General features: G+C 39.6%; 4 protein-coding genes and 1 non-coding gene across 8 annotated transcripts; 1 reads left to right on the top strand and 4 right to left on the bottom strand.

The window, feature by feature from the left end:
• Positions 1 to 578: 578 nt before the first annotated feature.
• Positions 579 to 24,026, bottom strand: ghrhra (growth hormone releasing hormone receptor a). Its single transcript, XM_034555395.1, has 13 exons — positions 23,940 to 24,026; positions 23,125 to 23,233; positions 12,046 to 12,153; positions 10,533 to 10,633; positions 9,724 to 9,821; positions 9,291 to 9,423; positions 8,396 to 8,549; positions 6,683 to 6,743; positions 6,514 to 6,583; positions 5,517 to 5,611; positions 1,950 to 2,079; positions 931 to 972; positions 579 to 725 (listed from the first exon to the last, which is right to left on the bottom strand). The coding sequence occupies exons 1-13, from the start codon at positions 24,024 to 24,026 to the stop codon at positions 579 to 581; spliced, it is 1,335 nt and encodes a 444-aa protein (XP_034411286.1).
• Positions 24,027 to 27,205: 3,179 nt separating this feature from the next.
• On the bottom strand, positions 27,206 to 27,278 carry trnak-uuu. Its single transcript has one exon. It is a non-coding gene; the product is annotated as a tRNA-Lys (tRNA).
• A 1,287-nt stretch (positions 27,279 to 28,565) lies between these two features.
• eef1da (eukaryotic translation elongation factor 1 delta a (guanine nucleotide exchange protein)) lies at positions 28,566 to 37,677 on the top strand. Of its 4 annotated transcripts, none has more exons than XM_034554714.1 (9): positions 28,587 to 28,683; positions 30,145 to 30,196; positions 32,550 to 32,664; positions 35,055 to 35,111; positions 35,976 to 36,057; positions 36,150 to 36,238; positions 36,470 to 36,652; positions 36,969 to 37,163; positions 37,572 to 37,677. In XM_034554714.1, exons 2-9 carry the CDS (start codon positions 30,183 to 30,185, stop codon positions 37,608 to 37,610), a joined length of 774 nt encoding a protein of 257 aa, XP_034410605.1. In that variant the 5' UTR covers positions 28,587 to 28,683; positions 30,145 to 30,182; the 3' UTR covers positions 37,611 to 37,677. The 4 variants fall into 4 exon arrangements, with proteins under 4 accessions (XP_034410608.1, XP_034410605.1, XP_034410606.1 ...); XM_034554715.1 differs by having other exon boundaries at positions 28,590 to 28,683; positions 30,160 to 30,196; XM_034554717.1 differs by lacking the exon at positions 30,145 to 30,196 and having other exon boundaries at positions 28,566 to 28,683.
• A 341-nt stretch (positions 37,678 to 38,018) lies between these two features.
• Positions 38,019 to 43,905, bottom strand: LOC117745995 (E3 ubiquitin/ISG15 ligase TRIM25-like). The gene is made up of 7 exons (XM_034554712.1): positions 43,237 to 43,905; positions 41,200 to 41,286; positions 40,853 to 41,086; positions 39,816 to 39,975; positions 39,677 to 39,727; positions 39,166 to 39,225; positions 38,019 to 39,070 (listed from the first exon to the last, which is right to left on the bottom strand). The coding sequence occupies exons 1-7, from the start codon at positions 43,825 to 43,827 to the stop codon at positions 38,544 to 38,546; spliced, it is 1,710 nt and encodes a 569-aa protein (XP_034410603.1). The 5' UTR covers positions 43,828 to 43,905; the 3' UTR covers positions 38,019 to 38,543.
• A 281-nt stretch (positions 43,906 to 44,186) lies between these two features.
• Positions 44,187 to 48,859, bottom strand: ftr67 (finTRIM family, member 67). Its single transcript, XM_034554713.1, has 7 exons — positions 48,154 to 48,859; positions 47,198 to 47,293; positions 46,818 to 47,051; positions 45,998 to 46,157; positions 45,811 to 45,912; positions 45,247 to 45,369; positions 44,187 to 44,706 (listed from the first exon to the last, which is right to left on the bottom strand). Exons 1-7 carry the CDS (start codon positions 48,766 to 48,768, stop codon positions 44,639 to 44,641), a joined length of 1,398 nt encoding a protein of 465 aa, XP_034410604.1. The 5' UTR covers positions 48,769 to 48,859; the 3' UTR covers positions 44,187 to 44,638.
• Positions 48,860 to 53,425: the final 4,566 nt, after the last annotated feature.

The following is a 53,425-nucleotide window of genomic DNA, read 5'->3' as shown; positions in this document are numbered from 1 at the left end:
TTTCAGTAAACTGCACTCTTAATTAGGTTTTGAGACACAGTTTAAAACATGTGGTTAAGGTTGAAAATGGAAACCAAGTTTTGTGGTGATGTTTTTTGCAATGTTGTCAGGTTTAGTAGAAAACAGTTTCACTTCAAACTTGTCAAATACCGACGGTTGGTAAGTGCCCCTCAGCATCTCATACAGATGCACCAATGTAGACTCAATTCGTCCTCCTACAAGTTCTCGGGCCAGCTCTGCCACCACTGTAGACTGGACACCGCGTGGACCACGGTGTCGCCACGACTTCTTTACCAATCAAGCACCAGTGTTCCTTTACTATTTTGTATCTTTTGGTTGAAACCATTATAGAAGAAACTATTTAATCAGAAACGTGTGATGTCATGGCCGTAGCTGCAGCTGAACCTGATACGATGCATTTAACAATGCAACATTCCCTCAATCACTCACCAGAGTTCATTGCGCTCCTCCCACAGAGGCGTTGTTGAGTTATTGTCATTAGCAGGTTCGGGATCGCCCCTTGTAGTTTGCTTGACATTCTCTCGACAACTTGTCTCTTATGGCTGGTCTCTTAAAAATCAAACTGAGGAGATGTTTCCGCTAGAAGGAGGCCGCCTGGGCCCCCCACGGGCTTCAACTGTTATCTGAGTGATGCTTCGCTTTGCCGGCGTGAGATGATTCTGATTGTGACACCTCCATAGCCATCTCCGCAGCTCTGTTTGGACCTGCAGACAAACGCATGCATGTGAACAACATGCTCCGAGTGACAGAACCAGAAAAAACTCAGTGGCAGAAAATGGAGCAATACAAACTAGTAGAAAAGGTAGTGAAAACTTCTCAGCTGTATGTAGTTTGTTTTCTCTCCGTCCGTCTGTCTATGATACATGCTTGAACATTCGTATCACATTACTGTCACCCATAGTCACTTACCTCTCCATTCATGAAACAGTAAAGCAGTGCCACCACAAAACCCTGCAACACAAGAGACATGACACTTCAATCTTATATACACACTCTACTTAAATTACAGTAGGTGCTCATGATATATGTATACTCTTATATGTATAGCCTTAGATATTAATAGTTCAAGGTATCTCTTCCTCAGATATTGCAACAGTTTTTGGTCTGATTTTAAGCTTGAACTCAACAGGATCCAAGGATGTTCCCCAATGTTCCCCAATGTTCCCCAATTTTCACTAGTCAGTGACAAACAAATGGCCTTTTTTCTTAGACAAATGTGTCATGAATACATAAATATTGCCAGCCTAAAGAGTTGTTCCAAATCATTTTAAAATTAGACTTTAGTTAAAAGGTGTCGGCCAACATCCCTGGTTAAAGTTTAGTCATTCCCCATCACTCCCTCCCCCTATTGGCCCTTTTCAGAGCAGCCATTTGACATGTCCCAGCTGGGTAAACATAGGTGTAATAATAAAGTGAATAATTGTCCCATGTTGTCAAATCCATTCCACTGAGTCAGCATGCACAATACCAGGACCCTCGCCCACCTGCAACAGGGCCATGACTAACATTTGAATTGCACCTGTGTTTACCCGTGCAATGACAAGCCAAAATGGCTGCCATGAAAAGGACCTATTGCCTTTCATTAGTCTGCCGCCGCATGTTGAATGAAGACATAAAATATGCTCCCAAATTAAGGGTACGGTGTTCAGACTGTTTTTACAGAAGTATTTACTTTTTTTAAGGAAGACATTCCATAAAGTAGGAAATGGTAGGAAATGGTTTATGTGCTTATTTCATTCATTACTGGGAAATCAGTCACCGTTAGTGTTATTAGTAACAACTGTAAATATCCTACAATAAGTCAAAATGTCTGCTCTGAAAAATGAGGAGCATCTTACTGTGAGCAATTCACCTTATGGAAACTTGTTTTGGGATTCGTCTTGAAATCGTTTTTACGCCTATTCTGATCCCGCTCTATTGCTTTATACCTGAAAGGATCCCAGACCCAGCTCGATGTAGAGTCGGGCTGCCACTCCGGTGTTCTCGGGCAGGAAGGCGAATACTGTGTAGTGCATCCCAAACAGAGGGATGAGGAACAGTGTGGATTTAGCCAGTCTCCTGAAGTAAACAAATAATAAAGGAATGAACGAAAGAAGAAAGGCTTGACGGCAGGGAATGTTAAGGCACAACCTCGAGCTATGACGAAAGGACGATAGGACTTTCGTGGACACATAATCTACTGGCTGTTTCACAGAAGAGATTTCTGTATTCTTTCTTCTTATCTTTGCTCTTTTCAGTATCTTTGCTCTATTATATTTTTTAGTTATCTTTTCTTTTTGAGTCGGTGGGGCTCATTTTGGAAAAAGCTGATGTCACATACTCTCATCGAAGTTTTTTAGCCATAAATTATTGATAAAATAATACTAACATTGTTTTGTTGACTTTAATAGTTTCTTATTTAATGTTAAAGACAAATCATAAAAAATCCAAAGTTTCCAGGTGCTTTAAATTAAGATGCATCATCTCAACAACAAAAATCTGAAAATGTAGTAATAATAGCTTTTTACAGTTTGAAATACTTCCCTTTATCAGTGTTAGTTTTAAATGCCAGAATGTATTATTCCGCCAAGTTTCATCAAAGGTAGAGCAGATGTGGCCGATATAAAAATCAAACTGACCTTTTAAAATGACTCGTCATCAGTGGAATAGATTAAAACGTCAAAATACAAAACCCTGATGCCTTGTGCATCAAAGTTTAGTTCTAATCAGATTGGTGATGAAAATGATGTGTAAATGTTATTTAATTGTGGTGACATTATATCATTGCACATGTCATCATTTGAAATAAAAACTCCACCTCTGCATGATATCTCAACCACTCCCACGGATGAGTACACCTGTCCTATTCCCTTAATCTGTATTAAAGTTTATTCTTTTATGTCACAGAAATAGTAAATTAGCTGCAAAAATGATTTTCTAGTGATCTAGAATCTCTTTAAAACATAATCTATCGCAGATCAATCACTGGTTAATCTAACCCCAATAAAGGGTTCTGCACATTGTGCACATCATATTCAAAGCTTGAACGAGGACATGACAATAGTCTTCTGGATATTCTGCTATATAAATAAGTTATTATTATTATTATTATTATTATTATTATTATTATTAGTAGTAGTAGTAGTAGTAGTAGTAGTAGTAGTAGTAGTAGTAGTAGTAGTAGTAGTAGTAGATAAATCACTCTTATCAAACATAACGTTTTGGCATTTTTCTTCTTTTTTTAAGGTTGGAGTATTTTCAGGCCTATCATAGGATTGTGTTTTGTCGCATTGGAGACTTGTGCCTGTGTGTTCATGGGCCTGAATCAGATTGAAGTTTGTAAGACAGAGATGAAGCTTTAGATGGTGTGAAACATTGATTGAACTGGTGGAACAATCCTGTAGCACAACGATAGAGGAAACATCTATATTGGGCATGTGATGCTATTTTTAGATGCTGCGTTCATTGTTAATTCAGCTGAGCTGGAATCTAAACCAACCAAATGTCAAAAGGAAAGAAGGATTCACTCAGGTAAAGAAGGATTTCTGAGCTTCAGAGATGAACCATTTTCGCTATTGAACTGTGAGGAAGACTTCAGTACTTTATCAAGGGATTTCATCAATTCTCTTTTCTTTCCCTCTTCATAGTAAACTCTTCAAAGAAACTCAAACTGCCAACCGTTTTCGACATATCAGCAGTTTTACCTTAACACTGAACAATTCTTCCATAGTTCAAGAAGCACTGACTCAATTTAAATTTGTCTCCAAAAGTATTGTATGAAGAAAATCAGGGTCTGCACACTTTCAAAGTGCAAGCAAATAGAGGCAATGTCCCTCCTCTCCCGTTGTTCCCCAGGGGACCCTATTGTCAGCGAGAGACAAATAATCTTATGATCCTATTTCACATGGCACATATTGGTTTTTTTCAATTTGAAAAAGATAATCTTGCAAGTCAACAAAGTTGCAGTTTGCAGTAGGTTTGTTTATTTTGCGTGAAGCTGCTTAGTGAACATCTCTCATCTTACACAATGTACATCACCAACACTTGCTAGCCAGTTAACTTGGCTATTACCTGATGTTTTACCTGCTGCGTTTTATCCAGCGACTCTTTTTAGTACACGGGAAGCGAAAGAGTGAGGAAGCCCCCCGTTGTTGTTGTGAGTGTATGTTGCACCCCGTTATGAAACCTGCAAGCATCATAGCTTCAGTGAGAGATACATCACCAACGCTACTACTAGGTGTGTAGTCTTTTTAATTACGTATTTTCACAATCTAATACTTAAACTGATTTACAACAAACTGTAACTGCAAAAGTCCACCAAATGGTATGGATACCGGCACACATGTTGTCATAGGAGGAAAAGGATAGCGCTGTAAGCCATGGCAGTGTGAAAGCCAGCCAGCTCTTAAGAAACCAGCACCCAGAAACTGAAACCTCCAAATGGAATTCCGCCATTGTTATTTTATTTAATGTTTTTAAATGTATTGTGTTATTTACAGCTGTGCTTTCGCAACTGTAGCCCTGTGTCCATTGAGTTGTCAAGTGAATTTTAAACAAACCTTTGAAATGTCGCAAAAAAAAACAATGAATTAAGCACATTTCCACCAACTGACCACGTTTTAATTGCTACTTCCTAATTTATTTGACAAAGGTATTTCCATATACCCTATTTAGCACATATGGTGGCACTAGAGGAAAATTCAGGGGCTTACCAAAGTCCTTAGGAATCATCGTACATATCTGTACAAAATGTTATGGCAATCTATCTGGTAATAGATATTTTAGTCAGGACCAAAGTGGTGGACAACTAGTAGATCTGATGTTGGTGGTATCTATTGTTGTATGTGTCGTACAACGCTACAATATCAGCATATGCATCCGGAGTCAGGTGGTGTCCTCAGGGGTTCAAATTAATTCCTATAGTGTTGGCACAACACAATTATTTCAGAATATTTAGTGTGTTACCTTGGTTTCAATCTTCACGCCTTTTTGTTTGAGGTCCTGGCTTGCAGGCAGACATCAAAGAAAAGACATGCACTTATAACTCCCATGTAATCTTGATAAAACCCGAAATAAAAGATTGCACTGCAGTAATGAATGTGCTGCTTTACCCTTGTTTTTTTCAATCTTTTTAACAGAACATGTTTTAACTGTATAGACTATAAAAATGTTCCCTTTTTTGGCATTTTTTGACAAAAAATTAATTCAACAGCTATTTTTGTTCTTCAGAAGAGCATTACTGACATTTTAATCTGCTTCTGCCATAATCAATATGCAAAAAAATATATAAAATCAATATTTAAAAAAAACGGATAATCTACTGTCATGTGTGCTCAATACTAAGTGGCACAGTGCCACTTAGTATTGACACACATGACAGCTGCTTCTGTCTTCCCTCACAATCAGTGATCCATTCCTCAGCTGCAAGGACCTTAACTCCCAGCAGGGAGCCGAGGTCATTATAAGGGATACATGTTAATGTTATGGTTCAGTTGTGTCAGTAAGTCGTGACTCACATAAAGTGTCCAGTGTCATTGTTCCCGGCCATGGTTGAAGATTTAAGCTTTTGAACCAGGATCCGGATCACGTTGATGAAGATGACAATGTTGATCTGCATGCACACGTATTCCCAATTAGACAAATCACAGAATCCAAACATGCACACAGTGAGATAAAAAAAAAAACCATATTGTAATGCAGAAACATCTTTTTTTAGATTGCATATACAGTAAGATAAAGTATGCCTAAATGCTGGGATATTAGCAATTGACCCTTGGTATAACAGTGATTGTTTAATTATAACTTTGCAACAGTGATTATATATACACATGGTGTAGCGTGTGACTGCAGTAAGAACAATGAGTGTTTGGAGGCTACCTAGTGTTTTCATTAAGCCTTTTTTTAAACTTAAAAAAGCAAGCACTTAATTAAGTCTGCTTTGGCATAAACTACCTCTAGCTTGCCTGAATAATTGGTTTATTATCTATAATAGGCAATATTTGTTTTCCTTGGATACTGAAGGCATGACTCACCCTGCTTGTCTTCTGATTGGCTTAGCCTGATATTCTTACTCTAACTAACCTTAAACCAATCTTCCTCCTCATGCATAAAGATAACCAACAAATCAATCAGAGCATGATTATATTTTGTTTGCGTTTCATGTTGCATTAGAAACTGTAGAACATCCCCTGCATGCAGTATTTCCACACTGAGTGAAACCTGGTCTTGGATGCTACCTGATCCTGCTCTTTATTGGATTCTAAAAGCGAAACATACCTACACTTCTACTTCTACTTTTACTAGTATGTAAGCTAAGCAACCAGTTATGTTTTGACATTAGGAACAATTTATGTTCTGAGTTTGATCAAAATAGCCTTTTGGGCATGATATCAAGTTTGTAGCAACCTTTTTCAAGGTTCTCAGTTTAAAACAGCAGGAGGTGGTATGAAAATGGAGGGTCCTTTGTCTTTATAAAATCATATGAATTTAAATTAGATACTACTCTCCACTCACCAGCAGCGAGACTGTTATCGGTCCTTTAATAATCCACCAAATAGCAACATTGTCTGTGTCGTCCCAGCAACTGCAATTAAAGCCAATTTCCATTCATTCAAGTACACTGAAACACTGGAATAATTACTATTGTCGTGTGCTTTGCTGCATATCGTGTGATAAATCGTACCCTTTATCATCATAGAAGAATCTGGTCGACACCCAAAGTATAAGAACTGTTGATGGGAGCCCTGCAATGTGAGAGCAGAGATTAATTATTTATACGCTGGTTATGTGTCAAGTAAAATTAATCAAATGCTCGATCCCCAACTCGCATATGTAATGCATTTTTAATAAAAATGTTGTAAGGCAGATAACACATTGTGTATTACATGTATCCGTCTCCCAATTGCATCTCCATGCCAAAAGAGAAAACAGACCCTGGATAAAAGCAGGAGACGGGAGAGAGAACGAGATGCTGATAAGACACACAAGAGCCACTGCGTGAGCGCCAAATCAAAAACATACCCTGGTTTGCTTTTCAGGTTGTAAAAACACGGATACTCAGGACTGAGATATTTAGGTGGAGATTTTGCTCAGCAACAAGTGCATAGAAATTTGGATTTGCCAATTGTTGGTTCTGTTGGCTAAAGATTTCAGGCACTCTTGCACCTCACTAAGAAATGCTGCTTCTGTCCTCACAATATCAAACAGGTATGCTGTCGTTTGTCACCTTCGCTGTTGCACTAAATACAACTTGTCAGCCTGTATTTGTACTGTTACATGTTATGTACAGGACCGAAGTGATACAGTCTGTGGAAGCACCTGGGAGGACAGGCTTAAACAGGGAAAATATATAGCGATCAGAAAGGGATGGTGAGACCATATAAATCAGTTGACTGAGAAACAGAATAGCACAAAGGGAAAGCACTCAGCTATTGTGTAAATACATACCCCTCAAATGTGACTGTATAGTGCAATCTCAAGACAGACCAACAGGAAAACCTTCCAGTAGCACTCAATGCAATACAACAACACCACAAAGACCGGCTCAGGAATGACCAGTGAATCAGTGCCTCTCTGACAGACTCAAGTGCATGATAAGTCTCACAAAGACTGGAGTGCGTTTTGGGTAATTTATTATGTTGAGTCTCCTGGAATGACTAAACCAGCCAACAAGATGCACAAGTCACAAGGAAGTGAAACTTGTCCGTCCAAAATGTCATTGCTTCGTTATTTAACACTGTCAGACATTTGCATATGAAAAAAAAATGTGGGGTTGCATCAAAATTGCATCAGTTTATCCTATTTGTGCACAGTTTGAAGGATTTCCCTCATTCTGAGAGATCGCATTGGACGGACATAAGACATCACAGTGACGTTGGCCTCAGACCTCCAAGAATCACATCAGTTCATCCTTTAGTCCAAGTGGATTAAGGAATTCAGATTTTGAGATTTTGTGCACGAGAATGGACAGACAACCCAGAACCATAAAGCCTCTGGCCATGCAAAGATGTCTGCAAGACAGCAGAATCTTTGTCAGCTACCCAATGAGAACCGGACAAAATGAGAACCCAATGAGAACCCGGATAAAATACCATCGTAAAGTCAAATTCCTACAAATGGCAGTGAAAAATGTGCTTCTGTACAAACACACTTTAAAAAAGTGTCCCCCAACGCAACCCTGTGTAAGATTATCGATAGTGATACAACAGGAATCCCCATTAAATGCTTGGCCTCTTGCAACATGGGTGTTTAACATATCCCCCCCCCCCCCTTGAATTGAGCAATTGTAAATTAATTGTGGGCTCGTGGGACGACTTGATCAGGTTATGTGAAGATTATGTGTATAGATTCAATCATCAGTTGTCCTCTGACGACCTCCTCAGTCATCTCCACTCACCCCATCCAATCAGAATGTACCACCAGAAGTACTTCCTCTGAGAGACGAAGGTCAGGGCCAGCAGGGTCTGCAGATACATGCCCTCCACCAGCAACCAGAAGTAATTGGCCAGGATGCTGAACTGGAAGAAAGCCACGGCTGACTTGCACGCCGTCTATAGAGGACACCGTAAAACAAAGTTACTATTAGCGGATGTGTCATTATCTAACATGGGGCAGTTCAGTAAAATAGTAGTTTGAATGATCTCTGTAGACCAACAAAGGCCTTAATAACAAAATCTATACTTTTAATATATTCTGTTTTTAAATTATGAATTCATGAGGCACTATGACATTTGCATGTCAGTACAAGTTATTGGGACTGTTGATAAAAACAAAGTAGGCTGATAACATGAAACAATATATAAAATATATATTTTTTAAATTCCAGATTGTTTTTATATTTTCACCACAATGCAAAATTATTTTGGCAAACAGTTTGTTTGTTTCTTTTATGTCATTGCCAACACAATCCACTTAACAACCACTCAGGAAATTGTACACAGGGTCATGTAAAGGTTAAAAGTCAAGGGCCTTTCACCACAACTAGGTTTCAGGTTTCATGGTTGGCTACATAAACCACTACACAATTCACTACATGGTGTAATAATAATAATTATAGTACAACAATTACAGTTGGATACACTTTTCTCATTTCACTTTATTAACATGTCCTCCATGGCATCAACACAAATTAAACCTACGTGCTTTTTAAACTAAAGGACTAATGAAGGGATTTCGCTGCAAAACGACAGCTGCCATTCATCACGTGTCTTCCCTTCTGGCAGTCCTCTTTTTATTGTTAATTCAAATAGACAGCAGATGTGGCATAATTATTGGCTAATAAGCATGCTCACCGTGGACACGGAGCAGTGGTCCAGGGTCTCGTCAGCAAACAGCACGGTGTCTTTAATGAAAACGGAGCTGGCTCTCAGGACGAAGGAGGAGAACAGGTTGATGTGGATGTAGTTTCTAGTGCAGCGGAACTTCCTGAAAGAGGCACAAATACAAATATACACAAACAGTACTAATAATAGATTCCCAATCCTATCACAATTTACTGGGGCCTCTATTGATCTGACAGGCGACCATGTGAATATCTGGATATGTGTGTCTGTTGGAGCATATTCCAGCTATATACATTCATACTATATAAATGGATATTTAATTCTTGCTCACCGCCCATCTTAACAGGCCCTTCTTAGGAATCTGAACTACATAAATGGTTGGTGAGTGAGCATCCTAGCTGTTGTCCCTCTTATTGGACAGTGTGTGATGCTCTGATCTTACCTGAAGGCAGTGAACACCACTATGGCTGTGATGAGGGAGATAAGCGAGGTGGCATAGCCCACTGTGTACACCTGTCTGAACGTGGAGAGGTAACTCGTCTGCAGAGAGACAAACACTGAATTGTGATGCTGTCAAATGTATGAATGGGAAATAAGGTGATGAGTGAAAACAGTGGATCTGACAGAAGTGCCGTGGATATATAATATATTATCGTAAGGGAAACTAAAGGGGCAATTCACAAGTGCATAAACTAGATACAAATTAGCACCACATTTAACAGCTTCAGCTTTACAATAACAGTAATTATCATCCAATAATTTAGTCAATATTATTCTGAAATGGGATTTTTGATACTTTTGGTACTTTAAGTATATTTTGATGTTAATACTTTTACTTATGTAAAGTGTTGATTTTTACTTCAAACACAGTGTTTCTACAATGTTGTAGTGCTGCTTTTACTTCAATAAAAGAGCACTGCTTCCCTTAATGCAGGACACATTATAATCAATAAAAAAACTGATTCAAGTTCAATAGAGTTATAAAAAGACATCAAAGTTCATCTTCTGAAACCTTGCTGTAGTTTATCTTCGAGAGTTACTGTATATCAAACACATGTGATTGTTTCCTCACCGAAGCTGTTTGTTTACATGTATTCTTGGAACAAAAGTATCAGAAGTGCGTGTTGTCTCTGCACTAAACCAGAAAGAGGGCTGAACTGAAAAGGAAAACGTGAGGGAGGAAGAGCAAAGAGGAAGCAGCAACAAAATTAATAATTAACTGATTGGCATGATTGCAGCATTGTGTGTGACCTCAGATTCAGGCTCGCTGTCGTCGCTGAACGCACAGGCCTCGTCGTAGGGTGGATACATTTCCGACCAGCCGTGGACCGAACAGTTCCTGGAAACATACCCTGATGGGAGCAGACAGAAGGGATTCAAACCAGTTTATAGTGTTTCATCCACAGATATGTTCACAATACATATAACCTATTCAGAAGCTCAACCAATGTGTTCTTCTTCTTCTTCTTCTTAATCTTCTCTGTGGCTTATTTTTAGTTTGAAGTCTTGGAAGTTAATTCTGCTGAAAATAGTTTCAAATCCAAGGGACCAGTAGCCAAAAGTAATAGCCTAATATTACAAAAGTCAACAAGGTTGTGTGTGCATGCCACACAGCCTCACAATCTTTATGAACTAATTAGCAAATTAATCCATTTTAGTTATCAACAGTGTTTAAAATGTACTGTACGATTTATTGTAAGCTACAATCATTACAAATTAAATTCCTGTACACAATATGACTGTGAGACTTGACAGTTCCTGTCTTACACCATTTCACTCCATTAGTGCATTCAGTCAGAAACGTCCATTTGGAAACAGCAGGTGTCGGGAAAAGATTGTCAGCTTGATCGCTGTGCACTGCTGTGTTTGTAGGCCTGGACATCTGAATGTGTGTGTGTGCCAGATAGCACATGGAGGCTTTAGCTGGACCGTGTGAAGGTTTTTTTCATCTTCTCTATTCCCTTTTGGGCTGAGCAAATGGGAACTAAAGCTGTCAACTAAAGCTGTCAACTAAAGCTGTCAACTAAAGCGCTGTAAGCAAAGACTATGGTCTGTTTGAGTGCTCTGCAATTAAGATCATCATGAGCCCTTATTTCCATCAAAGTAAGAAGGGAAAGGACATGACTCCTTAATGACCCTGACCTTCAATGACCTCCTTTAATGATGTATCATAATAGCAATTGTGTCAAGACAACTGAGTACAAACAGTCTGACATCTTTGTCTTTTGACTGGAAGACAACGTTTCCCATATTTAAACAAATAGCCTATAAAACACTAATTTACAAATGCAAATGATTAATAATTGATTGTACTGATTACTATGACAGGGAAAAAAGGAAAATCATTCTAAATTTAAAACCTCTTGAACTAGACAACACTTTTATTCTCATGACATGTATATTATTCAGATTATGTCTCTCTTGGTGTCATTGGCACCATCTTTCTGGAAACACAGATCCTTCAGCAGCTCAAGAGGAAGTCTAACTAAATGTGAACCCTGCAGACAAGACTCTGCATCATTTCTTCTGCCAGAAACATCCCAGAGCATATATATTCTTGCCAACAAACACACATGAATAATTCATTGTGCTCCTTCATCAGAGCAACTCCAGCATGCAATTGCTCTGCAGATTATACAGAACGGATGATTATACTTATCACTGGAGCAAGAGGACTTCAACATTAACTTTTATATTTTAACTACTGAAATTAAGTGTTTTCTCTTCTGTGTTTGTTGAGATTGAGATTAAAATAGAAACCAACCTTGATTGCTGGAGAAATGCTGGAAGATCTCAGAGCAGGATTTGTTGACTACCTGCCCGACTTCAGCTGTCAGCCAGCAGCCGATCTCATCCCACTCTGTGTTGCACCCTAGAAACACAGACAGAGGGAGGAGCAGGGACAGTCAGCAACAATAAATAACTATATTAATAGTGATACACTTTGTTTACACAGAAAAAGTTATAAACTTAATGAATGTCGCTGGTTCTACAATACATGTGTTTCCGTCCACCTGTTTTTATGCGCATTTCCAACACTTGGCTGAGGTGGTGTATTGATTAAATTTTTTAAAGTGCAAATGAAATAGACTTATAGCAAATAAATCATCATAAACATAAGCAAGTGAAGTAAACATCACTGAAAGTTCCTGTCCACTGAGGAGACGAAAACATCAGAGCTGTGTGGAGTGAGACTTCACATTTCCTCAAATGAATACAAGAAACAAACATGACACATGGGGCGATTGTGGCTCAGTGGTGAGCAGGGTGGTTTTTCCATCAGAGGATCGGCGGTTCGATCCCCGGCTCTGCTAGCCCATGTCGATGTGTCCTTGGGCAAGACACTTAACCCCACAATTGCTCCCGTAGCTGTGCCTACGGTGTAAGAATGATGTCATGTAGTATTAAAGTGCTTTGAGTGGTCGAAAGACTAGAAAAGCACTATACAGGTCCATTTACCATGAATCACATATTTCCTTTTCATTTGAGGTTTTGACTTATCATTTTGTTGCACCCTCTGCAATGGTTTAATGACACCCAAAAGGAACATTTCTTTCTTTCATTTTTTTATTTTGATGAACATACTCCTAATGCTCACATAACTGCAATGGATGAGACCACGCTTTTTCTGTAAATTCAGTTAAAAGAATATCATCTGAAACATCAAATGTATCGGTTAAAATGTGTTTGTGTCATTTTATCCAACTTCATCTGAAATATTACCAATGTAGGAGGTTACAAGGGGCATTCATACCTCATAAACATGTATAAGTTTGTTGTATCTTTCAAGCGGCAGTGATGCTGAAGAATGATGATGAAGGAACCTTCCGCGGACACTGTTCTTCTGGTATAATAGAGTTTATTACAGGCAGGAATCACATGTCGGAACGAGCGTCTAGATCGCTCGGAGAAACTTCTCAGCCAATTTGAAGATCTGACTGGATCATGCAAGGCAGCTAAGTTATATAGGCTGAAAACTGGAGACCGTCACACAGCGGCCCCCAATCTAAACACGTACCTTCCAGACACAGGAAGGAGTATCATATATCAAGATTGGAGATCACATAATGTCACACAGAAACAGACCCTTCCTCCAACAGGTCAAAGGGCATTCTTGAGGGGGGACACTGACCGGAAACACATGTGGACCGGTCTGTTAGAAGCCGATCTTCTAAGGAAGCGCAGGATACACGACACTTCATACTGTATTAAATACATATTTCATAAGACAATCAGAAGAATAAAAAAGACAAACGACTGCATGGATTAGCTTGTGTGTGATGATTTATAAGCCTTACAATTATTGGGACTCTACTCATTCACAACATAATTGTGATGATATTTGTGCCGGTTAAGATTTGGTACAGCTGAGAACATTCTCCAACATCACCATAGAAAATATTCTCTGAAGTCCTTGTGATTTTCAGCAGTCAAAAGACAAATTATTCAGAGGTAAGCAGACATCCTTATGTCTCCAGGCTTTGTTTAGGGTCACATCACTTGCGCGAGCTACATGCATACTCAATTTCACTGGATACAAAGAATGATTATGCATCCATTGTTATTCCGATAATCTTTTGTATTTGCGTGATTTCCTCCCAGCAGCTCTGCTTTTTCAAAGCTGCCAGCGGTGGTGAAAAAGTATCAATTAACAATAATAATTATTAGATGCATGTATGACATTTGCATAATGTATTGTTTGGCTTCTTTCATATCTAATTCCTACATAGTTCATACTTCCTGTCAGTCCTTTGTCATCACATTAATATCAATTGAGTGCTTCTGTCTGCGGACTAAAATCGTCACATTTCTTCAGAAGACAACTTGGCAACACAAAAGCTAGATCCACTTCTCTCGGTTCTTCAGGGCCAAGACTGTGAAGCCTCCGACAAGTTAATTCTGTTGCGAGTCTTGAAACCTGTTTCTGTTTTCTGAAATGTTGGGTTGTCTATGGACGCAATGTTAATCCATCATTTGTTCCGCCACTTTGGTTCCTGACACAAATATTTTCACAACAATTTTGTGGATTGCCACGAAATGTCAAGGTTCCCAGGGGATGAATCCGAAAAGGTTAAAATTGTTGCGGTTGTGGTTTTAAGTGTAATCTCTTGAGAACTATTTGATGATTGCATGAAATTTGTTTCAGAGTCAGACATTCACATCTTTCTCAGCTGTACTTTGTGTTTAGTGCTATTTAGTCTGACTCACGGGATGTAGACTGGCATATAAGTCGGCAGCGTTTATTTCTTCTATGCCAGAATGATGTGCAGAGAATGACCTTTATTTAGCACTGACAGTGCTGAGGAAAAAGGTCTGGCTATGTAAGACTAAGTGCTAATTAACAGGCTAACAAACTAAACTAAGAAGGTTAACATGGTAAATAATATGGACCTACCTGCTAAACATCAACATGTTGCATTGCGAGCATGTTAGCATGCTGATGTTAGCATATAGCATGTACGGCCTCACAGAGTTGCTGTGGCATGGCTGAACTCATACTCTAGTTTGACATTTTTTTTTTTTAATTATGTCTTTTGCACACCAGGAAAACACAAGGATGATCTAAAGAATATTATCCATTCATAGTAAGAAGAACCAGTTTATGCATTCACATAAACTGCTTAAAAAGACGATTGCTTTTCTTACAGGATTGTGTGCATGTGAAAGTAACCAAATATCACTTAAAATGTGCATCAGTCCAATGCTCCAGCTTCTTCCAGTGTTCGTACCTGACATGTTCTTTCTCACAGCATCACAGACTCCCTGCTGTTACATTTATTGAGAGGAGGCTTGGAATATTTCAGCCCATCCCTGGTCTTTCATCGGTGCAAATCCACCCACACCAACCACTGCGACTATAGTAGAGGTGACCTGATTACCTAGTCCCATATTAATTCTCATGCAACCAGAAGAGAATATTTCTACTACTGGCTTAATAAATCCATACCAGCCGACGGAGTAACTCTGATACATATAATTTATTGGGATGTACAAACCACTGCAAATATCGGCAGTCATCTCCATCCACAGAGAGTAAATGTCAAAGGCTGTGATAATAGGCAACAATACAAGGAGATTCTTTTTTTCTTTTCTCTTCATTTATCCCCAAGGCTGAAATGTAGTCAAAATAAAGAACAATTTACTGCTTTTATGCAATAAAATACTTAATTAATTTTAAACTCCTCCAGCGCTATAAGTTTCAAGCAACATAGAAATGTGTCCGATTTCTAAATGAAACCTAAATAAAGTCTTACTACATGTTAAATTATGATTCATATTCTTCTCCGAGCAAGATGTCGGGGAACCACATCTTAGTGTCGTCATTTATTTATCCATACATTTTGATTGTTAAATTAGGTTTAAGGGAATCAAAGCACAGTTAATAATAACATCAGATACACTCATATTTAAACCCCTTTTATTATAAACTTGATTGTCACTCATGTACTGGAAGGTAATTCAACTGTCAATATTTATATTTTAACAAGACTAAAGATTAAGAAGATGCAACACAATTTAGTTTATACGACCTTGAACCTTCTGTTCTTTTATATCATTGAAAATAAATAAAAATAAAAATTATTTGAGCAATCCATTGTGGCTTTTGACATTAATCTGAGCCACAGCAGTAAATTACAGGCAGACATCCGTCTCTGTGAAATATAAATTTTCTCTCTGTACCTTATTTCATCTACAAAGCTAGCGAATCTAATCCATTATCCACTTCTCCTCCTGTGTGTCCTTATCTCACAAAAACAACCTGCATCCAATTGGGTAGTCTCACAAAAATGATGTCATCGCAAACGTCACTCGATGATAGGACGCAGTTATTCACAGAGGACCTGTGTTGTCAGGCGGCTGAGTCAGATTGATATTCCTGAAGCCGAGGATCCAGGAGAGGGACTTTCAGATCTCAGATCTGTCGTTTCATTTATTGTTAGCTTAATGAATTGTTGTTTCATGGGTGGCGCTATGAATTGTGGGGCTTTTACACAGCAGGTGGCTCTAGCACACCAACAAACTGCCACAACCTTGTATTTTACTTTATATTGCTTTCTTTACAGGATTTTTTGTTATTTATTAATTTACTTGATTTTTATTATTCTATGTGTTCTTTGCTTTTTGCTCACCTGTAATAAATGAAACTTTTTCTGCATTAGTTTTTACGAACCATGTAAGGTCATTTAGACCGAAAGTTAAAAGCTCTCTGCATAGTTTAAGTGTGCGGATATCTATTCTTCTAGTTTGAGCTCTTTTGACACTTCCAGCTCCTTATTTAAGATAAAGCCTGGTGAAGCAGTGGTAATCCTATATACACACACACCTGCATTAGTTTTAATAGACACAGTCGCAGTTCCATCCAAAACTCAGCCAACATATTCAGGTTGTGTTTATATGATGAGAAAAGTCATCCACAACTTCTAACAATCAGCATCATCAGTCAAACAGTGTGCACAACATTCACACAATCACTTCCATAGTTTTTTCCTTTTGCATGATTTCCTACCTTTTCAGTTAATTATTCAGTTCTGGCACACGTTCTTATCTATTTGTATGTCATTTATGAATACAAAAATGTTATTATGTTAGTATTCTATCACTAGTAGCAATTTACAATTTGTATTGGACCCGTCCCTCATGTATATGGGTTGAGTAAAGTTAAAAAATTAATAAATTGCATTTCTCTTTGTTCCACTTTGTCTCAGAAAACACCACACTATGTAATATCATATATTAGAACATTTATTATTTCTCTGACGGAGCCAGAGCAGTGTGAAATTAAAGTATTAAATATTTACAGATATATATTTGGGGACCACCTGAGGTTCTGGTAAGCTTGTACCGTCATCGACAATATTTACAAAAGACATTCAGAAGGGTTATGGAAGGCAATGTGAGTGTAGAGTGTAGAATAGTTTTGATTTGGTTCAAATTTGTTTGGGTCCAGTGGTTTATTTCTAATTTCCTGTTTCTATGCTTAACACTACATTAACCTCTCCGATAGTGCATCATAGCACTTAATTGTTTTTGTTTTTGGTCTTCTTTTGTGCATAGTCAGTAGAATCTATAGCACTCTCTTGCTAGAGTTTAAAAAAGTGTAAAGTTATCATCTGGTCCCATATAAAATGCAAATTATCTGCTGTAAAAAGTTGCTTCCGTTCACATTAAGAGGGATAACTTGAAACACTTGCTGTGGCCACACTAAGCCTGCTAAATATAAAGACACTTTTTTTCGAATTCACACTAAGCCATAATTATTCACCAAAAAAAGCTTTTCAAACAGCCCCCCTGTCAAGTGCATCTTGTTGAAATTCATTGTGGGTAACATTATTGAGATTGACAGTGAAGTGCAGGCTTCAAAATAAAGGATGTGGTTACAAGCATATGCTGTTGACAATCTGTTGGAGTTTAAATGAGGTACAGCGTCTTTTTTTATTTTTTATTTAAACCTTTATTTAACCAGGTGAATCCCATTGAGATTAAAAATCTCTTTTTCGAGGGTGACCTGGCCAAGACAGGCAGCAACATAAGGAACACATAGTTACAACAACAAAAAACACAGAACAAGACAAGTTAAAAGAAACTAGAAGTTAAGAGACAGTGACATAACAGAGTTAATTTAAGAAACATTGACATTTTTGAGAACCTGACTCCATTTCTTTCATTTTTTATTTAAAACCAGTAAGTGGAATCAGTTCTTTGATTTTCAAAGTATTCTGCAACATATTCCAGGATGAGGGTGCAGAGTACACAAAAGCCCTTTTTTCCAGTTCCGTTCTGGTTTTTGGGACAGTGAGCATCAGGAAGTCCTGAGAACGCAAGGAGTATTGTCCCACACTTTTCTTCATGATGAGGACACACAGGTAATGTGGGAGTAGACCAAGGATTGCCTTATAAATGAAGGTATACCAATGACAGCGCCAACACGGGTGGCTAAAGCAGGCCATCCGAGAGTATAACTCACAGTGGTTAGGGTTAGTTAGGGTTAGGGTTAGAGCTTTGCAGTTGGTAATGAACCGCAGTGAAGCACGGTAAGCCGTGTCCACCATACGAAAGACAGTTAGGAGAGGCATGCATGTAAAGAAGATCACCATAGTCCAACACAGGTAAAAAAGTAGCAGCAACTAATCGCTTTTTTACATTAGTAGCACAGCTTATTTCGATAATAAAAACCCAGTTTTAACCTCAACTTTTTCACCAGGTACTGCACATGTGGCTTAAAAGTGAAGGAGTTATCAATCAAAATACTCAGATATTTATAAGAGTCAACCACCTCTATTTCACTTCCTTCAAGAGTGACCACCGAAAGAATATTCTGTGGCCTACTCTGACATTTTGAAAACATATCTGTATTTAAAACAAGTTTCAGTTGAAATAGAGTATTTTGAACAAAAAGATCAATTGCCTGCACAAGAGTTGACGCACAGCAATATATAGTGTCATCAGCATAAGTGACAGTTAGCGCCCACCACATTTTGGTCCAGATTATTTATATAAACAGTAAATAAAAGTGGACCTAATACAGAGCCTTGTGGCACACCTTTACAGACTGTTGCAATATCAGAGGATAGACCCTATGCACTGAGACCTATTCTTCAGGTAGCTCGTGAACCAAGCGACCGCTTGTTCGGAGAGCCCTGAGCAGCCTTAAAACATCATGGTCAACTGTGTCAAATGCCTTTGACAGATCAATAAACAGTGATGCACAATGTTGCTTCTTGTCAAGAGCAACAATAATGTAATTGATCACTTTCAGTGCACCTTTAAACAGTGGGAGAACAAAAGCAGATTTCCATTTCAATGGTATATTGTGAGTTCTTGCTTACAGAGAGGGTTTTTATAGTTTTCCAAAAATTCCTTGGATCATTTAAATTTTCCGCACAGACAAATAATATTCTGATTTTGATTTCTTAATAAAAGAGGAACATTTGTGTCTTAGTTGCCTAAACACAAGCCAGTCAGTGGCAGACTCTGTTGTTCTTGCCTTAGCCCAAGCCAAGTTTCACTTATGAAGACTGTCTGCTGTACTTATCATGAGTGGCACTATTTGCCATCAATTAATGCCTAAATCACACACCGAGCATGGTCCACACAGACAGGATCCGTAGTACAGCGCCCAGGATGCCACTTGTCGGACAGCTTATTCTGACACAATGACAGTATGTGGGCTCAAAAAGAAAATAAATAATGAATGTGGGTGTTTTAGAGTGCAGCCTATGCCGGTTAGTTTAGTTTTTCTCACAATGTCTTACTTCACATGAGCAACATTGAACAGTTATGTGATGAGGAAAGTGTTGTACTTATTACAATTTGGTGTTAGATGAGAGCAAAAATGCTGATTTACCAACAACTCTGACAGAAATGAAGAAGATTGTGATGATTCAGCTTTTTAGCAATGTGGGCCTGCGGGTCTGTTGATCAGACAGTCAGCTATTGCATGAAATGCCATAAAATGTGCTCAAAACATGCAAGCGCCATCACTGAGTCAAAATATACCTTGTCCAGTACTTTGGTTTGAGCCTTCAAAACTAATGACAGTGTCATCAGCCTCAGCTACACATTGTGTTTAATGCAATTTAGCTAATATTAGCACGCTAACAGGCTAATTTAAGATGGTGAACAGGGTAACCAGTATACATGCTGAGCGTTGGTTGCCCTTACAGGTTAGACTGCTTGCAAGTGCGAATACAATTCTTACTGTTAAGCGGTGGAATATTGTTGCCATCAGCTCCTTGTTGCTTAAATTCAGATCTCTGGATTTGAAATATACAGACACAGAGGGATGTGAAAACTGTGATGCGTTGTTTATGAAAATATTTCATTTTTAGCCTGAGATTGGAACAAAAGAGGCACAATTATACGATATATGTTGAATAAACATTTGTAACAAAATCCAGTGCCGCAAAACCCCTGAATTATATAAACTGACAGTTTGTGCTTATGGGGAATTTTGAACAATCATTTGAGTAAAACCATAATGTCCCCTGTCACAATTAACACTCATGTCAAGCACTTCATAGTTTTCAAACATTTCCTTAATTTCCTTTCATGTCGATCAAAAGGTTTTGTATCCCACTAAGCAGTGATTTATTCTAGGGCCTTTATCAAGAACCAGCTCTTGAAGAAGCGATACATGTAACCACAGGATTAATAATGACGTTTGAAATGACCTTGGACACAGTGAATGCTGCCAGAGCACCGCTGTGGGAGGAACTGTATTACAACTGAAATTATATTTCTCAATGCATTTATCAGGCAGTGTGCATTTATGAATTCTCAATGGAATTTAGTTTTAATGGTAATGTTGAGTGGATATTTTGTCAAATTTTAAGATTTCATATAATTTTTATATGAAATCTTCATATCAATCTAGTTCAATGCCAATCAATCAATGTTAAAAGAGAATTTGGATGAATGAAAAAACACATCTTTATGTAGCTACGTAAGGTTTATCTGCATGGTAGCACGGTTTATTAAAGATAATTAGGGGTGTTTTAATGTGACGTGTTACCGTCTCTACCAGTTCCAATGAAGGATAAATTGGTGCGTTGTTAATCAAGAACAAGAACAGCTAAATACTAATGTAATTACGCTAACATACACGCAATCAGGACCGCCGTTACCGGGGACAACACGGCCACTGGGTCAAAAAGGCCTTCTCACTTTCAAATAATCTACTGGAATAATTTCTCAAAAATACACATGCATTTGCAGCAAAGCGACTAACCTCTCCCGTTCCAACAAAAGACTTTCAAAATGTCGTCAAAAGTCTGGTGCTCAGGAAAGAAGTAAGAAAATAAAATTTTTTAAAAAGCACTCAGCAAGATGGCAGCATGCTGGCTCTCCCTAACGTGGTTAGCGATTATGCTCTTGAGATGTTTTTGAACGGCGTGTGGTAGTGGTCCAGAGTGTTGATTCCACTTGTGGTGCAGTAGAAGGGACATTTTGTGTTCTGAGTATTTTACATTCTTATCAGTAAGTTACAGTGTCATAGTCAGCCACCTGTGCGCAGTCAGGCCTTTGGAGTTCATCTCAGGGTCTGCTCACAATGACCATGCTAAAATGTTTCACAGGTGTATTAGTTTCCACATTTACCATCGTGTGTTGGCATCTTAACATTTGCTAATTAACACTGAGTCCAGTGGGAATGGCGTTAGTTTGGCGGGTAGATTGTCATTAAACTTGTTGTAGAAATAAAAATGTGAAAAGTCAGGATAAACAAAGTTACAATTTCATGAATGTGGAACCAAAATTCATGTTATACAGAACTTAAAACCCCCAAATGTGAACCTCTTGGTGGTGCTATATGAAGTCAGGACCTCACTAAAGTCACAAGGATTCATCCACTTAATCTATCCAGCAGTCAAGTCATGTCAATCTGGACCGAAGTGGTGGAGACCAGAATCAAACCAAATGAGTCCATGGAAGACAACCGTATTTTTTTGGCCAATGACATCACGTTTCACAACAGCATGCAGGACATGACGTCTACTTGGGTCTATTGCCACCAGCAGACAGTCACCGATGTCATTATGCCACAAAGGTGAAATCTCACCTCATAGCTCTCCAGCTCTGCATGATTACATGTCACCTGCGTGGTCGGCATCACACTGACACACACTTCAACAGTGAAATTAATCTGCAGACATGTATCTGCATAATGAGCAGCTGAGGACAACTTTGCCCCAAAGGGTTCACAGTCATCAGTGGTAATTCGGATCAAAGTAGTACAGAAATGTTAAAGTGCATCACTCTAGCGGAGGGGAGTTGTTAGAGTGTTGTTGTTCTGGGGCAGTTTCTGATGAAGTGGAGAATAGCGCGGCATCAGTGACACAGTTGAACAAGGCGTCACGCTGTGCGGCCCTCTGGGAGACTTCAGGTTCATTAGTATACAATGAAGTCAACGAGTCAGATTGGGAGGACAAACAGGTGAAGCCTCACCGGGAAGACCAACAGGTGTCAGTGTGGGTATCAGATCAGGTGTTATAATGCACATAACCGATTACAATCAGTCTCTGCATCCTCATTCTTTTCAAAATAAGATACGAAACTAAGGATCCCACTAAAGGAAACCAACGTGAAATTATAGGGGTCAAGACATGATTTACTGAACAAAAAGCAGCAATGGCACAGTATATACTCAATTAGCAGTAAGTATTATATTAGCAGCAAAATCCATAGTATCAAAAATAAAGTATTACAGGTGTGTAGTTGAGATCAATATATAGACAGTTTAAAAGATATAGGTGTGGTTTGAGCACACGAAAAAGGCGGTATTAAGTAGGGGAGGGGCTATTGCCAAGGTTTCTAGTTCCATTATTGAATCACTATTATTATTATTATTTATGCAAACCATGTAAGCAGTAAATGTGTGATGTCTCTTTTTATGTGCATCAGGTCTTCTCTGATATTTCTATTGCAGTTAAAGGTTAAAAGTTAACCTTTCACTGCCCACTGATCCATCTCCAATACAACTTGGCTCTTGCCATGAAAATATATGAATATCAACTAATATGTAGGCAATAGACAAACAATAGATTTAGTCTCTTTGCTTCATTTGCTATTTGTTATTTATAAACTGATTGCGGTCATAAGCCCTGAAGCAATTTGTTGTTAAATCAGTTTTAATTATTTGGCTAATCAATTGATCTTTTTAGAAATGTGTCAAGCTAACCTACATGTCCTTCCTGTGTGTTTAGAATGTGCTGTTTTAAGCCCATCTTAATGTTTTTATAGTTTAGTTCAGCCTACACTCCTGCCTATTAAAAAACATCCCGCATGCAGTGGACCAAGGTTTTTTTTTGTTTACCATGTTATCTCACAAAGTGACACGTGAACTCACCGCTGCGCTCGGTCTGGTTTTGGGCTTCGCTCCTCCTCGTCTGGCGGCACACCTCCCGAGCCCTCAGGTGCTGAGAGATGATGGCGCAGTCCGGATGAATCGCTTCAGCCTGAAAAAACGACACAACTTGAGTTCTCTACTTTGGCTTAAAGCAAACAAGTTGTGAGTGGGTGAGGCGATACAGGAAACGCATTGAAAAACAACAGACATGGATTCATACTGAAGGATGGTTTTTTTATTTTTTTTTATTTATACATTTGTTGTTAATTCCACATGTTGTCATTCAACCTTCTTAGAAGAATGTGTCAAAGTAAAACAAATAATATACATGTAACTTTTTTAATTTTCCTGAAAATGAAAGTTGTAATTTTGCCCCCAAAACATGTCATAACTGATCGGAATCAAAGTCCTTCTCAACGTGCAGTTTGCAAACGCATATTAACAGCTCACACGATCAGACAGCATCTGCACGCCATCTCTTTGATGTCTTCCTTCACCATGTTTCCCCTGTTGATTTTCTTTGTCGCTGATTGATACAGCTGTGATGGATGAAGGTCGCGAGCCTCTTGATAACCACTAATTAGCGCCAGCGGCCTAATGAGGACATTTAGCGTCAGTGTGCTCCGAAGAGCCGGAAAAGGACAGAGCATAATTAAGGTAATAGCGTTGCAGTAAATGTCGCTCTAATTAAGCAGCTTTATAGGTTAAAATGCAGCAGAAAGGGAAAACTTCTACTGCACTTTTTCATTACTTCTTGAATACGAATATTTTGTCCCAGACAGGAAGAATGTATAAATGAAAAAATAAACACTCACTATAGGCCTATGCCACAGATGGAGATACAAGATGAGGAGTGTGAATGTCTCCTGTCGTCCCGGCAGAGCCGTAGAATACACTTCCATTTTCTTATCTGTCTTCTTCATATCACTCATCGGATGATGATGATGATGATGATGATGTGCGCTAATCCAGGTTACTTGTTCCTCTGGTGCCCTTTACAGACTGACTTCTTCGTTATATCCTCGGTATGACAATGTAGGCTTCTGTCAACCTTAAAATAGATGAATCCCCATATTCTCTCTAACAGCAAACTTGCGGGAGTGAAGAGTCTCTCTCTCTCTCTCTCTCTCTCGTCTCTCTCTCTCTCTCTCTCTCTCTCCCCCCCCCCCTCTCAGAGCAAATTCAGGTGATATGAATATCTCCATTTACTGAGATGGCAGTCATAAAAGAACATATGACTAATTGCAAGTCACAAAATGTACAGTCTGACTGCCAGATGCTTTCTATATTTATATATCTGTAAATCCTATACTAACCCCTTTAGTAATCCCTGAGGCAAATGTCTTCCTATTTAACAGATATATGGTTCAATATTAAAAAATCATTATAGAAAACACATGATCAGTTTAAATAATACAGTGGGTGGACGAAATTTATTTTACTAATCTAAAAGTAGCATTTCAGCTGTGTAAATATACATGCAAGAGTTCACTTAGCCTAAAGGTACAAAAGTATTAAAAGCTGAAATTCATGAATTTATTAGAGGAAAAGTACTTTTTGCTCCCTTTTAAAAGAGTTATATATATAGAGTTAATATTTTTGTCGAAATGTATTACTGCTGGAGCACAATTTAAGTGGTGCACTATATATACCGTTGTTTAGTTTAATCTATATAATATAAATAAATAAATAATGTTTTGTTTTTAAAATCTAATCTGTAACTCCATGCTGTCAATAAAAATAGTTGAGTAAAAGGTAAAATATTCCCTGTAATGGAGTTCAGTAGAATCATAAAGTATTATCAAATTATCTAGAAGAAATGTACTCCAGTATATAGCAGAGCCAGAGCAGGTAACAGCCCCGGAGCCCCAAAACACAGAGGAGGCAGTGGCTAAAAGGACCTAAAAGGAGAAGTGTGTCATGACAGGAAGGACAGTGGTTAAAACCTCCAGAATGCTGTTACCACCTTGATATGCAGTTTGCAGGTGTAAATGTAAAACAGGCCAATGCTAAAAAAGACAAAATCCTTCCCAGCAGAAAAGGTTCCCAAGAACAAAAACACAGGATTCAACCTTCAACGACTCCTCTGGAGCTCCCTGGGTGATTCATTTACAGAAACATTTTAGCCTCATCTAAAGCAAACCTTGCAACAAAGGAAGACTACGCCTGAATATATCTCCCACAGTGTCAAACATTGTGTCCCACTGGCTTCAAAAAATAATTAAAAACAAACCCCTTGTTATAAAAGCTATAACTTGTTATGTGGCATGATTAACTAAAGGTTTGTATAAAATGAAAACAGCTGAGGGTTTGATCCCCACAAGAGCTGATGGATCACATTCAAGCTTGTGTTTTCACGAGCTCTTCAACCGATTGTACCGCATATCAAAACTGAAGTTGTGAATAGCACAGGTCAGATGTGATCAGTGATTGATTGGGCCACAACTGAGCGTATTCTCATTATCACTTAATCTACTGATTATTTCTCCCTTAATTGACCGGTCAAATCGAAACATTCAGTTTCACTATATTTGAAGACTATAAAAACCCAGAAATATTCAGATTTGTGCTTGTTTTGTTGTGTTCAGTTTGTGTCTTTTTGTGTAGTTGTTTTCTGTCTTTTTAACATTGTTTCACTTCTCTTTGTAGTAAATCCTCCCTTTGGTTTTGTTTGAGTTTGTTTTGTGTCTATTTGTCATCAATTTGTATCTCTTTGTAGTCATTTCGACGTCTCTTTGTGATTGTTTGGCATCTTTGGTCGTTTCATGTCATTTTTCTCTATTGAATATGTTTACTGAATATGTTTGGGATTTGGACTGTTGGTTGGACAAAGCAAGCAATATGAAGACTTCACCTTGGACTCCGGGAAACTATGATTGACAGATCACGCAATTAATTAATAAAACAATCAACAGATTAATCAGTGTTGAAAATGATCGTTAGTTGCATCCTTAAACAAGACCTCAAGACAGAAATAGTTGAAGTTCTGACTGCAAACAAGTCATGTCATGCATGTTATGTTATGTTGTATATTTCACTAAATTATGCAAGCACCTGCCCTGCCATTCATGCTCTTTTCCCTGATAGATGTTTAATCAACACAGGTTGTCTCGTCAGTGCTACAGGGCCGATTCATAGTAAAATGCCTTGCTTTTAAAGAGGAATCTCATCTCAATATGTTTCTTAAAACCTGAAGTGGGAAGAGCTAACCATTCATTGTGGCTCTGCTCATGTGTGGAAAATGAACCACTCGCTTTGCTGTCACATACAATGTGCTGTATGTCAGTTCATGTCTACAAGTAAAGTATGTTTACATTTGGTTCCCACCAGTTAGCAATGCTAGAAGATGAACTTTATCTGGCTTGACAGCTCAGCTCAGTAGCGTCTGGCTCCACAAAGTGTTGGCCTCATCTGACAGTGAAGCAAATGCAAAGTTTGCAGGCCAAAGATTTTGCTCTTACAACTCTCAGCATCCAAGTCATAAAAAAACATATGTCATATATTTGTAACAGATATGTGCACTTTTATTTGTGTTTTTTGGTTTTGCACTCAAGGGATCCCCCAAATGAATTGTTGAAGAATAATAAATCATACAAAAACCCTGAAGCAATAAACCGCACACTAGAGAACAGAACCCAGTAGACTGTATCACCCAGATACGGGACATGCATAATGCAAAAAGAAAGAAATGCATTCACAAGAGCTGTAAGTAATAAGAAAGTAGGGCAGGAAAAGGCTCGATGATGCATGGATGAATTAAAGTATAGAGTTGTTGAATGCCTTCCAAGAAGTCAAAGAAGGATGTCTTACTAATTCTCATGCATATTTGGATAAATCCTGAATGGTCTGAACTGCAGTGATGTCTTCACTTTGGTACAATGCAGAGCAAAAACCCTGGTTTTCATTTCAAGGACAGTACAGCATTAACAATTTTTACATTACATTTAGCTGACGCTTTTATCCAAAGCGACTTACAATCATACACCGTAGACACCGCTACAGGGAGCAATTCAGGGTTAAGTGTCTTGCTTAAGGACTTCGACTAGCAGAGCCGGAGATTGAACTTTAAGATTATATTTGACGCCTGAACAGGGACATGAACCCTGCACCCTCAGATTAAAAGTGTGATGCTCTACCGACTGAGCCATCCAGGCTTCAATTTAACTTGTGCTGCTTTTCCTATTTGCCATTTGAAGAGAAAAGATTAGATGAAAGTTGTAAATGACTGGTTAACCAGAGTGTGAATGTGAATACGATATAGAACTGTGTACGTGATGTCCTCATGGGTTCAAACCCTTCTCATCATTTTGCACATGATGATAAGACTCCTTGAAGCAGGAGGTCCAGCCCAAGAAGCCCAGCTTTCTTACTTAATAACTGAAGATGTCAAGAAGTAACTCATCAATCTTTATTTCACAGGAAAGATTTAAGAGCTGATGCCACTCATTTTTAAAATATATAGCTTTTATATTTCCTTTGAGGTTTTCACTGTATCGTTGTAAAAGATTGTTACCATTTTAGTTTTGTTTCAGTTTTGTTTGTTGCATCATGAAGCTAAAAACTCTGGGACCAGAGTAAAAGAATACATGCATTGCCTATCGCACAATACCTGTTACCAAATATGTCGAATTCATCCATTAAGTCAAGTCAACCTATATATGTTTACCTCTCTTTTGCAATAGAAAATAGTAAAAAGGGTGGATTTGTAACTGTTAGCCTGTAAACCTGTACACAACAGTAAAAACAACAACATCAACTAATGATTCTACTACATAATGCTAATAATAATAATAACAGCAATAATAATAATGCATAAATAAAATAAATCTATCTAATTCTGCTAAGTTAAAAATATATCAAACCTTATCAACCAAAATAATTTGTGTCTTCTGGTCTTTACAACATACTTTTAAAAATGGGAGAAGTAATAACAGTAGCCGTATAGTTTTTCTGCAGGATTTATAGTCTAACTTGGCACTCGACTAGTCTGCCCCCTGCAGGACCAGAGGGGTAAACATATGTGGCTCCACAAGAAACTTAAACCTGAGGAAAATTTCCAAAATGTATCCTCGTTTTATTTTCAGACATTCAGCCACAAAGGCCCATTATCAAACCATAAAGACAAAGGCAACATCGCATTATTGTTCAAACTAATCCGGCTGAGCCCATGCACTTTTTAAATGGGTCTGGGCCGACAGAAAGCATGACTGCCGTTCGCTTAGCATCATGGGAGATGAAGTCTTTGGCTAAAACGGACCATACCAATCTGAAGGTGTTACCCACATTGTGTTGAAAACACGGATCTGTGCTTTTCTTCAGGATTCATAGACAACTCATTATTTTTACGTGTGTTTGTGTATTTTTATTACTGTTTTTTAAATAAACATGTCATAATAATGGAAATCATCGATGAAGAAGGGGAGAAGCTAACGAACCTGCTCCCCCTCTGACACGGAACAATATAGGCGGTCCGCTAATGTCAGCCCTCTTTCCCTGTCGGATTACAGCCGAGGCAGCACGCAAAGGAACTGTTACCAAGCCATAAAACATCGAACAAAAGTGAGTCACTGATTGCAGAAGAGTCGTTTTTTTACGACAGACTCGAATAATAAAACACTGTACTCTTTGTTAAAACTATCAAGTATTTTGAATTCGGAGTTTTATCAGCGCCACGTGGTCAAATAAACTAGCCACAAGTTGCCGGGGGCTGTCACAAAAAACTTCTGCCTCCTAACTTTAGTTATAGGGCTAGAAGGCAACAGATAAATACGTGTATCAATTTAAATGTGCCTGATTTGTGACTGATGTCCTGCACGAATTGCCCACTTATTTTGGTTATTGTTTCATAAATGATAAATTATGTTTACCCGTCCCCCCCATTTCCATTAACTTGACAGAATCAAAGTGCGTTTTTATTTTAGTAATCCCTTAACGTTTTATGAATAATCGCCCTCGTGGTTGTTTCTCCATGAGGTTTTGTATTTTATGAACATGTCTCTTATTTCTGTCCATTCCAGTTAACGTTACCAAAGGTTGGTGTTGCAACTGCCTTCCAGCTGGTGCTCTAACATATGGTGTATTGCTGTCATATGGTTTAGTGGAAGTAATTTGTACTCACTTGCAAGTTTATTAAGTACATCCAGCCTAACATTTTTAACGTGTTTTTTTATTTTTAAAGTTGTTTATTTAACATTTATGGTCATTTTTTGAGGCTCAGGGTGTGATGCTGTTAATTGGTAAAGCATTTTACTGAGACCTTTTTCATCTAACGTTGCTTACCTTTATACATTGAGACCAGGGCAGCATCTGATGGCTTCTATTATTGATACATTTTTAAATCATCTCAATATTTTTGTCTTTAAAATGACCCCTAAGTATCTTATTCAAATTGCCAACAGTAATAAATCAGAGAAACACAAATATTTGCATATAAGAAGTTAGTCCAAGCATATGTTTTCTTTAAAAGTGACCCAAGCTATTGTTACAGCTCATAATAGGAAAGACAACATTTTAGAAACAAATTTGCCTCAGAGGGCTTTACAATCTACACATACATCCCTGCCGCAGGACCTCACATCGGATCAGGAAAAACTCCCCAAAAATAACCTTTCACAGGGAAAAAAGGGAAGAAACCTTCAGAAACTCTCCTCAGATTTACACAACATAATTAGATAACAGCTTAAACCAGTAACTTCACAAATGACCTTATGAAAACGCCTCTTTATAGCAGGTCCCGGCCTGCTTCTGCATTAGTTGACTCGAGGTGTACCTTACAAACTATTATCTGCACTAACAGTACCTTAGATAATATTAACATTGCATGTTTACAAGTTTTTTTATTTTCATGTGGTTAGGCTAGTTTTTAAATGGCATATATGAAAATGTACATAGTGTATTTTTGGTTGTTGTGATGTTTGGCTGCATGTTTTAAAGGAAGTGCTGCTGGTGGAAACATTTGGATTGTCTTTCATGAAACTTTTATGAATTTCAACATGTGATTGCTTTGCTTTATTTAAATAGTCCATTCCACAATAGGGAAGCATACATTATCCGCCAGCATGCCAAAACAAAGGTGAGCCAGACCCGGTTGCACAGGTTGGGTTTTCAAAAGAAATATATTTAATGCATAAACACAGTGTTTCCTCATTAATCGGACATGGCTGATGTGTTTCAAGGGACAACCTCGGTCTAGTTTTGCCTCACACCTGTCATTATCTAATTAAGACTTCAATGCTTCTTAATCATAAAATCATTATTAAAAAAGTAGATGCAGTAAATATTTGTACCACATTTATTATTAGATTTTAAATGAATATTGAGGAAACACTGCAAACGCATCCTAACCCTAATGTTGGCCATTTTCACCTGTCGTTTGTCACATTACATTTTGCAATGTTTGTTTTGGCTTTGATCTTTGAAAGTCCAATGTGAGATTGATCAATGAACTGTTTAGACATGTGTGGGCATTATTCCCCGATCCTAAAAACAAATGCAATTGAGACTTGCATTCTCAGGTCGATTCTTCTAAAAACTCTTCCTATCAAAGAAAATGTCTTTTTTTGGAACACGTTGGCGATTGATCAATCCAGTGTCTCTTTGCCCACAAGACCACATTGGCATCAAATGTCAGCTGTTTGATGAGCTTTCTGTGATGCATCTAACCACTAAGTTCCTTTTGTGATGCCAATTTCACACTGAACTAATGGCTTTAGCTTCTACCTGTTGCTTCTTTTCTCTCATCATGAACACAAAAGTGAGTAGAGAAGGGACCCCTTTTTTAATAGAGAGATGAATCAGTCTTTGCCGAACCGTCAACAAGGAGGTGCCCCTCAACATGCCGTGCCAGTGGGGACCTTCAGGCAGGGCAATAATCCCATCATCAGCGGAGACAAAATCCAGTTTGGGAGGCTGGGGCGGCGCACACGTTTGTCGGAGGGCCACGGCTCTGGGACCGAAGAGGAGTGGAGCGCCTCCATGGAAGCGAACGACTCCTATGGTCAAAGCCCCGTTCTCCAGGGCATGCAGGCAGAGGGAATGTTGTACAACCGCAGTGCTTTGGAGCAGGCCGAGAGCAACTACCAACGGCGGCTCGCCTCTAATGACAACGGGCCGCTGTCCTCCTCGCCGAGGAGTCCGTACAGAAGCAACATGACCTTCCAGTCTAGACGTAGCCGCGTTCAACAGCAGGATCAGGGTCAACCTGTCACCACTGTGAAGGCCGCCGGTATCCCCCACCGTCGTTACAGTAGGGGCCGCAATCGCACCTCCTCTGAGACCGAGCAGGGGGGCAAAGGCAGCAAGGGTCCGACTCAGAGGAAGAGGGGCCTCTCTGAGACTGAAAGGAGGCCCAGATGGGACAACTATGCCACCTCCCACACAGGCAATGGAAAATACGTGATGTGTGTTTTCGGATGGTTTCATTTAATTTATTTAAATTTGTCGTCTGTCCTGCGTTCTTGTTTGGCCTTTTCCGGTTAAGCTAACTTGTGTATTGTGTATCATTTTGAGATATAGGTAACATGGCACCCTTATTTATTTAAATGAGGTCAATCCTTTGATGCAGCAGAGGTGAACACGCAGGGCCCCTGCAAAACCGTTCTCAACTTTTGCCACAATGCAATTCAACATCATTTCAAGGTGCCGCAGTGGAACCTATAGTATTGTGTATTTCTATTTATCTCATAATTCTGGTTTAAGATTTAATTATTCTCTTAAACTTCCAAAATGACATGTAAAATCCTGTCAGACAATATTATAAAGGTGTTGGTACATGACGAGCCTTTGTTTAGTCTCCCCGGTACCTACGCCTGCGTCCATACAACCCCTTGCATTTTTTTTAACTCGTGTCACATTTAAGTCTGAGTGCACACCGGTCTGTCCTGTACTGACATGTAGTAAACTTGGTCTGTGTTTGATGATCACAAAGAAGTGGCGCTCTGCTATCACTACAAGGGGTTGTTGGCGGGCAGCGAGTCAACCAACCTTTTGTTCTATAATCCAGACTTTGCAGATGAGGCAACTACTTCACTGAGGAATGTGTAGATGCCTTTCTAATTCAGTAACCCGTCAGCAAAATGAGAGGGGAGGTGAAGCATGCTGGAATCTTTCCCCCATTTGTTTATGTTGCTTCTTATGTCACAGAAACTGAGGCCTTTTGTTCTTTTAATTTATTGTGTATATGGTTGAAACTGTCTGCTTTACGCTTGTTTTGTGTCTCCCTATTCCACCCACAACCCCCCATGTGTGGCTGTGCATGACGTAGCCTGTAATTCACGGTGTCCTGGTCAAGCGCCTGATCAAGCCCTGTTCTGTCGCTCATTTCTTGTCACCGATTGTGTTTGCTTTAACGATTTAAGCACATCATCAGTGTTCAGTTGGGTCTTTGCGTTTTCTCACTTCAATGACTTTCTGACTTCCCTGCTCAGTACCAAGATGAGTGGAGTGCAGTGCCTCGCAACAGAGAACATCTGGTTCGACAAACGGTGCTACGATGAGGCAGAGAAGTGCTTCTACGAGGGAGCCAACGGACCCACTTCACAGGTAAATAGCATTTCAGCTTCTTTTGAAAGCCTGACTGCAGACCAAGAGCAAAGCCAGGAGCTTGTTTACTTTGCATCAATCTGATCATTCCTAGAAATAAGGACTCGTTTTTGTTTTTTTAGACCACCTTTATTTCCAATCCTCTTGTCTCCTGCTGCCAGCTTTTGAAATCTCCTTCGCCTCTTGCCTGATACCTCCTGAGCTTACGCTGCCCTGTCAGTCACCAGCATGTTGAGCAATAGTTACATCATTGTCGGTACTCTGTAGCTCGGAGCAGCTGTGTGCATGAGAGTTAAGCCACTCGATTTAGAAGTGGCACATCCTAGTGAGAAGGGTCAGGTGGTTTGGCAGCTGCCTCGGCTTCTCAGGCTGTCCAGGGCAGCAGCTACACAAGCCTTTGAAACAATGGAGATTAGACTGATCACTTACAGGTCTTTAAAGATGTGTTTCACCCAACGCCACGTTCTTATTTCACACAACATATTTCCTGGGTGTAAAGAAGTTTCAATGGAAATGGTTTACATTTCAGTACAACATGTACAGAAGTGGGAAAAGGACCGCTGAATGAGTGTTGCTGGTCATCCTCCTGGGTGCCAAAATGTGCGTAACCTTTTTATGTTTAATCATGAGGAACTTGATAAGCATGTAGCTCACATTTATTTTGATTACAGTCTTCCTGAATGTTGGGTGTGTAGTCCATTCTGCTTTCTGTCTTTCCCACTGCTCCCGCTTCATCACTGCTTTACCCACATACACCTGCAGGAGAGAGAGGTTAATACCATCCTGCAGGACATTGCTAAATCCCGACAGAATATCCTGCAGTGCCTAAACGGAGTGAGTACTGTCCTACAAATGAGCCACAGAAAACACCCCCGGTAGTGGCAGGACTGTACTCACTAATGTTCGTGTGCCAGCCCTGTAAGAGTGGAATGTTTGTTTTTAAATTAGAAATTGTGATTTAAATATAGCGACAGCAGGTCATTGGGGTCATTTAAGCTTTTAGTTGCAGTACATATTTAGCCTGCAAGAAAGGTGCTCAAAGCATGCTACAGAACTTATTCTCCCTTTTTGTCTCTGCTTGCTTCTCCCATCATCTTCATTGCAATTCGTCTGCCAGTTGTGTTTGTCTTTACATCAATGTTGTTTACAATGTGAGCAGTATGTGTGTCATTTTTGCATAAACAAAAATCTGCTTTTTCTCATTAAATATTTGAATGTTACCTTTTTAAGGATAAGTTCACATGTTTTAAGTCGGTCTAAAAAAAATATTAGCATGCCCCTGTGCACATTAAAATCATTTTTGTAGCTGCATTTGTTCCTCCTATCCATGCTCTCAAAGTTCCCTATTAGAGTTACAACCTTACACCTTTTCTCAGCAAGCTGTTTGTGGCAGCAACAAGTATGGACTTTTATTTGGAAAATACCGACACAATTTGATCAGCTTATTAGACAGTTACACACAGGGGGGAAATCGACTGTGAATATTTTGCATCAAAAGTATTCTTAATGGCAGTGATGTAAATTTGCAGCTGCAACACTTTTTCAATACGTGATTTGAGTAGATTTGCAGAGGCGGTGGACCAAGTACCGCAATCCTATTGACCCAGAGCCATGTCTGGCAGTCTGAGGTTGATTGTTGTATGGCCTAAGCCACTGTAAGCTACTTCATTGTGTGTCCTTTAGTGAAGTGTTCCGAGTGGATTTGAAATCCCTCCGATAAACAGTTACGCAGTATACTGTATATGTATAGAGCTTTTATTGTGAAAGGTAAGAATTCACCCGTCTGCTTTGTTAAGGTTGAAATAAGTAAAGTTTGCCATCCCGGTTTAGAGCACTGAGCCTCTGTGTTGTTGTACACTAAAGTGGATGTTTTGAACATGTCTGTTCTGTAAAATGTGATTGATTGCTTAAATTCAGGGTATAAAAATCGATATCCTTTCGCAAAAACATTGCTCCGCATCCGAAAAAATATAGTGCAAATTAATTGCACAGAAATATGTCCCTAATGTGTAATGGCCTTTACTCTTATTATTGCGTGAGAGTAGCACACAATTGTGTCCCCCAAAGCCAACATTGAAATAAAAAAATATCCTTTTAAAGTCAACTTTTCTAGGTGTGTTAGACTTCATCAAAGCAAAAAGAGCGACTGTAATATTTATAACTAAGGTCTTGTGCTAAACTGTTTAAAAGGTTCTATAAAGCTGCTGGACTGGTTTGTGTAAAGAGTTTTTCATCCTATTTCTCAGACAATATTGACATCAAATTCCTTCCTTTTTATTAGTGGCGACTCTGAAGTTGTAGCATCCAACTTTCTACCTTCAACCGGTACTTTTCTTTTTGTCTTCGTGTTTCCCCCCCATTGTGATCACTGTGTACATCACCGGCTGCAGGCGAAAACGGCCCTGCTGCAGCCAAAAGTGTCCCCGCAAAAACGGCGGCACAGAAACGTAAGACTTCCTTGTCCCGCTTTGCTGCTCCGGCCGGGGGGCGTTGCATGACACGCAGCCGAGTGGGCTGGCTGTGCCTGCTGCTGCCTGGTGTGGAGTGTGTGCTGAAGATGAACTGCCATGCTGCCATCCGGCATATTGTTTTTGGGCTTCATACGCTTCCACTAGCAGATTCAGAATTTGGGGGTGGAAATTATAATCTTGTTGATTGTTGTGATCTGTATTATCTTTATTACCTTTTATAATGTAACTAATATTCACAAGTCTTTTAAGCTTTTAAAGCTCAATTATTATATACAGTGACAATTACCTTTAATGTAACTTCTGAATTAAATGATCAATAATTAATTAAACTTAAGGGAGTAGTTTGACATTTTGGGAAATAAACTTGTTCATATTGTTGCCGAGCTACATCAGAAGATGCACCTCCACTGATAAATTACTTTCAACTATGCAAAAATCAAAATGGCATGTTTTTTTGTTTTTAACCTCTTAGCAAGAGTGCAACAAAGGTTTTCCCAAAATGTCAAATGAATCCCCTTTTTTAAATTATAAATTGTGTTGGCCCATTATTAAGTTTGCCTGCATGCTGGTTTTGTAAACTTTTAAAATTGCCTCTTTAATAGTGATTGCGAGAGTTAATTTTAACGTGTGCGTGTCCCCAAATCATTGTTGTGTAATAGATTTTAGCCTTGCATGGGTTTCTTTTTAAACCTCACCACATACATTTATTTTTTTATTTTGCTTGCTTCTCAACAGGCTTGGGTTGGCTCTCAATCTGGATGAGAGGGCATTTACTTTGTCGCCATTTGAGCCCTGACGCGTAACATGACACATGCTAATTAATTTGTTTATTTTTCACAGTCCTCCTCACATGCAGGAGGAGACCAGGAGCTGGTTTCTCGCATGAAGAGCATGGAACTAGAAAACCACACTCTGCACAAAGGTGTGTGTTGAGTGTTTTTGAATGTCTTCCTGAGCTTGTTGGCACTTTCACAGTATTAATACTTAACTTTTCGTATCGTGTTTACTTGTTAGTGGTGGAGGAGATGAGAGCAGCCCTGCAGAAGCTGGAGTCCAGAGTGGTTGTGCTGGAAAAGAGCCCGGCGGCCGTCACATGTGTTAAGGTAGATAACCAGAACTTATTAAATTTGTACAGTACATTACAGCATGCATATGTTCTCTGTATTTCTAAAACGACTCTCTGAAAAAGTTGTCATATTTAATGATATCTACTTCATTATGTGTGTTAAGACTCAATTTGAGGAAAAATAAAGATGAAACACAATTTGAAAAAAGCCCCTGAAGAGCTCACCCTTACTGAAAATATTCCTGTCCTTTTACATTTTTTGTACCAGGTTGCTCCAGTCAAACAGGTAAAGGTGGAAAATGACGACGATGACATTGACTTGTTCGGCAGTGACGAAGACGATGAGGAGGCAGAACGCATCAAGCAGGAGCGCATTGATTCCTATGCAGCCAAGAAATCCAAGAAACCCACCCTCATCGCCAAGTCATCCATCCTGTTAGACGTTAAGCCCGTACGTGTCTTTCTGAACCGTATCATGTGACTCATTAATATGCACGTTACGTTGCTGTTCCTTTAGGGAACATACACTTGTTTAAATCGGGACATGTCTTCCCATGCCATAAATTTGTTTTCTTTTTTAGTCAATACACTTTGAATATTTTTTTAAGCATTCAGCCACAATTAAACCAATGCATTTATAAACCCCAAACAAAATGCTCCACATTAGGAAGTATGCTCCTTCCTTAAACATATGTTGAGGTTTTGCTGCAAATTGTGTGATTTTGAATGCTCTGGTTAAACAAATGTCCCGCTCTGTCTTTCCTCAGTGGGACGATGAGACTGATATGGGGAAGCTGGAGGAGTGTGTGCGGTCTGTGCAGATGGACGGGCTCCTGTGGGGAGCAGGCAAACTGGTGCCAGTTGGCTACGGCATCAAGAAGCTGCAGATCAACTGTGTGGTCGAGGACGACAAAGTCGGCACCGACATCCTGGAGGAGGAAATCACCAAGTTTGAGGACTATGTAAGTAATGACCACTTTGGCGTAATCGGACAACTTCAGTTAATTTACCTCAGTCGTACCTCGCCATGGACACAGCTTTGATTTTAAGACATCGGTCTCCACCCCCACCACATACTATGGAGATAAATGTAATGTGCGGCGCTCACAGCATTAGAAAATTGCAGTACAAATTTTAATTTCAGTAGTGACAGAATCTCTATCTAGTATAAGGCAAATCTTTGCTATGTCTGCTGTCACAGCGTCAGCATATGTCTACTTGTAAAAAGCTTAGTAGAAATGTATACACATGACCAAGAAATGGGCGGAGAACCAAATATCGTTGGGAAAACTGGAATATAATGGCTTTAATGTACAATAAATCAATATGTAACAAATGCTAAAATAGATTTAACTTTTCTTCCTCTACAGATCCAGAGTGTAGATGTTGCTGCCTTCAATAAGATCTGAGTTCCACCAAAGTATTGCTGCTGCTCCTGGCTTGCACGGTTATTAAAATGCAAAGTTGAGGACTAACCATTTTCTCAGTTTCATTATTATTCTCAAACATCCATCCATCCATTTTCAATACCGCTTATCCTCATTAGGGTCGCGGGGGCGCTGGAGCCTATCCCAGCTGACATAGGGCGAAGGCAGGGGACACCCTGGACAGGCCGCCAGTCCATCGAGGGCACATGTAGGGACATACAACCATTCACTCTCACATTCACACAATATTTTAAATCCCATATTTACAGTGGAGTTATCTTTACTTTGTCTTCCGATGAGATGGAAACAATATTTAGTTGTGTGCACATTTCCTGTCCCTCAAATATGCCGGTTCCCAAATTGGTTGGATGCCTGAAATGAGGTCAACGGTTAACAAACCAACGTTTTATTAAATACAGAAATTTGAGACAAAACAATTTCAATATAGTAAAGAATGCCATAGAAAAACACTTTGTTGAGTTATTAAAAGCACCTTAAAATCAGACTTCTGCAACCTAAAACCTGGAAATAAGTTAGAATTTCTGTACGAAGAAAATTCAAAATGTAGTATAGCTTACACAAAACAGTTCAATAGTTAGAAATGTCAGTATAATATGACAATTTCATAAAGCATGTAAGAAAAAGATAGTATGCCATAAGTGTTTGTGTGACGAGACATTTTTACTGACCAACTTGCTCTGTAGGCTGTGCCTGAATGGTTCGATAGTCCTGAGTCCTGATCGGCAGGCGGCAGCATGCATGGGAGCCCCGGCCATCAGTGTGTGAATGGGTGATATGTCGTGTAAGCTATAGAACAGTCAGAAGACTAGAAAAGCGTTGTACATTATCACTCAAATTATCATTTGAACCCCTTATAAAGTTACTTGAACTGATGGAGTGCACTCATCTTTACGTTTAAAGAGAGCACAGCTTCAAGCTAGAGTTCAAACCCACCCAAAATCCAGGGCACACAGGCTGGGTAAATGTAGTCTTGACTCTATGGAGTAAATCCATTGTATCAGAAATGTTATAGAAAGACAACGTCCCTCCCCTGAAGTCCAGATACACTCCTATCCTGCTGCAGCAGGTAGCGCTGATGGTCACCTTCTCCTTATTGTGCTGAAATGAACAGCCCGAGTACGAGCAGTCCAGGCTCCAGGATTTGGAGTTGTGTCCAAGCTTGCTGTCGCTCCCTCCTCCACTCCTGCCCATGTTTTTGTAGCAGACGCCAATGGAAACCCCTCCATTACCAGCCCACTCTACCTCCCAGTAGCAGCGACCAGCCATCCCAGCTCTGCACAGCACCTGGGCCCAGCTGCTGAAGCGATGTGGGTGGTCCGGGTAGGGCATTGGCTCTGAACGCGTGGTCACTCCTCTTCGACCATCGGAGAAGCTGAGATAAGGGTTGGCTGTGTTCGGGTCCAGGAGTAAATCATTGCAATCTGGACACAGAAGCACATTGTCCGACTCCAACAATTAGTCATCGGTTTTATAAGGATGGACGTTAGTTTGGGTTTATTACAATAATTGTACTCACATTGTAGAAAATCAGTTCTCGTCTTTGGTTCCGAGTTGTATGGTATGTTGGTGTCTTTTGCTGTTCGATGATGGAAATACCAAATATTAAAAAGGGGGTGGGGTGACATTTCAGATACAATCTCCATTGCCCCACATGTTACGCAACTCAAAGTTGTAGTAATTCTGCTGTTTGGATAAGCATTAACACTCCTGGTTAATCAGTGTAAAAAAATGTTGGGAAATATCTGGTTAAGTTTAAAAAGGTACAATGTGTACATGAAAGTGTTGAGTAATATTAACTGTAGCTAAACTAGATGGCTAGATTAAGCTAAAGTTGCCCCTAAAAGAGTTAAAATGCAGAGGACGGTTGACTATTTGTTCCAAACATTAAAGTGTTTAAAATAATCCATTCCTGATATGTATAAACCCTTTATACGCTAGTTACAGTTGCCAAGTTGTTACTGAACAATGGCTGTCCTGGGTAGGGGTTCAGTTTAAAGTCAATGTAACCACTAAAGCATCTCACGTACCTTTAGTCTTTTCAGAAGTACTGTGATTGCTGGTTTCCTTCAATGAAATTACTAGAAAGGCAGACAAGCAAATAATGAGTGTTTACTGTTCACAAAACAATCGCGTTTATGGTATTCACGTGTAAAAGAGATAACACACCTTTATCAGAGATCCTGTTGAATTCTCTGTCAAGGGTTTCATCCAGACTGTCTTTGAGATCAGCCAGAGCTCCTCTCATAGTTTTATACATCATATATTGAAGTGCATCAGTACTGGGCATCTCCACAATCTTTGCAGGGAAATGAAGAGACTTGCACTTCTGTGATGATGCAACACAACCAAATCAAGAGTCAGTATTTGAATGCAAACGCAACAACCCTGACTAAACAAGAAGGACTCACTTTATGGGTTAAATTCATCATCAAATTTACTGTTAAGCATGTTTGCCTGGCGTTCAATTTCGTCATAAATGTAAACAACGTGTGCTTCACACAAGGCAATGTGTTAAAATCAATAACAATGTAAAGGCTTAAAAAAGGTCAAATAAAAACATATTAAGCGGGCTGGAATAATACTGCAATGTCCAGAGTGGGTTAAGATATTTAATTATTATCAAACAACTTGATAACGCTTGACTGTCAATTATTTTTATGTTTTTGAGTAACTTCACAATATTATTGTATTAAGTATCTCCTATTTGTTTATTATAAATATATTAGATTGTCAGTTTCACATGTTACCATGAAGATGATAGAAATTTAACCCAAATATAGAATCCAAGATGGCACGGGGGATGACTGACTGTTAGTACACATTGTTTTCTATAGTTTTTTCTGCTAAAAGGTGGGGCTAGCTTTGATGTATTTGGGTAACTTGTGAAATTGTGTGGATCAATAAGGTATTTATATATTGCAATAATATTATAATTTATGCATTAATCAATTATATTTTGTATCAATCTGAATTAGAAAGTAACCACTAAATTAAGTTCTCAAATAAATGTTGTGGTTTAAAAAGTACAGTATTTGCCTCTGAACTGCAGTGGAGTAAAAGTATAAAGCTGAAAACCGAAAGACTCTGGAAGCGACAAGTACCTCAGAATTGTACTCGAGTAAATGTACTTAGTTACTTCCACCACTAATACATGGCTGGACCGATCTTTTTCGCCACATCCCTGGTCGTGTTATGTTCTATACCTGAAAGAAGTGGATGTGGTCCTCAGTACGAGAAATCTTCTCCAGCTCAGCATCGGTCCTTCTGAGCTCAACGGTCTCCCTCTGGATCTTCTCCAGCAGCTCCTCCGCCTGACTGACGGCTGCTCTCTCCTGGACCCTCATCACCTCCGTCACCTCATTGCTCTGTTTCTCTATGGAGCGGATCAGCTTGGAGAAAACCCTCTGGCTCTCCTCCACGGCTGCTTCTGTGGAGTGCTGTGGAGGATGAAGGTTTTTTCATTACAAGTGTTGGCAGTATGCACAGGCTGTATGTACGAAGGGCAGTTTGTCAACCGCATGTTTAAAGCTCCTGCATTGAAGACACTCACCTTGATGTATCTGACAACATATCGGAGTTCCTTCTCTGTGTCCTTCAATTTCTGCCCAAACTTCAAAGAAGCGTCTTGGAGTTTTTTCTAAGAGAATACAAAAAAGATGAATCTGACAGTCCCTCGGGCTGCTCAGTCAAAAAAAAATGTTCACGGTTGACTTTAAGATGAAAGTTTTTGATTTTACAAAAGAATTAGATTGCACTGGAAGGCCTTTTGGTCCATCAAACTTAATTTTTGATCGTAACATCAGTGCACAAGATATGGCTGCAGGACTAGGTCACATTGTTGAAGCCTTGATACTAAACTGTATAAGACGTATCCTTAAGAGTCCATTGTATCTCTGTAACCCCAAACAGTATCGGGATTATTCACCCTACTGTCAACCAGGATTCATAACATAGACATGACACAGTGCCGTAACGGAAACACATGAGGCCCCTTCGCAGAATAACCCTGAGAGGGCCCCCCCCTCCCCCCCATATGTAAGGGATAATGTATTGTCCGGCGGTCATTATCCAAAGATAAACGAACAGGACCCAAGCTTTTCTTTTGAGGGAAATTTATTCAATCAGAAAAAACTGCTCAAACAGAGAACAAATGTATTCCAACAGAAACAAAACATATGCTAGGGCCTATCAAACAGCTCAAACAGAACATATGTTACAACAACATAACAAATATGCCTACATATAGTCGATACACCGGTAGGCTACTTTCTACAGGTTTGCATTTGAATACACATGTGCGCGTCTTTTAGCAAATCTGTGTGCAAAGTCTTTAACCACGCTCTTTACATCTAAACTGACGTTTATTCTCTATGCTAAGGATGGCCAGACCGGACAGCCTCTCTTGTGACATGGAGCTTCTGAGATATGTTTTGATCAGTTTTAGCTTGGAAAATGACCTTTCTTATTTAACGGTTACTTTTATTATTTTGTCCAGAGCCGTTGTCTTCTCAAAAGGGTTGCAGTGTTGGACAACGTGAAATGAAGTTAAACAACGATGTGGTTGTGGAGATAATTAAGGAAACGTGTCCGATAATGGGTGCAGGTGGTATAGTGAAAGCATAGGTTTAATAAGGTTAATGTATTTTCAAGCACAACACATAGACGGAGCAGTACAGCTGTCAAAGTATAACGTTAGCTACGTGGTAATGTTAGCTAACTATAGCAAACAGTACAATACCTGTCTCTTCTGGCAGATGAGTGCATCCTTCACCAGCTGGTCGAAAAAGACTTGTAATTTTGGGAAGTTTGGCATTTAATTCAGAAATGTTCTGTTTTGAATGCCGCTTTTGGGCACCATTTTTAAATGTGTGTTTCATTTTTCCTCAAGAGAAATTTCCTCGTAGTTCTCCCAGAATACACCGCGGCCCAACAATAACACCAGTCCGCGTAGCAGGAGGCCCTAGTGGTTGCCTGTTATGATTGCCTTTACAACTATTATTTAAAACTTATAAAGCCAGTTTAAAATACTTTTTTTTTATTGTGTAGCTTTATATGAGAGAGACAACTTTGAGGGATATCTTAATGTTATTACGTAATGTAATATTATTTATTTATTACATTATTCGGCAGTCGATAAACCGGTTGCCATGTCTCAGACAGAATCTGCCCATGTCCGTAACAGCTACACCTGGGCCAGACATGGCAACAGTGAAATGTGCCAAAGGTGGTTCACATTTGGCCGCATCGAGCCGGAACACTGCCGAGTCAGCCGACACTTAGCCGCAATACGGCCGAGTGCGCTGGCTAGTGTTGGATTAAAAAAAAAAATTGCCATGCGAGGCCCCCCCGCAGTGCGGGGGCTGCGGGGGTGATCTCTACGGGCCTGACATGACACACCTTTTTTTAGATTACAATGACAACCCTGATGCAATATAAATATAATCCGGGTCCTTTACAATTAAAATCCTATAAATAAAAAAAAACACAACACTGCAAAATCATACGCGTTAAATAATAAAGTAATATGTGTCTAATTGTACTTTAAACAGTTCAGAAACCTGTGAATAAAAACAAAAATAAATCTCACCTGTTGCGTTGCTCTCTCATCCACAACAGAGACTACGTCATGGCCCTTGTGTCGATCTTGGACGCACTGGGAACACACGCACTGCTGCTCGGTGCGACAGTACAGCCGCAATGACTTATCGTGCTGTGGGCACAACTTCTGTTTCAGCGGCTCCACGGCCGGAACCAACTTGTGGGTCTTCCCCCGAAAGCGGTCTTCGTGGACTCTCACGTGAGGTGCGCAGTAAGACTCAGAGCACACGAGACAGGATTTAACCGCTTTGCTTCGTCTCACTGTGCAAACACTGCATTTCACCTCCTCCGGCTTGGCCAAGTGTTGAGCTGCTGCTGCTGCCTGAAATCCAGACTGTTGAAACTTTTCCACCACTTCCCCGAGAACCGTGTTTCTGCTCAGCAGCGGTCTGGGATTGAACACCTGCCGGCACTGCGGGCAGCTGTACTGGCCTTTCTGCTTGGCCCCGTTCCAGTAGTCTTCGATGCAGTCCAAGCAGTAGCTGTGTCCACAGGGGATCGTCACCGGGTCTCGTAACACCTCCAGGCACACCGAACAACTAAACTGGTCTTGTTCAATTGAAATAGTCGTTGCTGCCATTTCCGACACAAGCCGAACCGAAAGCGAAAAGGACAAAGATGGGCGTGGCTGACAGGTGTGCTAATGATGCTGATTACAGCTCCCCAGCTCTCACCTGCTGCACCCGGAAGCAGCCAATCCACAGCCAGCAAACCAGATGAAGCAACCTTCTATTGGACCACGTAAGCATTAGGGGAGTTCATATGAGATGCGCTGACCTGTAGTTGTAATTTAATCCACAATATTTGACACAAAAGCACTGCCGTGTGTTAACTGGTTATTCCACTTCTCCACCAGAAACCTGTTGCCCGTATCAGTTCACAGGATAAGGAAATGTAAACAAGCCGCCATGCAAATAAACACCACCCGTGAGAGTCCAGTATGTGGGTATTTTTTTTTATGTCAGCATTGCAGAAATCCCACTATATTATTATACATGTTGGTAAAGTGAAATGAATGTGTTGTATCTGTGTTAAAACATTATAAAAAGCAGAACTGTGTTTAAAAAAAACAAAAACAGGCTGAGTTTCAAGGCAATTTCCTTTCAAAAACTGAAATAACATGTAGTGTTTCAGTCCTGCTTCAGCTCCTTAATACGTTAAGTAAATGCATTGTCTATGATATTCTGTGGCTCTAAATACTCTTTCCAGTCTGCACTTTAAAGCAAGATGCATGTGAAAACACAACAACTAAATTAATACAGAGAGATGAATTATTAAATATACAATTTTAAAATGTCAGTACAGATTTGTGTGAGAAGAGCACTGAGGTATTGTGACATTCAGGCCATGTAGGTGCATGTAAAATGTTGATTTTGATGTCCACTACAAGTCTATTTCCTCCTCGGCTGAGAGCGTCGCTGAAGGTGTCTATGTCTGGATCCTGAGGAGAGTTTGGTGCCTGGGCAGACAGAATAGTTGTTAGTAGTCTGCAGCAACTTGTGGCGACAAAGATGCTCACAAATCAAATCACAAATGTGTTCTTGGGCATGAACTGTAGCATACTGTAAACCAGACAAAATGATCTCCACCTCAACCAGCTATAATTTTAACATGCAGCTTTCTTAATTACGCAGCAGCAATTATAGTCCACTGATATAACACTGTGCTAGGGTTCACTGTGTGGCCTCTTGAGGACTTGTGGTACTTTAAATCCGTATACTGCTAATATGTTTGTACCTTTGTACGAGTAAATTGATCAATGCAGCACTTTTATTTTGTACACTATTTCATAGTGTGATAATAAGGCTTTTTATTAAAGTAAAATATATCAATACTTCTTCCCCCACTGCAGGATTTATGTTACATATTTTTTTATTTTCTCCGTCGCTTAAATGAACATTTGTGACACAATTTGCAATTGGGTTTTCTTGTGTAAATTGGTCTCTGCACACGGTTTGATGCTTAAATACCTGCACATTTTGATAATAGCTATATTTACCAAATGGTGAGAAGGCAATGGTGGGCACAGGAGTGAGAAAAGGGTTGAGAGGGTTCACGGGACTTTGGTCGAGGCCCAGTCGAGGGATCACAGGACTTTGATCGAGGCCAGCTGGAAGTATCACTGCAAGCACAACGAGAACCAACACTGTTACTGCAGCTGTCCAAAGTGTCAGAAGCTGCAGCACTGTCGTCCTTCCACTTCAGCAGATTCAACAAACTCTACTATGAACAAACATGTTGAGTCAGGTGTTTGTGCTGAATGATAATGTGCTCAGGATGGGATGCACATACGGTGTTTCTTCAGGGTTTAACATGTGTTATATTGCATAGAAGACAATCAACGTATGAAAAATATCAATATAAAGCAGTATGCGTGGTGAAGGAATGGAATTGTTTACCAAGTGCTTGAATTCATTGATATTCATATTGCATTTATGTTAGTACTAGTTGATGAAAGCATCCCAAACTACCATAAGTATTGGGGTGTTTTAACACCTGTATTAAAAGCTGTAATTGGCTGAATCCTATTATTAAAAACGAGCATGGGCAGTTTTATACTCACTCAGTGTTGCTTCCATTTGTACTGCTGGTTCTCCATCACTGGGCTGTGTTGTGTCCAGCTGTCCAGCAGGATTTGGAGGACCTACAATCACTATATCTCTCACTGCAAAAGAGAGGAAATCACAGAGTTCACAGAATAATTTGCATCGGATAAATACACTAAGTTGATAAAAACACTTTGTATCTACCTTTCTCGTAGATGCTGACAAATCCTCCCTGGCAGACCTCCTGTAACAGTCCTTTAAAATCTGCCACAGCTGTCATCACTGGGACAAAGGCGAGGTTGGGGTCAACAGTGACCGAAGGCAGAGCTGACAGCACGGGTGGAGCATGGAGAGACTGACAACTCTGGAATAACAAACACAGAGAGTGTTACTGTGCTGGAAAGTGGTTTGGTATCCAGTGCTGTGAGAAGTAGTTTTAGTAGATCCTTTACTTAAGTCAAAGCAAATGGTAAAATGGACTCATAGGGTGCTTTTCTAATCAAAGCGCTTTAGAACTACATGTCCTTCACACCCATTCATACACCGCAGGGACAGCCTATGGGGTTAATGGAGTGGACACATCGACATGGACTAGCGGAGCCAGGGATTGAACCGCCGATCCTCTGATTGAAGGACGGACCTGCTCTACCACTGACCCACAGTCGCAGTAGTAACACCACACTATCTTAGCAAAATATACCTAAAGTATCAAAATCACTAATAATGAAAATAGAAAAAGACTTATTCGATGATATTCTAGTTTGTATACTATATGATTACAAACTTTATTTTCCCGAGCACTACAACTACTCACTGAACAATGTATAAGGCCTCGTATTTTACAAACTGATCATGTAAATCTTAATTTACATAAAATAAATGTCACAAAGTAAAAAGTACAATATGTCATGGAGTCGATGTATAAGTACAATATTGAGGTACCGTTACTTTACTATGGTGCAGTACTTGAGTACGTATACTTAGTTCCTTCCACCCCTGGTGGTGTCAACTCGAGCGTCAGTACCTGAAGGAAGCGGACGTGGTCCTCAGTGTGGGAGAGTTTGTCCAATTCGTCCTCGATCTTCTTCAGCATGGCGATCTCCTTCTGGATCTTCTCCAGCAGCTGCTCCGCGTGACTGACGGCGGTCTTTTCCTGGGCGTTCATCAGCTCTCTCACCTCGAAGCGCTTCAGCTCAATCGATCGAATCAGTTCAGTGAAGACGGCGTCGCTTTCCGCAGCTGCCACTCGAGCAGAACGCTGGAGGGAGACGCAAAGCACCGGAGACATCGTCTAAACTGTCTCATCGTGAACTGGAGGAGGCGAGGCAGGTTTTTGTTTTGTTTTTATGTATCGAGTGACTTATTGTATTTATTTATCAGACCAAGCAGCATGTTGGCACTTACAGAGAGAGCGAAGATGGCTTGTCTGATCTCCTGGGCTCCCTTTTCCCTCTGATGAATTCTCAGATGAGAGGTCTGCTTCATGTCACCAAGCTGCCCCTGAGGAAGAAATATTATGAAAAATTAAAATTAAAGTTTCATTACACCTTTTGCAAATAAAACCACAACAGATTTCTTTATACATCGCAAATGTGTATTTCCATGCTGTCTAAAGACCCATTTCAGATTTATGGAACCTTTTCTCTATTTGTGAAAACAGAAGAGACATATTAGATATTTATTCTCTATCAGACACGGTTTAGTCCAAAATCCAGGACTCAATTACCATGGAGATGCTTTAAAACCCCTTGATAAAAAGTGTGACTCCTCTATTTTAAATCGTGAAAACTGAATAAAGGAGTGATTTCACAGCCATTCGGACCACATTAGACATGGTCTACAACTTTACACATTACAAAAAGGTTTTTGTTTTAAAAGCATTATACTTGAGCATTTTGAATGTCACTTGTACTCAAGGGAAAATGTTCTCCATCCAGACCACGTCGGTCATGGTCTATAGCAAAAAGTAAAGCAGCCGTTAGGGTTAACATCACACTAGATTTACTTGGAGCCTGCAGACGTTTGTATAGTAAAAACATTATACTTTTGGCATTTTTATGCAATTATTGTTTTCTTTAATACAGAACCAATGCATTTAGGTTGTAAAGTGTGTGTTGTTGTGAGCTTTTCCGTACTTATATTAAAAGCCTGTATATTATTTACTTTTTCATTGATCTTAATAAAAATAGCTGTTTAAATACAGGATTACAGCTCTATAAACAGTGAAGGAGTCCGCTGCCCACTGCTGTTACACCACGTGGATCAGAGCAGGTCGACCTGTATCACACAGAGCGACCGTGCCATCACTGATCAGCAGCCTCGCCTTGAATCAATCAGATGATTCAATCAAAACCGATTACCTGCTTGTGTTGTATCTCGGCCTCGACCAGCACCGTGTCGTGGCCCTTGTGTTCGTCCGTCAGACACAGATAACAGATGCACTGCTTGTCGGTGCGGCAGTACACCTCCAGCAGCTTGTCGTGTCGGCCACAGATCGTCTCTTGGAGCTTTTTGGAGGCCGCCACCAGCTTGTGTTTCTTGAAAGCAGCAGACTCGTAGTGTGGCTGCAGGTGGACTTCGCAGTAGGAGGCCAGACACACCAGACACGACTTCACAGCTTTGTTTTTCCTCCCGACGCACACGTCGCACTCCACGTCGCCTGCCTCGGCGAAACTTGGATTCACAGGCGGTGTCGTGGTAAAGGCGGTGAGGGACTCTTGGAGTCCAGTCTTTTTGAATTTCTCCACCACGTCAGCCAACATGGTGTTTCTGGCGAGCACCGGCCTCGGGTTGAAGTTGTGCCTGCACTGCGGGCAGACGAAGATCCCAAGGTAGTCGTCCTGGTCCCAGTAGTTCTGGATACAGACCGAGCAGTAGCTGTGGCCACAGGGGATGGTCACGGGGTCCCTCAGCACGTCCAGACACACCGAACAGTTGAACTGGTCCCGGTCCAGGACGAGTCCGGCTTGAGCCATCGCAGAAAAACGCTGAAGTCGGTGTCGAAAATGAGCGAAAACACGGGAAACTGACTGACACACAACTGCTGCTTTGTTTACAGGAAGTGACAATAGGAGGCGTGGCCAAAGAGGCATTACCGGAAACTGCAACAAGGAAATTATTATTTTTCAAAATAAAATGACACTTAAACGGTTTTACATATTTGATCGCTATAATCACGCCATATAAAAAATGGAAACAGTGTTATGAAAGTGTCTCATTTTAAGGCTATTCGTCCACTATACTTAACAGTGGTGGGCCGTCAGGGCCAGCTAAGCCTTCTCTGAATCACAAAGTGTTGTCACATGTGTGTTGATGTGTTTTGGTTTCATGTGTAGCTAACATGATAAATGACTGACGTGCCCTTACCATGGGTGTAGTGTACATTGGGGTTTGTGACCAGCAGGGGGCAGGGTTGAGCGTTAGTGAGGCAAATGGAGCATATGAACATGTGCATATGTCATTTTACTTTGGACCAGGTTTTACGACAGGAGAAGTGATTTGCTGACGTGACGCTGCCCTCATTCTGCTGAGCGAGGCTAAATGAACGTTGTGCTGACTCCTGTCCCATTTGTTTGTCCTGTTTGCAGGTGGGTGATTAGGTGTTCCAAGTTGAATGAATCGTGCAAATGAACATGTTGTTTTGGGTAGTTTAGTAACCACAACATAGATTCCTGTAAGAATGTATTTATGTGTTTTTTGGTAGGGCCATCCAATCAATTTCAGCAAACATCCCAGTATCAAACAGACATTTCTACTTCACCATTTTCGCCAATAGGTGGCAGTAGCGGTTTTTGACTGGCGCCGTAATTCTAAAACAAGCACATCAAAAACATAACATCAATACAAGTAAACATTTCAGAAAATACATGAGGCAAAGGAGACAATGCCATATAGGCAATGAACACAATAGAGGAATAGAAAATTACAAATACAAAATAAAGCAGAACAGACAAACTAAAATAGGGGAACCAAAGAACTGCATAAAAGGATGACATCTTGGAGGTAATAAAAGGTGTACCAGTCCGGTTTTGGGGAGTGGAGTCAGCAGGAAGAGTAGAGGGTGGTGGGGGAGCTGTAACAGTTCCTGATTTCGTGCCACCATCTCGCTCTTAGAGAATTTTCTTAAGTTTCTTAAGAAACCTTTCTGCCTTTTGTTGGTCATTTCTATAGTAATAATGAGGCTTTCTTTAAATATAAAATGAGTTTTTTGGGATCTGATTTGAGTCGTTGGCTTAAACCAAATTACTATGGTTTATTGAACAATTACCTCTTTTTCTTAAAACAAATGTACAATTCGTGAAAAAAATGTTTGCAGTTTTTTTCTATCTGATGTTGGTGTGACATGGAACAGGGCCTAACTCATTGGGGACCTCATATTGTGTTGGTAAGTACATTTAACAAACAAACTTTTTACAGGTATGCTGATCCCAGCAGTACTTCTCAGGATTCTGTAACAGTGTGGTACCAATGGCCTCTTTGTATTCTGTCGTTTTGTTTTTTGATAGAAGATACATGCTGACATCCAACGCATTACAACCATCCCCCTGGAATCTACCTTCATGGCACAGTTGGCGAGCCATTTTGCCCAACTGACGTCTATCTTCCAGACGAAGGGTGGAGTTGCTGGCCAGAAACTAGCTAAATATCTAAAGATCTTGCAGGTAAATATGTATACCAATTGTCATACTGTTGAGCTACTTTATGAAATGTGCCTGTCTACTACCATTAGAGCTCCATTTGCCTCACTACAGCCTGGATTATTTTAAAGGTGCACATTTACTCAAGGAAATCTGATGCCATGGCATACAGGTTAGACAAGCAGGAAAGGGAAAGAGCAGCACCTGACTTGAGCAAGGCCAGCAGATCAGACTGTGGTTGTATACTTCTCTAACTGTCTTTAGTTAAAGATGGCAGTTCATTTACACACAGTTGTGGCTAAGTTTCTATTGTGTGCATTTTCTTGACGAGACACTGACCCCCAAGTTGTTCCATGGTCGCTTTTCATCTTAAATGCAGAGGTCAAATGTCATGTATATTTGTGATGATTAAAAAAATTAAGTTATATTGTACATTTAGGTTATTACATCATATACATATTGTCCAATTTAGATTAGAAAATGTTATTAATCCCCAGTGGGGTAACTCATTTGCCACCAAACATTTGTACAGACAACAATAGACACAGTCCACAGAGCACAACAGACAAGAAACACACTACAAGAAACAAACAAAACCAGAAGATGCCCCATAAAACATGACCATCAGAAAGATGCTAAATCTAAAACCACCTAAAGGTGTTCATTAAAAAATCGAACTGCTGCCGGAACAAAGGACCTTCTGATAAAAAACATGAAGAAGCTTTCTGCTGATCTTAAAGGATCTTTGCTTCCTCAAGAAGAAAAGTCTTGACTGAGCCTTTTTAAATACAGCATCAGTGTTCTTTTTCCAATTCAATTTACTGTCCAGATGGACAATTATTGAAATTGTTGTACTTATTTATGTATTTCTAATTATTTAATAATTGAATTGTATTGTATGTGTCTTTTACACAGGAGACAAGTGATGTCAACCTTAAATCCTTATGCTGCGTTGACACCAAAAGCGGCACAAAGTTTTGGTGAGAGTAGATCCCATGCAAAGTCAATGCACGGACAGGATTATTCGCCGGGTGGCGCGAAAAATTCACCAGAGTTGAAATATTTAAACTTTCCGAATATTCGCACCGCTTTTGGTGTGAACGCAGCATAAAGGCTCTTTACATCCACCTGGATGAGGATGAGTGACAGCTCGGATGAGGATGAGGGACAGCTCAATCGGGAGTATATGGTAAGTCATTTGAATTGATTTGCCAGTCACATGTTATGCGTTAAGATCATAATGTCACCCACATCAATTTTCAGAAGTTCATGTTGTAATTGACAGTATGTTGAGAATATTCATTTGAAAATGCACAACTGGCTGTACAGTATTGTGAACAGGTACCCTTTTCTAAACATTCCCTGACACCAATACTTGATCAAAAACAGTATGGCTTTGTGGTCTGGAAATGAAATCCATAACTGTAAAACAACATGCTTGTTGTTATGGAATGATGATAATCCATGAAAAGGCTAAATCTCTTTACATTTTTGTATCTGTTTTATTCAAATGAACCAAAATGTTTAAAAGAAGAAGATACCCTAACTAACCAATATTAGTCCATCTTAATCTTATCTGACCTATGACACTCAGAATGAAGCTCAGTCATTCCTATGTAAATCTTTAATAACACCTCACAGATATATAGTTTTTAATAAAACTATATATCTGGGATTTTTTTAGGGATTATTATGCAATATTGAAGGAGATGACATCCTGATAGACCTGCAAAAGCGGAGCATGTGCATATGAACATGTGCATATGTCATCAACAAGGAGGAGAAATGGGACATTGTGATGACGTTGGAATTTTTGTTTACCGACTAATCATCCTCGACAACTGGATCTGTGGCCCGAGCTTATGCAAAGATTCTGGGAGTCATCTACTCTCTGAACATGGCTTACCACAAAGAGCTAAGATGCTACTATGAATTCATTCAGAAAGTGCTCTTTCGAATGCATGGTGAAAATCTTTCCCTCAGGACTAAAGATCAAAGAACAACATATATGCTGGACTGTAGGAAATCTTCAGATGCTCTTGTAAACTGGTGCCATTAAAGCATGGCAAAAGAAGAGTACAAGTCGACGTAATTAAAAAAGCACCAGTCAAACATCAAACCGGGGAAACGATGTGGCACACTGAAAATATGATGTTTGTTTCATTTATTCAATTTAATTTATTTCATATAGCCCAATATCACAAATTATTATTATTTGCCTCAGAGGGCTTTACAATCTGTACACATACAACATTTATTGATGGTTATATATTTGTTTACATCCAGTTCTGGAAATGAATGTGGAAATATGTCATTTCTTGCTATGTTTGTTTCATGTAACAATGTGTGGAAGGTTAGTTTCCCCATTGCTCCACAGATCTCTTCTGATGGCACTGTAAGAAGTTGTTATGATACACTGTTTAAGTGGATGGTGCTATTACATGTTTCAATAAGATTGAGTAAGAGTTGTATTAACATGCTGTTTGCTTTAGTTGAATAAAAGAATATAACTAAGAATGGCTCATAGTATTTAATTTTATGAAACTCAATTGTATTATGTACAAATGTTAACAAATTGATTTGAGCAGAAATTATAAATAAAATTAGGCTGAAATTAGTTGAAAATAATTAGTACAATTTACTTAAGTATGTCTGGATTTAGATCAAATTGTTGTGTGCATTTACTTACCTAAATAAAATTGAGTAAATTCAACACTTTTTTCAGTGTGATCGTAATTGTTATGTACAACGTAATTGTTCAATTCCATGCATCAGCTGTTTTTTTGCAAGTGATTGACATGAGAAGAGTTTAACGAAACATCCAGCAGGTGGTGGTATACACTCAAATGGAAACTAAGGAGCTTTTATTGCATAGTTTTCAATTATTGAAGCGTGATGTCTTGTGAAGGACAGAACTACGGTCCTATTTTAGCGTCCTTTTACCTACTCTAGTAAAGGCAAAGCTAACTAATAATGAATTTAGTCTAACACCATT

Source organism: Cyclopterus lumpus, chromosome 17 (genome assembly GCF_009769545.1).
Source record: "Cyclopterus lumpus isolate fCycLum1 chromosome 17, fCycLum1.pri, whole genome shotgun sequence".
Lineage (NCBI taxonomy): Eukaryota > Metazoa > Chordata > Actinopteri > Perciformes > Cyclopteridae > Cyclopterus > Cyclopterus lumpus.
The sequence above is the reverse complement of the archived record's forward strand: the minus strand, read 5'-3'. Positions and strand labels throughout refer to the sequence as shown.

Excerpts from the sequence above, each read along its gene's own strand:
- ghrhra (XM_034555395.1), bottom strand. The coding sequence starts at position 24,026 with ATGGAAGTGTATTCTACGGCTCTGCCGGGACGACAGGAGACATTCACA. Across the intron at positions 9,822-10,532 it reads ACAGCGAGCCTGAATCTGAG|ACGAGTTACCTCTCCACGTT; the intron begins GTCACACACAAT and ends GTCTCTCTGCAG. Across the intron at positions 8,550-9,290 it reads ACCACTGCTCCGTGTCCACG|ACGGCGTGCAAGTCAGCCGT; the intron begins GTGAGCATGCTT and ends TGTCCTCTATAG.
- eef1da (XM_034554714.1), top strand. Across the intron at positions 35,112-35,975 it reads AAAAACGGCGGCACAGAAAC|TCCTCCTCACATGCAGGAGG; the intron begins GTAAGACTTCCT and ends TATTTTTCACAG. Across the intron at positions 36,239-36,469 it reads CGGCCGTCACATGTGTTAAG|GTTGCTCCAGTCAAACAGGT; the intron begins GTAGATAACCAG and ends TTTTTGTACCAG.
- LOC117745995 (XM_034554712.1), bottom strand. The coding sequence starts at position 43,827 with ATGGCAGCAACGACTATTTCAATTGAACAAGACCAGTTTAGTTGTTCG. Across the intron at positions 41,087-41,199 it reads ATGTTGTCAGATACATCAAG|CACTCCACAGAAGCAGCCGT; the intron begins GTGAGTGTCTTC and ends CATCCTCCACAG. Across the intron at positions 39,976-40,852 it reads ACCACATCCACTTCTTTCAG|AAGTGCAAGTCTCTTCATTT; the intron begins GTATAGAACATA and ends GCATCATCACAG.
- ftr67 (XM_034554713.1), bottom strand. The coding sequence starts at position 48,768 with ATGGCTCAAGCCGGACTCGTCCTGGACCGGGACCAGTTCAACTGTTCG. Across the intron at positions 46,158-46,817 it reads ACCACGTCCGCTTCCTTCAG|AGTTGTCAGTCTCTCCATGC; the intron begins GTACTGACGCTC and ends TTGTTATTCCAG. Across the intron at positions 44,707-45,246 it reads CATTGCCTTCTCACCATTTG|GCACCAAACTCTCCTCAGGA; the intron begins GTAAATATAGCT and ends CTGTCTGCCCAG.